Raw genomic sequence first — 72,089 nt, 5'->3', positions numbered from 1 at the left:
CAGTGTTTTAAGCCTCATGCAGTCTGGTTTTAGACAAGGGCACAGTACTATTACTGCCGTAACGTCAGTCACGAATGATATTATTACTGCTTTAGACAACAAAAAAATCGTGTGCTGCTTTATTCATTGATTTGTCTGAAGCGTTTGATACGGTTTGTCATGATCTTCTTTTGAACAGATTGAAAAGTATAGGTTTCAGCCCTTCTGTTATTAGGTGGTTCTCTAACTATTTGAGTGGTAGAACTCAGTGTGTAACTGTTGATAACTGCACCTCATCCTCTCTAGAGGTAAAAATGGGTGTGCCCCAAGGATCAATTCTAGGCCCCATTTTGTTTTCTATCTATATAAATTACTTGGGTGCGGGACTAGGTCCCACAAAAGTACATCTTTATGCAGATGACACAATATTATACACTTTTGCTTCATCAGTGCAGGAGGCTGTGAACTACTTACAGTCTGCTTTTAACAAGGTACAAAATTCCCTTGTAGGACTTAAGTTGGTGCTAAATGCTAAAAAAACTAAATTCATGGTCTTCACACGTTCACACATATCTTGTAATGACACTATTTGTACTACGAATGGAACACAGAAAAAGTATCCTCCTATACGTAAATACCTAGGAATATGGTTGGATGATAAACTGTCGTTTAGTACACATATTGAGTGTCTCTTAAAAAAACTCAGACCCAAATTAGGATTTTATTTTAGACAAAGAAAGTTTTTTCCATACAAAGCAAGAAAAAGGTTGGTAGAGAGCACCTTCTTATTAGTATTAGACTATGGTGATATGATTTATATGCATTCCTCACAATTGCTATTGAAAAAATTGGATGTTTTATATCATTCTGCCTTGCGTTTTATCACAGGAACAGCGAATAGGACTCACCACTGCTTGCTATATGAAATGGTTCAATGGTCCTCTCTCTCTCTCTCTCTCAGGAGAAAGTTTCACTTGTTGATTTTTACTGTGAAAGCATTAATGGGTAAATTACCACAGTACATCTCAAATTTGCTTTCTTATCACACTAGTATTTATAGTACAAGGTCTACAAATAAGATATTATTAATCACACCCTCAATAAGGACTGAACTGGGCAAGGCCTCTTTTTCCTTCTATGCACCATACGTTTGGAATGAACTTCAGAACACACTACACCTAGAGACACTTCCTTCTGTTAATACTTTTAAAAATCTTTTAAAATCAGCTCTTACAGAGCAGTGCCATTGCTTTTAAATATGGTGCCCATGTGTCTACGTTTTTTTAATCCTTTTATTGTTGTTTAGTTTGTGTTTTATCTTAGAATTTATGTGAGTCTTGTCTTCTTGCAGTCTCTTGTCTTTAGTGTTCTTGGCTGTACTGTCAATTGTTTATGAGATTTGTCTTGTTTTAGTTGTGTTCCTTTGACTTGGTGTATTTAGTGTATGTTATATGTTTAGTTACAGCACATATTCCACTGTTTTGTGTGCTTTGGAGTCTGATTTAGTCTTTAGTGTTTTGGTAGTGTTGTCCTCTGTCTTTGTGTTTTTTTTAACTTTTAACTTGCTGCCACTTGGCCAGGACTCCCTGGAAGAAGAGTCACTGTGACTCAACGGGACCTTTCCTGGTTAAACAAGGGTTAAATTAAAAAAAAAAAAATCATGCACACATTCTACAGAGGCACCATCGAGAACATCCTGACCAGCTGCATCACCGTGCGGTACGGCGCCTGCACTGTGTCCTGCTGCAAGACTCTGCAGCGCATCATGAGAGCAGCTGAGAGGATCATTGGTGTCTCTCTCCCTTCTCTAATGGATATTTATAACTCCCGCCTCACCCGCAAAGCCATCAGGATTGCAGGTGACCCCACCCACCCATCTCACAGCCTCTTCAGTCTGCTGCCGTCGGGGAGGAGACTGCGGCGTCTCCGGGCCAAAACCAGCAGGCTCAAGAACAGTTTCTTTCACCAGGCGGTCAGGAGGCTCAACTCCCTCCCTGTTCTGCCCCTCCTCCCCCCTCTGCCCCCTGCCACAGATTCTGCTCGCACACCCCCCTGCCCCCCCTTCAGCATCTGACATGTCACCCTCACAGTTCCCCCCCAACACACACACACACACATACATACATACATACATACTCTCAACGTTCATTAACACACTGAACTCAGGGACTGCACATTTCACTTTACCTCGCTCATTTGCACTATTCCGCACTACCTCACCTTAACAGCCATTAGTTTATTGTTTATACTGCTTATTTCATGTTTACCTGCTATACCTCAAGTGCCCTTGACTGTTTATTTGCAGCAATTTATGTGTGTGTGTGTTTAGTCTATGTCTAGTTCTTATCTAGAGTGTTTTTACTGTTTATATTGTCTGTTTATGAGTGTTTAGTCGATGTCTAGTTCTTATCTAGAGTGTTTATACTGTTTGTTTTTTCAATTATTCTATTTTTATTTATTGCATTGCCTGTTTGCACCGTGGGTCAGAGAGGACTGAAATTTCATCTGTGCTGTATGTCGAGCATGTGTAGCATATTTGACAATAAAGTTGACTTGACTTGACTTGATCTGTAGCTGCTTTTCCTGTTCTACAGGGTCGCAGGCAAGCTGGAGCCCATCCCAGCTGACTATGGGCAAAAGGCGGGGTACACCCTGGACAAGTCGCCAGGTCATCACAGGGCTGACACATAGACACAGACAACCATTCACACTCACATTCACACCTACGCTCAATTTAGAGTCACCAGTTAACCTAACCTGCATGTCTTTGGACTGTGGAGGAAACCGGAGCGCCCCTCATCCATCATATCCTATAAAAAAAAAACCTGTATCCCTTAGAAAACCTCACAGTACCCTAACCTGTGACCTCTCATCCATGCTCCGCCTCTTGACATCCCTCACACAGGCCTGTCTGATGTTTCCCTACCATTTTCAGGGTTTTAGTTAGTGCACAGTGCCCCAACCTTAACCTGGTCAGCACAACCTCCTCTCTCCTACAGTTAGGTCCATAAATATTTGGAGAGATACAACATTTTTCTAATTTTGGTTCTGTATGTTACCACAATGAATTGTGAACAAAACAATTCAGATGCAGTTGAAGTTCAGACTTTCAGCTTTAATTCAGTGGGTTGAACAAAATGATTGCATAAAAATGTGAGGAACTAAAGCATTTTTTAAACACAATCCCTTCATTTCAGGGGCTCAAAAGTAACTGGACAAATTAAATAATTGTAAATAAAATGTTCATTTCTAATACTTGGTTGAAAACCCTTTGTTGGCAGTGACTGCCTGAAGTCTTGAACTCATGGACATCACCAGACGCTGTGTTTCCTCCTTTTTAATGCTCTGCCAGGCCTTTACTGCAGCGGTTTTCAGTTGCTGTTTGTTTGTGGGCCTTTCTGTCTGAAGTTTAGTCTTTAACAAGTGAAATGCTGCTCAATTGGGTTGAGATCAGGTGACTGACTTGGCCATTCAAGAATATTCCACTTCTTTGCTTTAATAAACTCCTGGGTTGCTTTGGCTTTATGTTTTGGGTCATTGTCCATCTGTATTATGAAACGCCGACCAATCAGTTTGGCTGCATTTGGCTGGATTTGAGCACACAGTATGTCTCTGAATACCTCAGAATTCATCCAGCTGCTTCTGTCCTGTGTCACATCATCAATAAACACTAGTGACCCAGTGCCACTGGCAGCCATGCATGCCCAAGCCATCACACTGCCTCCGCCGTGTTTTACAGATGATGTGGTATGCTTTGGATCATGAGCTGTACCACGCCTTCGCCATACTTTTTTCTTGCCATCATTCTGGTAGAGGTTGATCTTGGTTTCATCTGTCCAAAGAATGTTCTTCCAGAACTGTGCTGGCTTTTTTAGATGTTTTTTTAGCAAAGTCCAATCTAGCCTTTTTATTCTTGAGGCTTATGAGTGGCTCGCACCGTGCAGTGAACCCTCTGTATTTACTTTCATGCAGTCCTCTCTTTATGGTAGATTTGGATATTGATATACCTACCTCTTGGAGAGTGTTGTTCACTTGGTTGGCTGTTGTGAAGGGGTTTCTCTTCACCATAGAAATTATTCTGTGATCATCCACCACTGTTGTCTTCTGTGGGTGTCCAGGTCTTTTTGCATTGATGAGTTCACCAGTGCTTTCTTTCTTTCTTTCTCAGGATGTACCAAACTGTAGATTTTGCCACTCCTAATATTGTAGCAATTTCTTGGATGGGTTTTTTCTGTTTTTGCAGCTTAAGGATGGCTTGTTTCACCTGCATGGAGAGCTCCTTTGACCGCATGTTTTCTTCACAGCAAAATCTTCCAAATGCAAGCACCACACCTCAAATCAACTCCAGGCCTTTTATCTGCTTAATTGAGAATGACATAATGAAGGAATTGCCCACACCTGCCCATGAAATAGCCTTTGAGTCAATTGTCCAATTACTTTTGGTCCCTTTAAAAACAGGGTGGCACATGTTAAGGAGCTGAAACTCCTAAACCCTTCATCCAATTTTAAGGTGGATACCCTCAAATGAAAGCTGAAAGTCTGGACTTTATGTCTATGTCCATTATATAACTATAACTTGAATATGTTTCAGTAAACAGGTAAAAAAAAAAAACAAAATTTGTGTCAGTGTCCAAATATATATGGCCCTAAGTGTATGTTCACTACCTACCCTTACCACTTGGACACCCTTTAGGATTTGATCCGTAGTGAGGAGTATCAGATCAGAGTGTAGATCAGTAACAGTCTGTAGTGTGTGTTTGATGTTCTAGTGGGTGCTGCTGGTGTTGTTAGCGTGACCAGTTTAACAGCCCACAGGTAGAAACCATTCTTGAATCCGGTTTTTGGTTTGATGTTTCAGTACCTCTTTCCAGATGTTAGAGGTTGAAACAGGAAGTGGGAGGGTTGTGTGGGGTTGGAGGTGACACTGCTGGCTTTGCTCAGACTTCTCTCCCTGTAACTGTCCTGGATGGGTGGGAGGGAAGCTGCACTCATGTATATGCTAGGTGGTTTTGACCATCATCTGTCAGCTCTTGTGTTCAGCAGCAGTGGAGCTGAAGTACCAGGCCATGATGCATCCAGTTAGAATGTTCTCCACCATGGACCTGTAGATGTTTGCAGAGAAGCTGTTGCAGCAGCTTGACTCTCCTCAGCCTTCAGAGGTAGTGGAGGTGTTGTTGGACCTTTCTGATGAAGTGTGACGTTGAACGACCAGGTGAGATCCTCGGCTATGTGGATCCAGAGGAACTTGAAGCTGTTCACCCTTTCCAACATCGTTCCCTCCATGCTCAGTGGTGTGTGCACTCTGCTCATTCTCCTTAAAGATAAACAAAACCCAAAAATAAACACTATTTTTGTTATTGTTTCTTTATCTAGTTTGTTGACCTTTTTTGCTATGCATTTTCCTGGATTAAACCCACTACACTTTCTGGATTACTGTCTGTGTGTGTGTTCTGCTTTTGGGTCCAACTTCACCACACCTCTGTCAACCATAACAGTGCATTCTGGCCTGCAGGGATCCAGCAGAATTCGCCCATCTGAGAACGGCCGTCCAACAACAAGGGACTCTCCTCGGGACCCATCAACAAGACTTATGACAGATCACTCAGAACCTCGCCACTCTGTCTGACTCACTCAACCTCCTCACCACGCAGATGCAGCGTTATCAAGCCATGCCTGCCCCTGCCCAGCCGTCTCCTACTTCAGCTCCTGCCACCGCCTTTCTCCACGAGCCGAGACTCCCAGCGCCTCAACCCTACGATGGAGAACCAGATACCTGCAGATCATTCTTGTCTCAATGCTCATTAATTCTAGAACTGCAACCTCTGGCTTTCCCCACAGAACGCTCCCGGGTAGCGTGTATCACCTCACTGGCAAGGCCAGAGAGTGGGGAACAGCAGTCTGGGATGCCAATGCACATTTCTGCTCCAACTTCAAAGATTTCTCCGAGGAGATGAGGCGAACTTTCGACTGCTCTCTGTCTGGCTGGGAGATGGCTAGAGAACTCATGGAGCTGCGGCAGGGGTCCCGGTCTATCTCAGACTACGCCATTGAGTTCCGGATGTTGGCAGCATTGTGAGGTTGGAACGAGAGCACCCAGGTTGACGCATTCCTACACAGCTTGTCCGATGCCATTAAAGACGAATTGGTATCGTGGGAACTGCCGTCGGACCTCTCCAGCCTCATGGACCTCACCAACTGTATTGACGCCTGTATCCAGCAATGGAGGAGAGAGAAGACCCACCCCAGCTTCACCTCCTTTCCATCTCCCGCCTTGTCCATCGAACCCATGCAGGTAGACCGGGTTCGGGTGTCAGCTGAGGAACGACAGCGCCAGCGGAGCACAGGGGCCTGCTTCTACTGCGGTCAGCTAGGACACATCTGCCGAGCCTGCCCGCTAAAAGAACGAGCCTACCAGTGAATCGAGGGGCCCTGGTGGGCAACGCTCGGAACCATCCCCATGCTGATCGACCATTACTCCCTGTCATCATCATCCATGACAACCAGTATCCCCACCTCTAGGCCTTCATCAACTCAGGGGCGGACATGAACCTGATCTGCTCCACCACCGCCAAGTGTCTGGGAATCCCGTTACTCACTCTCGACGTTCCTCTCACTGTCCTGACACTCAATGGCACCAACTTGACCACCATTACCCACCTTACCGCCCCGCTAACCCTGAGGATTTCCAGTAACCATTCAGAAACCATCCAACTTCACGTCATGAATGACCCCTACCCATTGTTCTAGGACTACCCTGGTTAATGCAGCACAACCCCCATCTAAACTGGGCCGATAACACCATCTTAGGCTGGAGCCAGTCCTGCCTAGCTTCCTGCCTGAACTCCACTCTGCCTCCCGCCAAACCACCGCAGCCTTCAGCCAGCGAGTTTCCCGACCTCTCTCATGTGCCTCCGGAATACCTAGATTTAAAACTTGTCATCAGTAAGACCCGAGCAGTGTCCCTCCCTCCTCACAGATCCTATGACTGTGGAATCGATCTCTTGCCTGGGATGGTGCCACCCAAGGGACGATTCTACTCTCTCTCTCCCATTGAAAGGCAAGCCATGGAGAAGTACATCTCTGAGTCTTTGGCAGCTGGGCTCATCCGCCCTTCCTCCTCCCCAGCAGGGGCGGGATTTTTCTTTGTGGAGAAGAAAGACAAGTCGCTCTGCCTCTGCATTGATTATCGAGGTCTCAATGCCATCACGGTCAAGAATCGCTACCCACTATCGCTCATGACCACGGCCTTTGAACTACTCCAGGGAGCCAAGGTATTTACCAAGCTGGATCAACGTAATGCCTACCATCTCATCAGGATCAGGGAGGGGGATGAGTAGAAGATGGCCTTTAACACCACCACGGGTCACTACGAGTACCTTGTAGTCCCCTTAGGCCTGACCAACACGCACTTCCAGGCACTCGTGAACGACGTCTTAAGGGACTTCCTCAACATCTTCGTTTTCGTGTACCTGGATGACATCCTGATCTTCTCCTGCTCCCTGGAGGAACATTGGGGTCATGTCCGGCAGGTCCTCCAGCGCCTGCTAGAGAATAAGCTGTTTGTCAAGGCAGAAAAGAGTGAGTTTCACCAGAGCTCTGTCTCGTTTCTGGGGTTCATCATCTCCCCAGAGAGGATTCAGATGGACCCCCTCAAGCTTGAGGCAGTCGCTGACTGGTCCACCCCATCCTCGTGGCGAGAGCTCCAGCGTTTCCTGTGGTTCACTAATTTCTACAGGCGCTTCATCGCGACTTCAGCACGGTGGCCGGACCTCTCACGGCATTGACCTCAATCAGGAGTCCGTTCAAGTGGGGGGAGGAAGCAGAGAAAGTCTTCTCCATGCTGAAACGCAAATTCACCACAGCACCCATCCTCACCATACCCGACCCGGCCAAGCAGTTCATTGTGGAGGTCGATGCTTCCGAGGCTGGGGTCAGAGCCATTCTCTCCCAGAGGGCCAATGATAACAGGTCCATCCCTGCTCTTTCTTCTCTCACCGGTTGTCCTCTGCTGAACAGAACGACGACATCGGTGACAGAGAGCTGTTGGCCATCAAGCTGGCCTTGGAGGAGTGGAGGCACTGGCTTGAGGGGTCGGATCTCCCCTTCCTTCTCTGGACCGACTACAATAATTTAGAATACCTCAAGTCCGCCAAACGTCTCAACTCATGCCAAGCCCAATGGTCTCTCTCCCGATTCTGGTTCACGCTCTCCTACCACCCAGGCTCCAAGAATGGCAAACCTGATACCCTGTCCAGGATATTCTCTTCCCACCAGGAGGAGACTAGAATGCCCAAAACCATCCTCCCTCCACGCTGCCTGGTGGGGGCCACCCTACTTGAGGTAGAGATGCTAGTGCAGAAGGCCCTGGAGCAGGACCCCAGAGCTGGTAATCCTAGCAATATACCATGTAACCATCTGTTTGTTCCCTGTTCTGTGCGAACCCAGGTGCTGCAGTGGGGTCATGGCTCCAAGTTGGCTTGTCACCCGGGAGCTGCTCGAACCCTGGCACTCATTCAACAGCACTTCTGGTGGTCATCAATCAAGGGAGATGTCCAGGAGTTCATGGCAGCCTGTGACACGTGTGCCTGGAACAAGACAGCCAATCGACCCCCTACCAGCTTGCTAAGACCCCTCCCAACCCCTCATCGACCCTGGTTACACATCGCCCTGGACTTCGTCACAGGACTCCCAACTCAGGTGGCAACACATGCATTCTCAGTCATTGACCGCTTCTCTAAGTCTGTCCACTTCATCCCTCTGCCCAAGCTTCCCACAGCTAAAGAAACTGCCGAACTACTCATCCTCCACATTTTCCGCATACACGGACTCCCCTCTGATGTCGTCTCTGACCGGGGTCCTCAATTCACTGCGCAGTTCTGGAGAGCCTTCTGCAAACTCATTGGGGCCTCCTGTAGTCTCTCATCAGGTTTCCATCCTCAAACCAACGGCCAGGCGGAACGGGCAAATCAAGACTTGGAAGTGGCATTCAGGTGCATGGCGTCCAGGGATGCCGGTTCTTGGAGTAAGTATCTACCTTGGGTTGAATATGCTCACAACACTCTGCCTTCATCTGCCACAGGTCTCTCGCCTTCCAGTGCTCCCTAGGCTACCAACCACCACTCTTCCCCAACCAAGAGGAGGAGGTCGCTGTACTCTCAGCCCAGACCTTCATACACCGCTGCAGGAGAACGTGGGCATTGGCCCAGAGAAGACTCCTACGCTCCACCCTAGCATCCAAGAGGCAGGCCGACAAACGCTGCTCTAAGGCACCCACCTACCGGGTGGGGCAGCAAGTCATGCTCTCCACGCGCCCTCTGCCTCTCAGAGCTGTCTCCCGCAAGCTAGCTCCCAGATACTTAGAACCCTTCCTCATCAGTAAGGTAATCAATCCATGTTCCTTCAGACTGGCATTACCACTCACCATGCGACACATTCACCCCATGTTCCATGTATCACAGTTGAAATAAAACTTTATAACTGTCACGTTCTGCCCTGGACATCCGCTCCTGAGCTTGTGGATCTCCCACATCAGCTCCGATCTGGATCTGGGACGGGAATTCCATCCTGCCTGCTTCCCCATTCAGCGAGCGCTCACCTGCCTCCACTTCCTGGTTATCACCGCTGCCTATTTAAATGCCATTCTCAGCCACAGACATTGCCAGAATGTCTTTGTTTACTCTAGTCATTTTTGTGCCTCGAAAGTTTTTCATGTTTTTTTTTCTAGCATTTTTCTTGTCCTTGCCTGCCTTGTTTTTTTGTCAAGTTTATCATTTTTCTTTTTTACCTGGACTATTTGTTGTTTCTTTATCTAGGTTGACCTTTTTTGCTACGCCTTTTTCCTGGATTAAACCCACTACATTTTCTGGATTACTGTCTGTGTGCATGTTCTGCTTTTGGGTCCAACTTCACCACACCTCCATCAACCATAACAATTTATCGAGTTTAAAAGTTATGATATTGCTAAAATACGTTTATCTGGACAACCATTTGTACTGAAACCGGATAGCTGCCTCTGCTGTTAACGGCACTCTAGTACGCTGTTTACCTTCATTACACAGAGCCATCAAATAAATTATTTTTGTCTCATTTGTTTAATTGGGTTCTCTTTATCTACTTTTAGGACTTGTGTGAAAATCTGATGATGTTTTTGGTTATATTTATGCAGAAATATAGAAAATTCTAAAGGGTTCACAAACTTTCAAGCACCACTATATATATATATATATATATACACACACACACGTTATATATATACAGGTATATATATAGATGGTGCATATTATATCAGCTGGATAGTACAGTGGTAATGCTCACTGACTACGACGCGGGAGATCGGGGTTCGAATCCTGGTCCTTAGGCAAGACCCCTCATGATATATCAGCCTACCTCAGGAATGAGTGAAGACATACCAGCTCAGATGTCACCCGGGTCAACAAGGTCTGCATCAGTTGCTAGGGAACCAGGGCAAACTGATGAGAAATGGGCTACTGGAACAAGACATCGATGGACGAGGACAGAAAATACAGATTTGCTGGAATGCTACTATATCCCAGAGAGAGGGGATACATGCAGTGAATGTGGGACCATTGGATACTTCGAAACCCACAGTAACGATGCTATGGCAAGGGGGAGCCAGGAAGACAGGTCAGCAGGGATCATCATCATCCCCACAACCAGAGATTGGGTACCATCCCCAACAGCTAACAGCCTCAACACAAGAGCTGCTGACCTGAGAAGGAAGATCGTGACCCAACTGGAGCCCCCCGACGAATACTGAAGCTGAGTTGCCAAGAACCATCATTGAGACCAACAAGCTGATACACAGTACAGCAACAGTAATCATGGAGATGCTTGGACACAAGGTGGGCTCGGGACATAACAAACAGTATCCACCATGGAAGAGACGATTAGAGGCCAAGATAAAGGCAGCACAGAGAGAAGTTAGCCAGCTAGCTGAACTACAGAAAGGGAACATGGTGAATAAAGGGGCACCCAGGAAGTACAACTCACTCTCCATACCAGAGGCACTCGAAACTGCCAAACTGGCCACCCGGTTGAAGAGATACACCAAGGAGGGAGAGGCCAGGAGAATAAACAAGCTGTTCTCCACTGAACCAGCCAAGGTGTACTCTCAGTGGCAGGGGAACAACAACCGGTCAGACCCATCAAGAGCTGAGGTGGAAAAATACTGGAAAGACCTAAGAGCTGACCACAGCAACCTCCCAGAACAAGAACCAGTAACCATCTCAATGGCAGACGTCCAAGAAAGAGTGTCAAAGATGAAGAGCTGGACATATGTACGATATGATCCATACGTACTGGCTGAAGAAGCTAACTGCACTCCATGAATGCCTAGCAGCACAGATGAACCAGCTGCTGAGGGATGAGACCCACCCAGTCCTAATCATGAAGGACCCCCAGAAGGGACCCATCCCATCCAACTACCGGCCAATTACCTGTCTCTGCACAACATGGAAGGCCCTGTCAGGCATCATTGCGGCAAAAATGAGTAAGCATGTGGCTCAATACATGAGCGAGGCACAGAAAGGGATTGGCAGTAACACCAGAGGAGCCAAGCATCAGCTACTGGTCGATAGAACAGTCGCCCGAGACTGTAAGAAGAGACAGACCAACCTGTGCACTGCCTGGATTGACTACAAGAAAGCCTACGACTCAATGCCACACACATGGATACTGGAATGTCTGGAACTGTATAAGATCAACAGGAACCTCAGGACCTTCATCCAGAACTCAATGGAAATGTGGAAGACAACCCTAGAGGCCAACTCAAAACCCATTGCCCAAGTCAACATCAAGTGCGGCATATACCAAGGAGATGCGCTATCACCACTGCTGTTCTGCATAGGCCTGAACCCCCTCAGTCGGATCATCACGAAGAGTGGCTACGGGTACCGATTCCGTAGTGGGGCAACAATCAGCCACCTGCTCTACATGGATGACATCAAGCTGTATGCCAGGAACGAGCGAGAAATAGACTCACTGATCCACACCACCCGGATCTACAGCGATGACATAGGGATTGGACAAGTGTGGCCGGATGGTCTCAAAGAGAGGCAAGATGATCCGGACTGAGGGGATTGACCTACCAGAGGGCAACATAGGTGATATCCAAGAAAAGTCAGCTGAATGGTAGATAAAGAGAACCCAGTTAAACAAATGAGACAAAAATATTATACTTCGTCATTTATTTTTTGAGGAAAATTATCCAATATTACATATCTGTGAGTGGCAAAAGTATGTGAACCTTTGCTTCCAGTATCTGGTGTGACCCCCTTGTGCAGCAATAACTGCAACTAAACATTTGCGGTAACTGTTGATCAGTCCTGCACACCAGCTTGGAGGAATTTTAGCCCGTTCCTCCGTACAGAACAGCTTCAACTCTGGGATATTGGTGGGTTTCCTCACATGAACTGCTCGCTTCAGGTCCTTCCACAACATTTCGATTGGATTAAGGTCAAAATTTTTACTTTGCCATTCCAAAACATTATTCTTCTTTAACCATTCTTTGGTAGAACGACTTGTGTGCTTAGGGTTGTTGCCTTGCTGCATGACTCACCTTCTCTTGAGATTCAGTTCATGGACAGATGTCCTGACATTTTCCTTTAGAATTCGCTGGTATAATTCAGAATTCATTGTTCCATCAATGCATCCTGGCCCAGATGCAGCAAAACAGGCCCAAACCATGATACTACCACCACCATGTTTCACAGATGGGATAAGGTTCTTATGCTGGAATGCAGTGTTTTCCTTTCTAAAAACATAATGCTTCTCATTTAAATCAGAAACTTCTATTTTGGTCTCATCCATCCATAAAACATTTTTCCAGTAGCCTTCTGGCTTGTCTATGTGATCTTTAGCAAACTGCAGATGAGCAGCAATGTTCTTTTTGGAGAGCAGTGGCTTTCTTCTTGCAACCCTGCCATGCACACCATTATTGTTCAGTGTTCTCCTGATGGTGGACTCATGAACATTAACATTAGCCAATGTGAGAGGCGCCTTCAGTTGCTTAGAAGTTACCCTGGGGTCCTTTGTGACCTCGCCGACTATAATGGTCTTCAATTTCCTCCATTTGTACACAATCTGTCTGACTGTGGATTGGTGGAGTCTAAATGCTTTAGAGATGATTTTGTAACCTTTTCCAGCCTGATGAGCATCAACAACACTTTTTCTGAGGGCCTCAGAAATCTTCTTTGTTGGTGCCACGATACACTTCCACAAACGTGTTGTGAAGATCAGACTTTGATAGATCCCTGTTCTATAAATAAAACAGGGTGCCCACTCACACCTGATTGTCATCCCATTGACTGAAAACACCTGACTCTAATTTCACCTTCAAATTAACTGCTAATCCTAGAGGTTCACATACTTTTGCCACTCACAGATATGTAATATTGGATCATTTTCCTCAATAAATAAATGACCAAGTATAATATTTTTGTCTCATTTGTTTAACTGGGTTCTCTTTATCTACTTTTAGGACTTGTGTGAAAATCTGATGATGTTTTGGGTCATATTTATGGAGAAATATAGAAAATTCTAAAGCTGCGTTTTATTTGTCTTATTGATTTAATGAAAGACAACACAAAAGTGGTGTTATAAGTAAATAAATAAACATAATCTAATTCTTGGCACGTTGCTGTGGTAAAAAAGGAATAAAACACTTGGACTTGCTGTTACAGGAAACTAATCAACTTTGATTTTGATCACACCACCCTGTTGTTGATTATTTTCCAATCACATTTTCTAATATGTAGGTAATAAAACAGTGTATTTTATATATATATATATATATATATATATATATATATATATATATATATATATATATATATATATATATATATTTTATCTTGGAGCTCCTCTTAGAACCATTTGAATACTAATCATGGTAAAGTTATAAGGCCGTGTCTCACTACTGTACTGTGCAGCGTACGCTCTTAATCTCAACAGGTTAGCTCAGAGGTGAACAAATTCTTTCCAACAAAGGGCCAAAAATGAATCTGGATGGAGAGCCGTGAATCAGAAATAAAAATATTGATATTATGTGAAATTATTTTATATTAAAATGTATTATATTTTAGAGCAAACTAACATTCTAAATCTAGAATAAAATGTCAGTATTATAAAAACACTAGTTTTTCAGCTGCTTGGCAGTAATTTTATTATTTTGCACAGATGATTCTCAAAACCATACAACATCCATCTGCTTCTTTTTGGGAGGAGAAACAAATTTAAGAGGAATGACACCGTTCTGACAAAGTGCACACAACTCAACTGTATGGCGTCGCAAAGGTGAGGAATACAAAGAAAACTGCATGGTGCCTACAGTGAAACATGGTGGTGGCAGTGTCCTTATGTGGGGCTGCATGAGTGCTGCTGGTGTCGGGGAGCTGCATTTCATTGATGGCATCATGAATTCACAGACGTATTGCTCTATACTGAAAGAGAAGATGCTACCATCACTCCGTGCCCTTGGTCGTCGTGCACTTTTCCAACATGGCAATGATCCTAAACACACATCTAAGGCCACTGTTGGATTTCTGAAGAAGAACAGGGTGAAAGTGATTCAGTGGCCAAGTATGTCTCCTGATCTGAACCCAATCGAACACCTATGGAGAATTCTGAAGAGACAAGTTGAGCATCACTCTCCATCCAGCATCCAGTCACTAAAAGAGGTCGTTGTTGAAGAATGGAAAAAGATTGATGTTGCAAAATGTCGCCAACTTGTTCATTCCATGCCTAGAAGACTTGGTGCTGTCATTAAAAATCATGGAGGCCATACAAAGTACTAGATGTAGTAGTTTTTGTTGTGGGGTGTACTCATTTTTGCACCACCCTAATTTAAGTAAAACTGAAAAATGTGTAATCTAAGTTTATATTATTAACCTTACTTTCACATTATAAGTTAAACAGATGTTATATTAAACTTTGTCTTTTCAACATTTTGGAAATTGTTTGTGTTCATTGAGATATTGCTTAAAATGTTACTTTTCAAAGGGGGTGTACTCATTTACGCTGAGCAATGTAGATAGATAGATAGATAGATAGATAGATAGATAGATAGATAGATAGAAACCCATGTACTGGAACCAATTTGGTCATGAGTTCTTTTTCTCCTCTGTACTCTGGAATTATATTTTATTTTTAATGTCTGTATGACATAATTTATTCACTGTTTCATTGAACTGCAATAATTCACTGACCTAATCCAATAAGGCTGCACTTCTATATATAGTTTATATGTATAATTTATATATTTTTGATGGCACCTTTATATATAATTAAATATTTGTTTAGTTGCGACACATATACAAAACAGACTCTGTCTCCAACACGACCCATGACCAAGATAAATGAAAACGTATCAGTGAAGTGATGATGATGATGGTGGTGGTGATGATGAATAAAAGCATGGACCAAATGACTAAAATAGAAATCTAAACCAGCATAAAGTGCTTTGCATAAAAAAGAACAGTAAGTAAATAAATAAATAAATAAATAACCTTTCCAGCCATTGATGAAAAATTAACTAATCCATCCATCCATCTTCTACCGCTTATCCGGATCCGGGTCGCGGGGGTAGCAGCCTAAGCAGAGCAGCTCAGACTTGCCTCTCACCGGCCACCTCCACCAGCTCTTCCGGGGGAATACCAAGGCATTCCCAGGCCAGCCGAGAGATGTAATCTCTTCAGTGTGTCCTGGGTCTGCCCTGGGGTCTCCTCCTGGTGAGGCATGCCCAGAAAACCTCCCTAGGGAGGCGTCCAAGGTGCATCCTAACAAGGTGCCCGAACCACCTCAACTGACTCCTTTTGATGTGGAGGAGCAGCGGTTCTACTCCGAGTCTCTCCCGAATGACCAAGCTTCTCACCCTGTCTCTAAGGGAGAGCCCAGCCACCCTGCAGAGAAAACTCATTTCTAATGCTTGTATCCACGATCTCATTCTTTCGGTCACTACCCACAGCTCGTGACCATAGATGAGAGTGGGAATGTAGATGGACCAGTAAATTGAGAGCTTTGCCTTTTGGCTCAGCTCTCTCTTCACCTCAACAGACCAGTTTAGCATCTGCATCACTGCTGACGCTGCCCCGATCCGTCTGTACAACTCCCGCTCCCCCTTACCTTCACTCGTGAACAAAACCCGAGATACTTAAACTCCTCCACTTTAGGTAGCAACTCCCCCCTGACCTGGAGTAGGCACTCCACCTGTTTCCAGCTGAGTGCCATGGCCACAGACTTGGAGGTGCTGATCCTCATCCCAGCCGCCTCGCACTCAGCTGCAAACCGTCCCAGCGCATGCTGTAAGTCACAGATTGATGAAGCCAACAGGACCACATCATCTGCAAAAAGCAGAGACGTGATCCTGATGCCACCAAACCAGGCACCCTCTGCCCCTTGGCTGTGCCTAGAAATTCTGTCCATAAAAGTTATGAACAGAACTGGTGACAAAGGACAGCCCTGGAGGAGTCCAACATGCACCGGGAACGATTCCGACTTACTGCCGGCAATACAAACCAAACTCCTGCTCCGGTCATACAGGGACCGAATGGCCTGCAGTAGTGGGCCCTGAACCCCATACTCCCGAAGCACCCCTCACAGGGCACCACGAGGGACATGGTCATAAGCCTTCTCCAGGTCCACAAAACACATGTAGACCGATTGGGCAAACATCCAACTGGGGATTGGATGATGTCCCCAGTTGAGGTCAACAGCACTCCATCCTCGCTGTAAAGAGTAGGGACAGAGCGCTGTTTTCCTTTCCTGAGCCACTGGACGGTTTGCCAGACTCTCTTCGAGGCTGACCGAAAGTCACTTTCCATAGCCTCACCAAACTCCTTCCACACCCGAGTTTTTGCTTCAGTGACTGCCAGAGCTGCATTCTGCTTGGCCCATTGGTATCTGTCAGCTGCCTCTGGAGACCCACAGGCTAACCAAGCCCGATAGGACTCCTTCTTCATCTTGACGGCTCCCCTCACCACAGGTGTCCACCAGCGGGTTCGGGGATTACCGCCACGATAGGCACCAACAACCTTGCAGCCACAGCTCTGCACGGCTGCCTCAGCAATGGAGGTGCGGAACATGGTCCACTCGGACTCAATGTCCCCATCCTCCCCCGGTATGCAGTTGAAGCTCTGCCAGATGTGACAGTTGAAGATCTGATGGACGGGAGCCTCCGCCAGACGTTCCCAGCATACCCTTACTAGTTGTTTGGGCCTGCCCAGTCTGTCTGGCCTCCTCCCCCGCCATCTGATCCAGCTCGCCACCAGGTAGTGATCAGTTGACAGCTCTGCTCCTCTCTTTAGCTGAGTGTCCAAGACATACGGCCCCTCCTTGAATCGCCACCTTAACGTGGTGGAGGGGTTTGAGTGCTTCAGGGATTCTAGGAGCTATGTTGCTGGGGCAATTGCCCCTGGTAGGGTCTCCCATAGGCAAACAGGTCCTAGATGAGAGGTCAGACGAAGAGCGGTTCAAAAAGGACCCTTATGAAAGAAAAAACAGGTATCCGAGTACCCTCGCCCGGACCAGGGATACCGGGGCCCCACCCTGGAGGGGCTCGTCGGCGAACGCCTGGTGGTCGGGCCTATAAAAATTAACTAATAATATACATAATTAACATTTTTGAAACACTACAACACATAATTTCTAGAAACAGCAATAAAGAATTGTGATTAATATTGTAGTAGATGGGGTAAGGGGGCAGTGGGAATGAGAGGGATGGTAAACCTGGCATATCTGGCTAATGTGCTGAACTCCAAACATAATCGCATTGTCAAGAAGTAGAGATGGCCGAGAAACAGCCAAACAGGAGGTCAGAAAAACAAACAAACAAACAAACAAACAAACAAACAAACAAAGAAGTGAGAGACCTCTGAAAGATGAAAGGCATGAAGAGGGATGTGGAGGTTTCTTGGTTTCTGTTCAACAGGTGGGTAACTTTGTTTGCTATATTTCACAGAACCAATAGATCAGTTTTATTTTGTCCCATTTGCTAATGTTTGCGATCGCTAATCCCAGAAAGCAGGTACCTGTGTCACATTTGCGTCTCAGGTAATGTTAAATGCCTTGCCCATGTACATTCAGATTAATTTCTATTTTGCCCAAATACGCTGTTGCTGTTATGTTAGCTGTAGTAGCAGGAGAGCTGTGAGTATCACTGTCTGGAGCTGGTGTGGTGGCTCTGGGAAACCGTCTAATCCTCTCTACATGTTAGCTTCACAGCAGCAAATGTAGTGACAGTACGCTAGCCCACATCCTAGCTAGTTAATTACATCACTTGCTGTGTTGCTAGTTGCTCTATATCATGGTATTTTTCTGTACATCGTTTGCAAAGGGATTTACGGCCACAAAGATTTAAAACACAAATTTCCTCCACAGATAGATTACTTGGATTGATGCATGTTATGAAATGCTATGCTAGGTAACGTTACCTTCTTTGTTAGCTTAAATACCAACCTAACAAAGCAATGCATGTCATTGACTTTGGGAGGCGGAGCTTCTGAAGGAGCACTGAAGGGAAGTGTGTATTTGTTTGCCTGTTGAGTTTAAATATCAACAATCTTCCTCCAGAATCGCGGACTCCCCCTTTAAATATATTGTGGTCAGGAGTTGCTGTTGGAGCTCAGTGCTATGCAGATGCGGTTAAATGAAAGGAAGAAAAAGTTAAACCACAAGCTCAACCACACGTCAGAACCGGAAAGCAACACCACATAATTAAAAATAACAGAGATGCATTTGTGTTTTCTTTACAGGTGATTTTATACAGGCTGGTGGATTTACTGGACACATAGTCACTGATTTATTTTCTTTGCGTTTGGTGAAAACAGAGTCCATTGTGGGTCGTGGGTGAGCTGGAGCCAATCCCAGCTGACTATGGGTGAGGGGCAGGGTTTACCCTGGATAGGTCACTAATCTATCACAGGGCTGCACAGAGATTTGATTTGATTTGATTTTATTCTATCATAATGTAAAATGAAGTACAAAATACATTAAAATCAGGATTACACAAGAAAGCGCAAGCACTTATTTCCATTGTGGTCCCATTAAAACACGTAAAACAGCAATGGCAACATTATGATTTGACTTAATATTGACTCACTGTACTATGTAAATGGTGAAAATAATAATAATAATAACAACAACCACAATAATAAAATAATAATAATAATAATAATAATAATAATAATAATAATAATAATTTGACTTAAATTAACTAGACTAATAAACAATGAAAATGCATTATAGACTAGACTGGAATTTGATTATAAAATTTGATTTCAAAAAGTATGACTAGTACCAATGGATAACAATTATAAAGTAAAATGTTGTATATATTAATAGTAAATATTAAATGATGATTAAATGATGATAAAGATAATATAATCGCAAATAATAATAACATTAAGGAAAAGACAGCAAAAACATAATGAAAATAGAAATAATCTAACTGACAGCAAACAATAAACAAAAAATAAAGTAATATAAATGATAATAAAAAAGTATAAAGTAATATAAATAATAATATTTAATAACATAGACAGCCATTCACACACACGCACACACCTGAAGTTTAAAGTTTATTTTATTTTTAAAAGGGACAGTGTACAAATTAAACATTATCCTTGTGGTAAGGACAGATGTCTGTCCCAGGTTATAGCAGTACATGCTAGTTTCCGCCTGTAGTCCCTTGGCAGGTGGATGTAATAAAAAAGATAAATAAAATGTACAGGAAATGTCACCAAATCTGTCATTAGAGCAATTTAGAGTAGCCAGCTGACCGACTCCACATGGCTTTGGACTGTGGGAAGAAACCGTAGCACTCGGAGGACATGCAAACACACAAAAAGGCCCCAGTTGGTCATCAGGTTCGAAGCCTGAACCTTTTTGCTGTGAGGCATCAGTGCCAACCACTGCACCACCCTGCAGCCCAGAAATGTAGTACTTAATTATTAATCACAAAATACAAATACTTACTGTCATTTCTTTTAAGATAGTTTTTGGGGCTTTTTTCACCTTTATTGGATAGGACAGTGTAGAGACAGGAAATGAGCGGGAGAGAGAGATGGGGAGGGATCGGGAAATGACCTCGGGCCGGAATCAAACCCGGGTCCCCAGACCCATGGCACGGCGCCCCATCCACCTGAGCCATGACGCCCCCACTTACTGTCATTTCTGTGGACAATTCCCAACTGAACTGTTAAATATTAAATAGAAAAAAGAAGCTAAAAATAAAGTAAGAATGGAGAAATATGTAAAAATTATAGAAGTATATACAATACAATTTAATTATAAAAGTAAATTAGTTATGACGCTTAACAATACAATGAAAAATAATCAGAGAGGGTTTTAAGGTTGGTATTTAGCAGAATGTTAAAGGAGTGAAAATAAAATTAAATGCAAAAAATTTACTGTTACTATTAAACAATTTTAATAGGCGAATAAATAAATAAATTGCATTATACATAAGTTAATGTGTACAGCTTGATGTGGAACAATTTCACTTATAACGGCATAACATACTTAAAATAAACCAACACAAATAATTTAACTGATTTTTAAAGCTGTTATTTAACTTTTTTTTTTTTACAAAAAAGGAGCTTTACATTAAAAACATGTATTTTGTAATTTAAAAATAAATTCTGCGTTTTTATCGCGCAGCATTGACTCTCTTCAATATGCACGCGCCGTTTCCGGAAAGACGTGCGATCTGATTGGACCGCTGTCGTGTTTTCGCGGGAAATTTTTATCCGCGTGATCCTTTGCTGTGTTTGTGTGTTGAGGTCTTCAGCTTCTCGTCCACAAAGTGCAGAATGAATCAAGAGCGAAACAGAACGCCAGCTGTTTGTAATGGGTGAGTTTATAAAGTTTGAAAATGTAAATAAGGAAACAAACATGTCGTGTATAAGACTAGATGATAGTGTTATTCAGTCACACCGTACTTTATTCAGTGTACTGGAGTCATTAAAAAAAAATGGCGCGAGCACTGTTGCTAGGCAACTGAGACACATGGCCGCTGACTAGAGAGAGACAAAGCAGGACGTAGCGATTGTGTAAATGTGCAGCGGCAATAAAACCGACACAGACAGATCAGAAACATCAACATTTCCCTCAGATGTGTTGGTAAAATCATTAGAAAAAAAATTAGTACAGCTAAAATTACACTTAGCATCCACAGCTAATGCAACTTCCGGTGGCTCCGCCATGTTGAGAAACTCGACATTACGTCACAACCGATGACTGGTTAAAACTCCAACTCTCAAAGAGAAATCATAAAATTAATAAGATCGGTGTATACAGTAGATGATATATTGGTTTAAAAATAAAGTGTTGGTGTGAATCCAACTGGAAAGAAGGCTTTTTTGGGGAAAAACAATACAAAAGCGAAAGTGTGACGTCATCAACATACTTGCCAACCCTCCCGATTTTTGTGGGAGGCTCCCGATTATATCCTCCGCCTCCCGATCGTATTTGTTAAAAACTGGATAATCTTCCGGTTTGGGGAAATCCCTAGTGCCAAATTAAAAATACTCCGGATTATGTCCAATCAGAATCGTATGAGAAACACTGCTGACGTCAACTGATTTTTTTAACCAATCAACGAACAGAACGACAGTCACTTCCGGATTCACCCAGGCTGTCCGACATTTTTTTTTTCCCCCACAAGCATTCATTCACTCCTCATGGCCACTAAACCCAATACCAAACGGCAAAAATATGACTGCAGATACCAGGCTGTCTGGGAGAGCGAGTTCCCCTGGATTGGCAAATGTTGGAGCAGCCGGACCAAGGCGGTTTGCAAGGTGAGACGACAAAGCGAGTCACTGGGCGCACTGGTCTCGCCAGTTTATTTCAGTTGGAACATTTTTAACGAAATTAACTTAAGATTTATATTATGTTTTGTATTTTTTTTTTGTATTAAGAAGTATAAATTGCACCTACAGTAGGATCTGCACCTCTGTATAAAAGAAATATATTTATCATATTTGAAATGTTTTTAACTCTTGAGAATTTCTTTTTGCAGTTGTGTTGCAGAAATTTCAGCATCAGCCATGGTGGAAAAAATGATGTCAAAAAGCATGCTATGACCTCCATGCATAAGACAAATGAGAAGGCAGAAACTTTGTCAACGTCAGTGACCTCGTCCTTCACGACACAAGCCGACGATGCTGTCATCAATGCAGAGTGCTTGTTTGCAAACTTCATATGTGAACATAACTTCTCTTGTAACACTGCAGACTGTTTTATAAGGCTGTGCAAAGAGATGTTTCCAGACAGTAAGATTGCCAAGAAACTTCACTGTGGAAGTACAAAGACGGCACAGATAGTTAAAGAATCCCTTGCACCTGTCGTTAAGGAAGAGGTTGTTGAGCACTGCCAGAACCAGTCGTTTTCCTTGTCCTGTGATGAAAGCAATGACAGCAAAGAAGAGAAGAGTCTAGCTATCCTTGTCAGGTATTTCACCACACAATCAAGTGCCAGGTTTTTGGCTATGCCAATTTGTAATATTGGGACAGAACATATTTGCACTGGGAGTCAAACTCTCCTGGTTACCAGAGGACTAGCCCCCCACTGTAACCCTAGCTATGTAATAGGTGAGAGGCCGAGGGCTACGGAAACGGAGATCGGCGCCACATGGCGTGGGAAGGACAGAACATATTTGACCACCTCAACCAAGTTTTTATTGATAATGACATACAGTGCTGAGCGTAAATGAGTACACCCCCTTTGAAAAGTAACATTTTAAACAATATCTCAATGAACACAAACAATTTCCAAAATGTTGACAAGACAAGGGCGGCACGGTGGTGTAGTGGTTAGCACTGTCGCCTCACAGCAAGAAGGTCCTGGGTTCGAGCCCCGTGGCCGGCGAGGGCCTTTCTGTGTGGAGTTTGCATGTTCTCCCCGTGTCCGCGTGGGTTTCCTCCGGGTGCTCCGGTTTCCCCCACAGTCCAAAGACATGCAGGTTAGGTTAACTGGTGACTCTAAATTGAGCGTAGGTGTGAATGTGAGTGTGAATGGTTGTCTGTGTCTATGTGTCAGCCCTGTGATGACCTGGCGACTTGTCCAGGGTGTACCCCGCCTTTCGCCCGTAGTCAGCTGGGATAGGCTCCAGCTTGCCTGCGACCCTGTAGAAGGATAAAGCGGCTACAGATAATGAGATGAGATGACAAGACAAAGTTTAATATAACATCTGTTTAACTTATAACATGAAAGTAAGGTTAATAATATAACTTGGATTACACATTTTTCAGTTTTACTCAAATTAGGGTGGTGCAAAAATGAGTACACCCCACAACAAAAACCACTACATCTAGTACTTTGTATGGCCTCCATGATTTTTAATGACAGCACCAAGTCTTCTAGGCATGGAATGAACAAGTTGGCGACATTTTGCAACATCAATCTTTTTCCATTCTTCAATAAGGACCTCTTTTAGTGACTGGATGCTGGATGGAGAGTGATGCTCAACTTGTCTCTTCAGAATTCCCCAAAGAAAGTAATTTCTTTCCACCACAAAGGTGAAGGCTACAAGAAGATCAGCAAAGCTTTACTTATCAGTCAGAATACTGTAGCAAAAGTGGGACAAAAATTTAAGAAAGATGGAACTGCAACCATCTCACAGAGACGTCCAGGTCATCCACGGAAGTTAACACCTCGACAGGAGCATCTTCTGATGAGACGGGCTGAAGAAAATTGGCATGCAAGTTCACCGCAGTTATCTAATGAAGTAGAAAGCCAAACTGGGGTGACTATTTCCTGTGACACAATACGGCGTACACTGCAGAGGAATGGCATGCATGGATGCCGTCCACGAAAGAAGCCTCTCCTAAAGCCCAGGCACAAAAAAGCCCGCCTAGAGTTTGCCAGGGCCCATGCTGACAAAGATGAAGACTACAGGGACTCTATACTCTGGAGTGATGAGACCAAGATAAATGTTTTTGGAGCTGATGGCTTCAAAACTGTATGGCGTCGCAAAGGTGAGGAATATAAAGAAAAAAATGTCTGGTGCCTACAGTGAAACATGGTGGTGGCAGTGTGCTTATGTGGGGCTGCATGAGTGCTGCTGGTGTCGGGGAGCTGCATTTCATTGATGGCATCATGAATTCACAGATGTATTGCTCTATACTGAAAGAGAAGATGCTACCATCACTCCATGCCCTTGGTCGTCGTGCACTTTTCCAACATGACTAAACACACATCTAAGGCCACTGTTGGATTTCTGAAGAAGAACAGGGTGAAAGTGATTCAGTGGCCAAGTACGTCTCCTGATCTGAACCCAATCGAACACCTATGGGGAATTCTGAAGAGACAAGTTGAGCATCACTCTCCATCCAGCATCCAGTCACTAAAAGAGGTCGTTGTTGAAGAATGGAAAAAGATTGTTGCAAAATGTCGCCAACTTGTTCATTCCATGCCTAGAAGACTTGGTGCTGTCATTAAAAATCATGGAGGCCATACAAAGTACTAGATGTAGTAGTTTTTGTTGCGGGGTGTACTCATTTTTGCACCACCCTAATTTGAGTAAAAGTGAAAAATGTGTAATCTAAGTTTATATTATTAACCTTACTTTCCCGTTATAAGCTAAACAGATGTTATATTAAACTTTGTCTTTTCAACATTTTGGAAATTGTGTTCATGGAGATGTTGTTCAAAATGTTACTTTTCAAAGGGGGTGCACTCATTTACGCTCAGCACTGTATCATCGAAAAACTGTACAAGTTTTATGTCCGACAACTGCAGTGTGATGACAGGCTGCAATAATTCAGTTATCAGCAGGATTCGTGAGGTCCAGCCAGACATCTTTGACTTAGGTTGAGTCAAACTTGTGCACTGTGGCCGCTGTGAAGAGCCTTCCGTTGCCTGTAGCGGATCTACTTATTGGTGTGTGTTACCATTTTCACCACAGTGCCAAGCAGAAAGAGCAATACAAGGAATTTATGGACTTCCTTGTTGTTGAACCATCCAAGTCTTCAGAGAGCAGTGGAACGCCTTCTCCATCACTGGCCAGCTCTGAAATCGTATTTTTTTTGTCTCAGGAGGATGTAGAGCAACCAGGACGTGTGAAGAGATGTACAGATCTTCTGTCTAATCCAGAAATGCTCATGTATTTTCACTTCCTGCGCTTCATTTTGCCATACATTTAACACAATGTTCCAAGCAGATGAGACCCGTCTTCCATATCTGGAACAGGAGATGCGACATCTTAGGAGGAAGCTTATGGGTAAGTTTGTCTCAGCTAAGACCATTTGGGAGAAGGAAGACATTACACAGATTCCCTTTAAGGATCCTGCTGTTCATCTTGAGAACTCCTTTCTGGCCAGTGGTCTCTCCAACTGGACATTTGTAAGTGAACATGGGGATGAGTTTGAACCATCAATGACATCAAGGTTTTTTGACAGTGTAAAGAGATTTTACATAGCTGCTGTGGACAAGATGATGAAGACATTCCCTTTTAAAGACCCTGTTGTCAATGGCCTGGAATTCTTGCTGCCATCTAAGAGACACCTTGTGAGTCCATCTTCAGTGACTGAAATGGGTCGGCGGTTGCCTTCTGTTATCTCCACAAACCAACTTGAGGATCTGGAGGAGGAATTCAGAGATTTTCAGTTGTGTAGTGATGATCAGTTGCCTAAGTGGGAAGACGGGAAGACCCGTATTGATCGCTTCTGGGGAAGCGTTGGTCAGTGTAAGACAGCAGTCACTCATACCTTGAGGTTTCCACATTTGTACAAGTTGGCCACAGCAATGCGTAGTCTCCCCAACGGTAATGCTGACTGTGAACGGGTCTTCTCCGTTGTGCGCAAAATCCAGACAGACCATCGATCGCTCTTGGATAATTCCACAATATCAGCACTCCTGACATGCAGGGTTAACAGAGAGATGGAATGCTTCATCTACAAGCCTTCACCAATGACTCTTAAGTCTGCAAAATCAGCTTGTGTCACTTACAGCAAAGAACTTTCTGATATCATTGACTAGGGACTAGTTCTCTTTTTAAAGCTTCAGCATAATGAAGATATTTACCCAGAATACTCAACTATTCTGTACCGTTAACTTCATATGATTGTACCAATTGGAAAACATTAATTTTTACAGTTACACATTTTAAGGTAAAGATACCTTAAATCAGAATATAATGGACATTTGAGTGTGAAATTAAACTAGTCTTCCATAGCATTTCAGAAACAAACTGTACAACTTCTAAAGTGTTTAGTGAAATTTTGCATGACGGAGAATTTGAGTGTATTTTGAATGCACTATTTTGAATTTATGTTTGAAAGTTTACAAGTGAATTATCTGGAAAGTGATTGATTTTTGATAGTTTTAAGTGAAAGATTACTAGTGAGTGTATTTTGGTCGGACTAAAATTTTCCCTTTCATTGTTGTATTAAAATTCAAGACGAGTATTATTTCAGATTTTTCACTCTGAGCTCTCTCATGCCTGATACATGAATCCCATAACCTATAGTCATTGATAGAACAATATCAACAATTCAAAAGCTCTTTAATTGTATACATTTCAAATGGTTTGCAATTAATTGGGACCCACTGTTTTTATCGTTTCAACCGCGCATCAGACCGCAATCAGAATCAGTAGGTTGAATAAGGAGAATTAATATTTTTCACTAATATTCTACATACTACATATATCTGTATCCTTATTCAACCTACTGATTCTGATTCATATTCTGATCATAATCTACATATAATAAAATTTGACCCCAACACTCGTCCAATTGAAAATGTCGTTCACACATTTTTCTCCCCTCATGAGAATTTTGAAAAGTTGGCAAGTATGCAAAAAGGGAGTGGTGTGCTCATTTTGTCTTAAGGATGTACAAACTTTTGCAACCATCTGTAAAATATCTCCCGCATTTTGTCACCGCAACTATACTGTTTTTCAAAAATTCTGAACTGATTCTGTCCTCACTGCTACTGTTTATTTTTCTCCAAACCTGTTCCTGTGATAAGTTTCTAACACTTCCTGTTTCTCTCGAACCCCTTACAGCTCGGGCGTCGCCCCCGGCGAGGTCAGGAAGAGACAGGACTACCTGGAGTGGTCTGAATATTTCATGGCTGTCGCGTTCTTATCCGCTCAGAGGAGCAAAGATCCGAGTTCACAGGTATCAGACTGCTGTAATCATCCCAGGAATCGTATTCTCTCCTCCTGAACACACTCAGTACTGTCTGTGTTTACTCTTCCACACCTGTGTACCTGAATGATTGATTTATCATCCCACTATCCGGCACCCAGAAGCAGATGGGTTCCCTTTAGAGTCTCAGGGTTTTCTTCCTCATGATGTCTCGGGGAGTTTTTCCTTGCTGCTGTCGGCTCTGGGTTATTCGTTAGAGAGAGAAATCTATACCTGTGTTTCTGTAATGCTGCTTTATGACGATCTCGATTTTTAACAGCGCTAAACAATTTAAAATTTAAACTGAAGGATGGGTGGGGAAATCTGTGTGGGTGGAGCTTCCGAACAAATGCACATTTTAAGCCTCGGTCACAACCGGCCGTACGTGCTCCTACGGCCGGTCTACGTGCAAGAAACGCACGGAGGGCGCGCGTGAAACGCACGAGAGCGCGCGTGTGACGTGCTGATTTTCGAGCCGCAGACCGGCCGCAGAGGTTCTTTGTCATGTCAAACAAACTCTACGGGCGCTTACGTGTTTTTTCAGGTTGCAAGACAAACTTACGGCCAACATGTGTCTTTCTCCATGAACAAAAAAAAAAAAAAAACGCAGCGATTTGGGAAACGCCAAAAATCGCACGGCCAAAAATATCGTACGTCCGGTTGTGACCTAGGCTTTATGTTGCTTTATTTTCTAGAGTGGACTACATGTACAAGAAGCAGTGATTTGTATTTTTGCAGTTTAGTTTGTTTGTTTGATAAATTATTTTTACAATTCTACCACTAGGTTAGAGTTCTCATGGTCATTGTGAGAATAAAGTTACAGTCACACTACCGCTCACGATGCTTTGCGATCAGTTATCGATGAAAATGAGGTGTTTTGGTGGCGATGCTTGGTGATATACAGGTGAGCTAAAAGTTGTGGTCACACAGGCAAACACTTGACTGTCACGCCTTCGTGCAGCTCGAGCGGCCGCGCGTGCTCACGGAGCGCATTGTGCACACTCTTAGGATCCAGTCATTATGGGAAACGCCTGATACTGATTTGAGCACGGTCAGTACGCGCAGATAAGGACACTGTTTTCACAGAGACTTTGCGAAGTATTATCATTATCACTGTCACATTTGTTTCTAGCCATGTTTATGACACTGGTTAAATTCTCTGCTTTGCGTTTTTGCTTTTGGTCTCGTTTGTGTTTTGTTACTCTGACCTTGCCTCACATTTTGTTTTTTTGTAAATCTCACGCCTGCTAATAAACACTCTTCCTGCACTTGTACCCGTCTACCGCCGCATACCTGACAGAATACTTCACAAAGTCTTTCTGAAAACAGCGTACTGATTGCACTCAAATCAGCATCAGGTGTTTCCCATAACGTCTGGATCCCAAGCGCACGCACAGCACGCTCCAAAGGATCCCCAAATGTAAATACACTTTTTAAGTCTCTGTGAAGGTTAGGCTTTGCTGAGCCGCTGTGTTGATGAGGCTCCTGTGAGCATCGGGGACATGGGTTTGAGACAAATGCATGTCAAGAGGCTCGACGAAGGTTCCCTGAGGGTCAGGAAGTATTCCCAAACCCATCTGCAAGTATCTGTGCAATACATGGGGGAAGCCATGGCCTAATGGTTAGAGAAGCAGCTTTGGGACCAAAAGGTCACCGGTTCGATTCCCTGAGACCAGCAGGAATGGCTGAAGTGCCCTTGAGCAAGGCACCTAACCCCCAACTGCTCCCCAGGCTGCTCTGGGTATGTTGTACGTCGCTCTGGATAAGGGCGTCTGCTAAATGCCATTAAGGTAATGTAATATTTGCTGCTTAGTTTTTCCTGATGAAAACATCGCCACTAAATTGCAGTGCATGCGTTGAAGTTTTTTGTGACGTTTTTGGCCACATACGAGGTGGAGACACACTAAAAAACAACTCGTGAAGCTCGGAGAACATTCACCGTGCATCATATGATTGGTGATGCAACCAATTTTTCATCGCCAAGTATTCACCAGGGATGAAAGTCTTCTGGAAATCCGGATATTTGACAAAACTCTTGAAAATCTCCGGTTTTCCGAATGGAGAAATTTCTTTTTCGGATTTTTCGCGTTCCTAGACGCAGCGTAATACTTCGCATCGTCCTTGCATGGGCGCGGTCCTTAAATAGCCCAAACATACAGTTAGGTCCATATATATTTGGACACTGACACAAATTATTATTTTTTTACCTGTTTACTGAAACATATTCAAGTTATAGTTATATAATGGACATAAAGTCCAGACTTTCAGCTTTCATTTGAGGGGATCCACATTAAAATTGGATGAAGGGTTTAGGAGTTTCAACTCCTTAACATGTGCCACCCTGTTTTTAAAGGGACCAAAAGTAATTGGACAATTGACTCAAAGGCTATTTCATGGGCAGGTGTGGGCAATTCCTTCGTTATGTCATTCTCAATTAAGCAGATAAAAGGCCTGGAGTTGATTTGAGGTGTGGTGCTTGCATTTGGAAGATTTTGCTGTGAAGAAAACATGCGGTCAAAGGAGCTCTCCATGCAGGTGAAACAAGCCATCCTTAAGCTGCGAAAACAGAAAAAACCCATCCAAGAAATTGCTACAATATTAGGAGTGGCAAAATCTACAGTTTGGTCCATCCTGAGAAAGAAAGAAAGCACTGGTGAACTCATCAATGCAAAAAGACCTGGACACTCACAGAAGACAACAGTGGTGGATAATCACGGAATAATTTCCATGGTGAAGAGAAACCCCTTCACAACAGCCAACCAAGTGAACAGCACTCTCCAGGAGGTAGGCGTGTCAATATCCAAATCTACCATAAAGAGAAGACTGCATGAAAGTAAATACAGAGGGTTCACTGCACGGTGCGAGCCACTCATAAGCCTCAAGAATAAAAAGGCTAGATTGGACTTTGCTAAAAAAAACATCTAAAAAAGCCAGCACAGTTCTGGAAGAACATTCTTTGGACAGATGAAACCAAGATCAACCTCTACCAGAATGATGGAAAGAAAAAAGTATGGCGAAGGCGTGGTACAGCTCATGATCCAAAGCATACCACATCATCTGTAAAACACGGCGGAGGCAGTGTGATGGCTTGGGCATGCATGGCTGCCAGTGGCACTGGGTCACTAGTGTTTATTGATGATGTGACACAGGACAGAAGCAGCCGGATGAATTCTGAGGTATTCAGAGACATACTGTGTGCTCAAATCCAGCCAAACTGATTGGTCGGCGTTTCATAATACAGATGGACAATGGCCCAAAACATAAAGCCAAAGCAACCCAGGAGTTTATTAAAGCAAAGAAGTGGAATATTCTTGAATGGCCAAGTCAGTCACCTGATCTCAACCCAATTGAGCAGCATTTCACTTGTTAAAGACTAAACTTCAGACAGAAAGGCCCACAAACAAACAGCAACTGAAAACCGCTGCAGTAAAGGCCTGGCAGAGCATTAAAAAGGAGGAAACGCAGCGTCTGGTGATGTCCATGAGTTCAAGACTTCAGGCAGTCATTGCCAACAAAGGGTTTTCAACCAAGTATTAGAAATGAACATTTTATTTACAATTATTTAATTTGTCCAATTACTTTTGAGCCCCTGAAATGAAGGGATTGTGTTTAAAAAATGCTTTAGTTCCTCACATTTTTATGCAATCATTTTGTTCAACCCACTGAATTAAAGCTGAAAGTCTGAACTTCAACTGCATCTGAATTGTTTTGTTCACAATTCATTGTGGTAATGTACAGAACCAAAATTAGAAAAATGTTGCCTCTGTCTGAATATTTATGGACCTAACTGTAGTTCATTGATTAAAGACAGGTGTTCTTTGTTAATGGCGCGCATGCCGGAGCTTGTTAGGCGCGCATGGCCCAAGGCGCCCAGGACTGACACCGTTCTGCACAACACAGTCGCACTAGAAAGCATGTTCAAGCTGCCAGCGTAGCTGCGGTCTCTTTAGTTACGAATTACGAGTATTTCCTCTTGTGTTAATAATTCGCCATGTCAAAACAAGCAAAACTTTCCTCCTTCTTTCAAAGTGAAGAGAGGTAAGCAATTTATTATATATTTTTTTTCCATCAAAGTTGCATTTTATGGCTTTGAAGCTAAGTTTTAGTGCCGTTTCTAGAACACAACATCAAGAAAACGTGGAAGAAACAGCAATAATGGAAGAGCCGGTTTCTAAGCTGCCTAAAACTAGCAATGGGAATTTTTTGTTACAGAATGCACTCAGGCTGCCAGTCAGTGTGTCTCTCTCTCTCACACACACACACACACACACACACACACCCTACGCCCCTGATTCACATGAGAAGTTTGGTATTCATTGCCGTGTTTAAATTTACAGACAATACGAACTAATGTAAACAATTGGCTTCAACTCGCATAAATCTGAATTGGAAATGTTTAGTTCACTTTAGCTTCTGCAAACGCACAACTCTGCTAAAAGATTGATAAACGAGGCTCAACGTCCCCAACATTGAAACCTGAAAGCTTTAGAAACTCTAACAGACCTTTACTGTTTAACAGCGCTGTTTTGGGATTTTGCTGAGTTTACCTTCAACTGTCTGATTTTTTTTTTTTTTTCAAAGTAATGGACCGTGTAGCCGGAAAATCACTGCGTTTTCTAAATGCACTCCTGAAAATTACTCATTAACGAGGGGAATTAAATTTGATATTTTTGACGTGTTAATCATTAATGTACATGAAAGAAAAAGGCTTAAAAGTTATAACTTGTTTTAGTGAAAATCAGTACTAGAATGCACTAGAATGCAGGTTTTGCGTGTTATTAAAATGTTTTCGGGGGATGTTGCCCCCCCCCCCCCATCTTAGTTTGACTTTCAAACATTCAGGGTTTTTTTTTTTTTTTTTCTTTGCTCCACTTTCATCTCTAATTCACAAACCCATCGCAAGCTGTAGTGTGGGCAGGGCCTGAGGTGTCCCCCCCCCCCCCCCCCTTTCTTTCTGTTCGTTGGTTCTCTCTCTGTTTTTAATTATTTTCCTTGTTTGTTTTCCTTTACATTTCTGTTTTTTTTTTTTTTCACTTGTTTCTTTCATTTCTTATGTTCTCACTTAATTTTATTCTTTACTTTTTTTTTATGCCTCCGCCACCATGAGGTGCAGGAGGCATTATGGACGGACAACCCGAAAACGTGCGTGCGTCCGTCCCGAAACCTTGTGAACACGATATCTTAAAGGCGAATGAAAGGAATTTCACCACACTTTCACCATTTGTGCGCTTTGGGACAAACATGAACTGATTAGATTTTGGGGTTAAAAGGTCACAGGTCAAGATTACTGTGAGGTCAAATGTCCATCCCCAAATCACAACTTAATAAGGCGTGTAGTCTACCAGGCGGAGGCGTCCCCATCGATGCCGTTGGTGTCGAGTTCTATCTAGTTTTCTTTCCATTCTTTTGTTTTCATTTGTTTGATTCTTTCTGATTTATTTCTCTTTTTTATTTTTTATTTAAGTTTTGCTTCATTGTTCTTTTTGTGATATTTGTTTTTGATTTTTTTTTTGTTTGTTTCTTTTAATTTCTTCCTTTGGTAAGATGCACTAATCTAAGCTGTGTGTGTGTAGGTGGGAGCGTGCATCGTGAATCAGGAGAATAAGATTGTGGGGATCGGCTATAACGGGATGCCTAATGGCTGTGATGATGATCTTTTGCCCTGGGCTCGCTCCGCTGAGGACAGACTGGACACTAAATACCCCTACGGTCAGTTTCCTCACATCACTGCAGCCTGCTGGGGTTTAAACCAAACTGTTTCTACACCACAGTTTTACCTTCACTTTAAAAATGACTGTAACGATGCAGTCCTGTGAAATACAGCTGTTGGTGCTGTTTATAAAACACCATTTAAAAAACTCCTTATTTTATTTTTTATTTTTTACTTTGATACTGCAGTGTGGTTTTTATCCACCAGATGGCGCCAAAGATTAAGTTAATTTTCTGTATGCGGTTGAATGTTCTGTAAAATCCTCAATATAATGACTACAAAATTCTGTAAATTCTGAGCAGCCAAAAAGTATATAATTTGAGTTTTAATGAAATATATAGCACAGACAGTGCTGTTAAACTTTTCTATAAAATTATGTACGTCTTGATAAATACATTTACATGATTTATTTATTATTATACCACTAGACCGGCAGTGCTAGGGTTAGCTATGCTATAATTAAGCACTAAATAAATAAACTAAACTGAAAAAAGTTTCTTAACTGTAAAGAATTACGATGTTCTCTGCTCTCCAGTTTTCATTTTTAATATTTTATTTAAATATTTCACCCAGCAACAGAATGGAGGGCATGCTAATCGTAAAATATTGTTCATCTGAAGTGCAGAGGATATTTTAATATTATTATTTTTAGGGAAATACTCGTGCTGTGTGCGTATCGTGTCTCTGGCTTTGAGTCAGCCAGTGAAGATGGAGTGATCGCAGCAGCAGCATGCTGATAAAAGAGCATTTTGGGGGAAAAAATGGCAAGATTACTTTTTTTTTTAAAAAACGAAAAAGGCAAGTGAACGACTTTTTTTAATTAATTAATTAATTTTTTTATTAATGAAAGATACAAAGTTACAAACTTAGATGAAAGACATTCGTTTTTCACTTACATTTCCAAACTACAACCCCCTGCCCACCCTTCCACCCCCCACCCCCAACAGAACCTGTGCGTTTTCGTATGTCACCAGTCAAACAAAAGACAGTAATGCCGCTTTTCCACTACCAACGCGGCTGAGTTGGGCTGAGCCGTGCGGTGCTGAGTCGGGCTGAGTCGAGCTGAGTGGGGCTGTTGGAGTTGCATTTCGACTACAACCGCGCTGAACCGTGCTGGCTGGAAGTGGGTGGACACATTGGGTGGAGTTAGCGAAAGTGGGTGGACGTCACGTGATGTCGTTAGGCGGCGCAAACAGTGACATCAGTGATCTTTTAAGCGGTAGTCTCACAACCCGGAGAGTAAACAATAAACATGGAGGACATGGAGTCGTTAGTGTTGCTGGTCTTGGTGCTGTGGCTTGTTGTCACCGACAACGCGGACAGATACTGGCAAGAGCGTATAGATGAGGCGAGGCGCATAAGGCTTCAGAAATTCTCGTAATTCATAATTCTTCTTCTTCCGGGTTTACGGTGTTTACAGATCCCAGCGTGCTCGCGGGGCGTGTGTGGGCATGTGAGGACACTCCTCCTCACCAATCAGTGCACAGGGGAGTGTCTGCTCACGCCCCCAGCCTCACTCGACTCGGTTTGGCTCGCTTCAGCCCCACTCCAAAACCGTGCGAGTTTTGGGGGCTGAGCAGGGCTGAAGCGAGCCGAGTCGTGCTGTTCTTAGATAGTCGAAACGCGAGCTGTGTTGGGCTGAAGTGAGCTGAAAAAGGGTAGTGGAAAAGGGCCATTAGTCACTTGTACAATTCTTATACAAAAACAAATAAAAAACATGTATACATTATCCAGTAATACCAAACCATACCAGTGGTACATCAAAAAATATTGCAGACTTCTTTAGGCCTATGCCATCAGACTATCTTGGTACTTTTACATGTCATTACAGAGACACAGGAAGGGTCTTAAGTTTTTCAAAATATGTTATTACAGGGTTCCAGATACCATAAAAAAGGTCAATAGACCCTCTAAGTGAATACTTAATCTTTTCTCATTTCAGATACATCATAAGGTCAGTCAGCCATACTGATACTTTTGGTGGGTATGGGGATTTCCAATTTAAAAGAATTTGCCGTCTGGCAATCAAAGTTGAAAAGGCTAATACATCTTTGTACCCAGAAAGCCTCACAGAGTCACCTGACACAGTTCCAAAAATTGAGGTGTACATATTGGGCTCATATTCTATTTCTATAATTTCAGATATCGTTTTATAAACCCCTGACCAAAATTGATCCAAACTTGGGCATGACCAAAACATGTGAGTCAATGTCGCTGGAGCACTATGACATCTACTACAATGTTCATCCATGCCTGAAAACATTTTTTGCCAATTTAGCTTTAGAAAAGTGCATCCTGTGTAAAACTTTAAATTGGATTAAACTTAGACGAGCACAGGATGTAGTCCCATTGACCCTATGCACAGCTTCCTCCCATACACTATCCAGTATTGCCTCTCCAAATTCATCATCCCACTTTGCTCTAATCTTATCCAGGGTATTATCACCATGGGAAGTGATGATATTATAAATTCTAGAAATAAGCCCCTTTAAATTAAAAGACACATCCAAAATATCCTCCAAAACAGATGGATCTGGTTCATTTGGAAAATCAGTCATATTACTACGAATAAATTGACGAATCTGTAGATATCTAAAATGATTTGAACAGGGGAGATTAAATGTTTCACACATGTCATTGAAACTTACAAATACACCTTCCTTATAAAAATCTTTAAATCTGACAAGGCCTTGTCTACCCCATTTCAAGAAAGTGGCATCTATTCTAGCTGGAATAAATAAGTGATGATGACACCAGCGCTCGAAACTAACGGTGTCCCGACGTCCCGGGGACCATAAAAAATGTCATCGGGACACAAAATTATCATATCTGGGACAATCCCGGGACAATGGAAAAAAAAAATAGATCTAGAAAAAAAGTTCTACATTAATATTATTTACAAAGCCGTAACACATACGTAGACATTCACCTAATTTGTCAATTTTAATTTTAAAACGTTAACAGCGAAAAATACATAGTAGCTACACTTTCGATGCACCTGCATCCGTAGGCTACAGAGCAGCGCATTCTGTTCTAGAATCTTCAGCCGGTGTCCGCATTATATGGACTTGGAATGGAATTGCTACCGCACACGCTGCGCCGACTCTTGCCAGAACAAAAATGCTGAAGTGGTTGAAGCGGACCGACCGCGGGGAAGAAACTGAAAGCCCAGACATAACGTCTCCGGGACCTTCAGGATCCAAAGTGTCATCGCCTGGTCTGCAGGCAACGCTAGCAACTGAATGAACTTAATGAACACTGTTAGACACGTTATAAAATACAACAGGAATGACGTGGATGATATTGACGGAAGATACCGTTCAACAGAATAAGCGAGTTTTCTTGGTGTCTTTCTAGTTCAGAAAGTTTAGTCAGTCAGCAGCACAACTAGGCTCGGACCTGCCACTATGCTGATGTTGCTAACGTTTGCACCCGGCAGCGAAAGTTCATAAAAATGGATAACGGAAAGTTCATAAAAATGGATAACGGTAATGGATAACGGAAAGTTCATAAAAATGGATAACGGTAATGGTGAAAATTATAAGTTGGCCTTATAAGTGCCAACAGATATTCAAGGTATAAGTAGATGAAATGAACATAAAAGGGGTCTTATTTTCAACTAAAGTGTACTGCAGATGTAGGGAGTTGAAACATTTTCTGAATGAGCTAGTTGGCCCCTTTAAATAAACGGGTATCTATTCATACAGTGAGATCACCAAAGTTTAATAAACTGAAAATGCAATAACTGTAATTTTGAAGTAGATGATGTATTGGACATGTGTCGCTTGTGTCTTGTGACTTATTGTAAAAATGATATAAAGGGTTCAAAATCGCATAGTTACAAATATAATAGTAACTTCATATGATAATATTAACCACTGGTTATTTCAGAGAGGAAAAAAATGGGGACACTATTGCTTCCATTCGGGACAATACAACACAGAATTCGGGACCACTGGGGGACACAAAGAAAAAGTTAATTTCGAGCCCTGTATGACACATTGGGGCTTGAATGGAGAAATTAGGTAGATCCCCATGTTTTCTAAATTGTTGCCAAATACGTAAGGTATTAATAACCGTTGGATTTGAAGTATATGTTGAACTAGCCAGAGGGATTTTAGAAGTCACTAAGGCTGGGAGCGAAGTTGAAAGGCAAGAATTATTTTCAGACTCACACCAGCCCACATCTGATGACTGACACCAATACAGTGTTTTCTGGCAGTTTGCTGCCCAATAATAAAATTGTAAGTTTGGCAAGCCCAAGCCTCCATTGGAGCGATGTCTGTCTTTGAAGAAATCTCTTTTGAATTCTAGGCACTTTACCAGCCCATATAAAAGATGATATATGCCTATCCATAGATAGAAAAAATGATTTGGGCAAATAAATTGGAAGACACTGAAAAAGATAAAGAAATCTAGGGAGAGCATTCATTTTAATACAGTTAATCCTACCAACCAATGACAAATTAATGGCATTCCATCTCTGGAAATCAGACTTTAACTTATCTACTAATGGAGTGAAGTTTTTATGGTATAGCTCAGGGAATGTACGACTTAAATGAATACCTAAATACTTAAACCCATCTCTGGACATACAGAAGGGTAAATCAGAGTCCTGAAGAGACCGGGCCAAGGCATTTATTGGGAAGCACTCACTTTTAGTTAGGTTCAATTTATAACCAGAAAAAACACTAAATGTTTGCAATATATTCAAAACATGGGGAATACAACGCATAGGGTCAGATATGTATAATAATAAGTCGTCTGCATACAAGGATAACTTATGAGTCAGACCCCATCTATTAATTCCACATATTTCTGTCTTTGACTTAAGCACAATAGAAAGGGGTTCAATAACCAAAGCAAACAGAAGTGGACTTATTGGCGAACCCTGACGTGTTCCCCTCGTCAAGGAAAAAAAATTAGAATGGTTCCTATTAGTGACTACTGATGCTTTTGGGCTGAAATATAAAAGCTCAATCCATGATCTAAAATTGGGACCAAAACCAAATCTACTCAAGCACTCAAACAAAAAACTCCACTCTACCCTATCAAACGCTTTTTCAGCGTCCAGGGAAATGACCACTTCAGCTACCACAGTAGATGCTGGTGAGTATAAAACATTTAGAAGGCGACGCACATTAGAAAAAGAATGACGACCTGTCATAAACCCTGTTTGATCAGGGGAAATCACCTCTGGCATAACTTTCTCTAAACGGCGTGCAAGTGCTTTTGCCAATATCTTGACATCACACTTGAGGAGAGAAATGGGGCGATAAGACCCACATTCCTCTCTGTTCTTCCCTGGTTTTAACAATAGAATTATGGAAGCTTCAGTCAATGTCCTGGGCAAGGTTCCATTAGCTTTTGATTCTCTAAACATGTCAAGTAAAAGTGGAATTAATTGCTCAGAAAATTTCTTGAAAAATTCAACTGGGTACCCATCCGGGCCCGGTGCCTTACCATTTTGCATGGTCCTAATCAGTGTTGGGCACGTTACTTTCAAAAAGTAATTAGTTATAGTTACTAGTTACTTTTCCCAAAAAGTAACTGAGTTAGTAACGGAGTTACTTTGTCATAAAAGTAACTAATTACCAGGGAAAGTAATTATTCCGTTACATTTTGTGTCCCCCCCCCCCCCCCCCCCCCAAAAAAAAAAAAAAAAAATCAAATTCAATTAGTGTAATCATAATAAAAGTGAATGTTAAATGTGTTTAATGACTGAAATGGACACTTAACAGAACCAGTTAGTAACATTATCTACACTATATTAATATTTTTGTGGGACAATGTGAGATAAGACATCTATCAAATGTAATATATTTTTGCAGTTATTAAAATTGTTACTAATTACTGGCCACTGACGAGGACAAACGCTTTGTTCCTCGACATAATGTGCATTGCACGTAAACACTCTTGCCTTTTATTTCAAGTAATGAAAAGTAATGGCTGTATTTCCAGTGTGAAAGCGCAGTGTTGGGCTGACCGCTCGCCATCGCTGGGTCTTCCGATTGAAAGCGTGCGCAGTAGTGCAGTAGGCGTGGCCTACCTACATGTTGTCCAAATCTACTCTGATTGGCTTACTGTGCCGTTGTCTCGTGTCTCCCCGCCCCACACTAAAGCAGAGTAAAGAAAGGCTGAGCGAGCAGCGTGCCAGATGAGAACAGCTTTAATAAAGTAACGCATAGTATTTTATTGTAAGTAACGGGAACGGCGTTATAACGATGTAAAAAGTAATTAGTTAGATTACTCGTTACTAAAAAAAGTAACGCCGTTAGTAACGCCGTTTATTCTAACGCCGTTATTCCCATCACTGGTCCTAATTGCATCAGCAATTTCAGTATGCGTAACTGGGCATTCTAATTCTGCTCTACTAACTGCACTAATTTTAGGCATATCCAGATTACTAAAAAAATGATCCATAACAACATTGTCTATGGGAGCTTCAGATGAGTACAGCTTGGAATAGAATGCCTGAAATGTATCGTTAATTTCTACAGGATCAACTGTTAGTTCCCCATTCTCTTTCCTAATACCTGAAATATGCTGCTCAGATGATCTGCTTTTTAACTGGTGGGCTAAAAGATGTCCTGACTTTTCCCCATGTTCATACATAATGCCCTGTGATTTCAGCAACATCTTCAGGCATGTGAAATTTCCGCGAAAACACGAAAATCCACGCTTTTGAAAGTTAATTTTCGCGTAAAAATGTCATATCCGTGTATTTCAATCTCGTTTAAAAAAAAAAAAAAATTATCGCGAAATTTCGTTTGGTATTCTCCGGATTTTAACTGAGCCCGGAAGCGACAAGATTTCCCGCCATTCTAAGCTCCGTACAGCGACGCTGTAGTGACTAAGACGAGCATTATCGACGCACGCGGTGCGAGGAGTTTGCCATCATCAACATGAAAACATGGCGAAAGTCGAGTGGAAGTCCGATGTCACGAAAATTGATAAGGGGGTGAAAAATCCATGGCGATGGGCCTGGTTAGAGAAAATAATCGATAAAACACAACTTAGTACTGTGATTGAGAAAGTAAACAAGCCAGGATTTGCCCTTTGCAAGATTTGTCGGAAGGAAATTAACTATGGGAAGCGTGGGTCAGTCGCTCTCGATGATCATGTGTCCGGAGCCAAACACAAACAACTTGTCCACATCCAGAAAACCAACTATGCTTTACCAGGTACGTATTTAATGTTGTGATTATTTAGAAAATTAAATATATTTTGTTGCAATTCCTACTCGTATTTTTCATATTATGTGTCATGAAATCCGAAAGCAATTTTTTTCTCTTAGGTTATAAAATTAATATCAGTAATTAAAAATTTAAACGTACTTAAGTGTTCAATGTTTTTAGTGATATATTTTTCATGTCTCACTAGCTGTATGTTAACTATGCTGATATGATTGAAACATTTAATCCTGATGGACATAAATGTTAAGTTGTGTATGTAACTGGCAATTCCTTTTGTCACATTATATTGAGAAATTCTGCAACATACAGTGTGTTCTTAAGTTGAGTTATTGAAATGATTGACAGTGCTTTATCAATTTTTCATTGATGGTTGTTTATGGTTGTTTAAGAAATCTGAATTGAATTCAAGCTAAATGATTCAATCATTTTACAGTCAATAAATGTTTTAATGGTTATTGAGACTTCTTGTATTTTCACTGAAATTGGCATATTTTATATTTTATTCTGTCATTTAGATTGCTCTTTAAATTGTCTTGATAAGGCCTCAAGTATGCTTTAAATGGCACCATTTAAGCTTCATTTTGCAAAAATTTTCCCAGGGGAGGCCCCCCGGACCCCCCCCCCCCCCCCCCCCATAGGAGGGCGCACCCTCCCATACCCTCCCCACGACAACTTGCATTGTCGGGATGACCCCTTCGGGGTCATCATCTGACACTAAAAAATTTTCCTCTTTTTTTTTTTTTGGAACCTTGCTCACATGCCTGCATCTTTTCAGTTTTTTCTGACATCAATAACTCAGCCTGCAGTTCCAATTTTTCTTTATAAAGTTCTGGGCTTGGGGAGGTTGAATATTTGCTATCTATCACCTGTATAGCTGTGATCAATCTTTCTTGCTCTACACGATTATTTTTATTTACCATGGATTTATATGAGAGAATATTCCCTCTAATAATGACTTTAAGCGTCTCCCACAAAATAGTAGGAGACACACCATCGCCTCTATTAAATTTAAGAAAATCATCAATGGCAGATGAAATAATTTGGCAGAATCTCTTATCTTTTAATAAAGAGGTGTCCAATCTCCAAGGAGTGTACTCCATTCGCTTGTGTGACAAGGAGAGGTCTAAAAGTACCGGGGCATGGTCAGATTCAATTATAGATGAATATTCAATTTTTTTAACCAAAGATAGCAGTGCACCATCAATGAAAAAATAGTCAATTCTACTATATGTATGGTGTACGTGGGAGAAATAAGAATAAGTCTTACTCAAGGGGAAACAGAAACGCCATGGGTCAGTGCAGCCCACCTGATCCATGAACAGTGACAGTCTCTTCGCCATTTTAGAAGGAGAATCAGATTTTGGGTTGGAACGATCCAAAGATGGAATCGTTGTACAATTTAGATCTCCACCAAAAATGAGAGAATGAGAATTGAGACTTGGTATGGATGCAGTGACTCTTTCCATAAATCTCTCATCGTCCCAATTAGGAGCATATACACTCACCAGTATGACAGGCTTAAAATATAAAGACCCTAAAACAATAACATATCGCCCCTGTGAATCTTCTATTGTCTTTGTTGGGCTAAAAGGAACTTTTTTTATGTATCAGAATAGCCACTCCCCTAGACTTGTGATCAAATTTTGAATGAAATAATTGACCTACCCATGATTTCCTTAATCTAAACTGATCTTCTACCAATAAATGAGTCTCTTGCAAAAAAACAATTTCACCTTTTAAAAATTTTAAATGTGCAAATATCCTTGCTCGCTTTACAGGCCCATTCATCCCCTTAACATTCCAGCTTATAAATCTGACAGCTTCACCCAAGTCTTGATTATGCTTACTATTCATCATAATAAACTTAACACTGGTAGGCTACATGTACCCAACAAAACTGACACACAAATGGCCCTTTTCCACTACCCTTTTTCAGCTCACTTCAGCCCGACACGGCTCGCGTTTCGACTATCTAAGAACAGCACGACTCAGCTCGCTTCAGCCCCCAAAACTCGCACGGTTTTGGAATGGGGCTGAAGCGAGCCAAACCGAGCTGAGTGAGGCTGGGGGCGTGAGGAGACACTCCCCTGTGCACTGATTGGTGAGGAGGAGTGTCCTCACACGCCCACACGCCCCGCGAGCACGCTGGGATCTGTAAACACCGTAAACCCGGAAGAAGGAGAATTACGAGAATTCTGAAGCCTTATGCGCCTCGCCTCATCTATACGCGCTTGCCAGTATCTGTTGGCGTTGTCGGCGACAACAAGCCACAGCACCAAGACCAGCAACACTAACGACTCCATGTCCTCCATGTTTATTGTTTACTCTCCGGGTCGTGAGACTACCGCTTAAAAGATCACTGATGTCACTGTTTGCGCCGCCTAACGACATCACGTGACGTCCACCCACTTTCGCTAACTCCACCCAATGTGTCCACCCACTTCCAGCCAGCACGGTTCAGCGCGGTTGTAGTCGAAATGCAACTCCAACAGCCCCACTCAGCTCGACTCAGCACGGCACGGCTCAGCCCGACTCAGCCGCGTTTGTAGTGGAAAAGCGGCAAAAGAAAACCCCGACGCACTTCCCCATACCCTTAACCCCCCTCCCCCCCTTACAACAAAACCAAAACAAACTGAAACCCATAGCACATGAACTGCCCATGTCTAGATCCCGAAATGGGATAAACTGCAGGCTCGCTAAACACACCTTCCCGGTGAACATCCTTTAAGAACTACGTTATCTACACTAAAACTCCCCTATGTCAATTTACATCATTATGAAAGTGTCATATATTTTACAAACTAAGTAAAGCACAGGTTAACAACAGAGTAGGCTACCTAGTTATCGTACAGTCCAGGACGCATACTGTCCATCACCTCCTTCCGTTCACTGGACCGAATGCGTTTGTTGTAAAATTCCTGTGCTTCATCTGGTGATTCAAAGGTAAGTGTCTCTTCTCCCAGAGTCACTCTCAGGCGGGCTGGATAAATCAGGCGGAACTTCACCCCTTTCTCATACAGCGCTTGTTTAACTCCGTTGAAAGCCCTGCGTTTTTTCGCTAAGGTAGCACTCGGGTCATTGTAGAATCGGAGGCTAGCATCATGAAACTTAACCTCATGGTTCCTTGCCCAACGCAGCACTGCTTCTTTCTGTTGAAAACTTCGAAAGCACACCACAAATGCTCCAGCAGGCTTCCCGTGCGCCGGTTTAGTAGCCCCGGACCGATGAGCTCTCTCCAGTTCTGGCGGGGCAGTGAACACACTCGACCCCATACATTCCATCAGTAGCTCTTCCATGAATTTAACGGTGTCTTTGCCAGTCTCGCTGTCCTCCGGAATATTCACAACTCGCAGGTTCGACCTGCGTGACCTGTTTTCCAGATCGTCAACCCGATCCAACAATTCCTGATTTGCTAATTTCAAAGTTTTAATGGTTGCTTCAGCAGTGTTCAAGCGCTCAAAATTCTCACCAGCTATAGCCTCCGCTGATGTCAGCCTGGCTTGGAACGAATTTACTGTGTCCCGTATAGCATCCACAGCAGTCTGGAGTGGTTTTAGCGACTCTTGAATCAACGTGGCAATGTCTTCTTTTAGAACGGACCTCTGTTTAGCTAGCTCAGTCACCAGTTGAGGCATTGATGCAGTATCAGCCACCTTGCCACTAGCCTTGTCCTCCGCCATAGCTGAAACTTTGCTAGCCAGACTAGCCTGTCGTGTCGACGGAGTTTGTTGCAAAGATTTCGATTTGCCACTCATTTCAAAGGTACCATAAAAATGCAATAACCTTTGTCTCACCAATGTATAATCCCACAAAAACAAATATTTAAGACCAGAGCGACGTTAAAACAATATAATTTCACAAGTTCACTGGGAGCACTGTAGAATGCATCTCACCCCCACATCGCCAAACCCGGAAGTCCATGAACGACTTTTTTATCAAATTTTCAAGCTGAAGTCAGATTTCTACTCTTGATTACGCAACAAATCTGTGTTCAGCATAATCGTCTAAATCCCCTTGAGTTGTGTGCACTTTGTCAGAACGGTGTTGTTCCTCTTAAATTTGTTTCTCCTCCCAAAAAGAAGCAGATGGATGTTGTATGGTTTTGAGAATCATCTGTGCAAAATAATAAAATTACTGCCAAGCAGCTGAAAAACTAGTGTTTTTATTATACTGGAATTTTATTCTAGATTTAGAATGTTAGTTTGCTCTAAAATATAATACATTTTAATATAAAATAATTTCACATCATATCAATATTTTTATTTCTGATTCACGGCTCTCCATCCAGATTCATTTTTGGCCCTTTGTTGGAAAGAATTTGTTCACCTCTGAGCTAACCTGTTGAGATTAAGAGCGTACGCTGCACAGTACAGTAGTGAGACACGGCCTTATAACTTTACCATGATTAGTATTCAAATGGTTCTAAGAGGAGCGCCAAGATTTAAAAAAAAAAAAAAAAAAAAAAAAAAAATATATATATATATATATATATATATATATATATATATATATATATATATATATATATAAAAATTAATTAGTGTGTAATAAAACAGTGTTGGAAAATAATCAACAACAGGGTGGTGTGATCAAAATCAAAGTTGATTAGTTTCCTGTAACAGCAAGTCCAAGTGTTTTATTCCTCTTTTACCACAGCAATGTGCCAAGAATTAGATTCTGTTTATTTATTTACTGATAACACCACTTTTTTTTTTTTGTCTTTCATTAAATCAATAAGACAAATAAAATGCATCTTACTGAGACACTGTAAAGTGTAAACTCCTCCTCTGTCTTGGAGATGTTGGAAAATACAGTGGTGCTTGAAAGTTTGTGAACCCTTTAGAATTTTCTATATTTCTGCATAATTATGACCCAAAACATCATCAGATTTTCACACAAGTCCTAAAAGTAGATAAAGAGAACCCAGTTAAACAAATGAGACAAAAATATTATACTTGGTCATTTATTTATTGAGGAAAATGATCCAATATTACATATGTGAGTGGCAAAAGTATGTGAACCCCTAGGATTAGCAGTTAATTTGAAGGTGAAATTAGAGTCAGGTGTTTTCAATCAATGGGATGACAATCAGGTGTGAGTGGGCACCCTGTTTTATTTAAAGAGCAGGGATCTATCAAAGTCTGATCTTCACAACACACTTGTGGAAGTGTGTCATGGCACGAACAAAGATGATTTCTGAGGACCTCAGAGAAAGCGTTGTTGATGCCCATCAGGCTGGAAAAGGTTACAAAACCATCTCTAAAGAGTTTGGACTCCACCAATCCACAGTCAGACAGATTGTGTACAAATGGAGGAAATTCAAGACCATTGCTACCCTCCCCAGGAGTGGTCGACCAACAAAGATCACTCCAAGAGCAAGGCGTGTAATAGTCGGCAAGGTCACAAAAGACCCCAGGGTAACTTCTAAGCAACTGAAGGCCTCTCTCACATTGGCTAATGTTAATGTTCATGAGTCCACCATCAGGAGAACACTGAACAGCAATGGTGTGCATGGCAGGGTTGCAAAGAGAAAGCCACTGCTCTCCAAAAAGAACATTGCTGCTCATCTGCAGTTTGCTAAAGATCACGTGGACAAGCCAGAAGGCTATTGGAAAAATGTTTTGTGGATGGATGAGACCAAAATAGAACTTTTTGGTTTAAATGAGAAGCGTTATGTTTGGAGAAAGGAAAACACTGCATTCCAGCATAAGAACCTTATCCCATCTGTGAAACATGGTGGTGGTAGTATCATGGTTTGGGCCTGTTTTGCTGCATCTGGGCCAGGACGGCTTGCCATCATTGATGGAACAATGAATTCTGAATTATACCAGCGAATTCTAAAGGAAAATGTCAGGACATCTGTCCATGAACTGAATCTCAAGAGAAGGTGGGTCATGCAGCAAGACAACGACCCTAAGCACACAAGTCGTTCTACCAAAGAATGGTTAAAGAAGAATAAAGTGAATGTTTTGGAATGGCCAAGTCAAAGTCCTGACCTTAATCCAATGGAAATGTTGTGGAAGGACCTGAAGCGAGCAGTTCATGTGAGGAAACCCACCAACATCCCAGAGTTGAAGCTGTTCTGTACGGAGGAACGGGCTAAAATTCCTCCAAGCCGGTGTGCAGGACTCATCAACAGTTACCGCAAACGTTTAGTTGCAGTTATTGCTGCACAAGGGGGTCACACCAGATACTGAAAACAAAGGTTCACATACTTTTGCCACTCACAGATATGTAATATTGGGTCATTTTCCTCAATAAATAAATGACCAAGTATAATATTTTTGTCTCATTTGTTTAACTGGGTTCTCTTTATCTACTTTTAGGACTTGTGTGAAAATCTGATGATGTTTTAGGTCATATTTATGCAGAAATATAGAAAATTCTAAAGGGGTCACAAACTTTCAAGCACCACTGTATAAGGTTCCAGCTTCACGTCTGACTGTTACAGAGCGCTGACACTGGAGACTTCTTCCATAAATGTTACATAAATTACAAATATCTTCATCACATCAACGATTATACACTTATGTTTTAACGATTGAGTTGTTACTATGGAATATATTAGACCATGTGCATTAATATAAACCTGTGATTTTATATTTGCACTACAGTCAGAGCTGCTGTGATAGAAAACTAATCAACACCTTCTGACCAATCAGAGTCCAGAACTTTTATTATTTTGCGATTGTCTTGGCTCTTCGATGTTATGACCGGTTAATTTTTTATAGTACTGTGCCTCAGCTGCTACCTGTAGCTTAGAGGCACGCCACTTTCCTAAGGATGTGAGCTGTTCTGAGCAAAACTGTCACTTGAGCACTTCCTATGATGTCTGGGATTCCCAGAACCTCTTTGGTTTCCAAAAGGTTCTTTGAGATGGTCCCCAGTGCGCCTATTACGAAAGGTACGATCTTCACTGTTGCTTGGAGCAATCGCCTAACTTTAAGTGCCAGATCTTGGTATTTTTCTACCTTCCACCCTTCTGTTCTAACTACGTTTTGATTGGCAGGTACGGCTATGTCAGTCATAACCCACTCGTGGCGGGTCTTATCTATCAGCATAATGTCAGGTCTGTTGGGCTCTAGTCGCCGGTCTGTGAAGACAGTTGAGTCCCACATGAGCCTGGTTTGCTCGTCTTCCATTACTGGCGGTGGTGTATGTTCGTACCATTTTTTTCGAGCACTGCAGGCCATGCTTTTGACACAGCTCCCAGTGTACTCTCACAGCCACTTTGTCATGCCTTCTTCTGTACTCCTTTTGAGTCAGTTGAGTGCATCCACTAACAATGTGTCGCACAGTTTGCATGGTCTTTCCACACAGTCGGCACATCGCCGAGTCGACAGTCTTGTCGATGTTGTACTTGATAGAGTTCGTTCTGAGTCCCTGTTCTTGTACAGCATATGACATCCCCTCCGTCTCTTTCTTCAGGAACCCGTTCCTCATCCACCTCCATGACTCCTCGGTAGCAATCTCTTGGGTGTCCTGTACAAACACCCCATGGAGCGGTTTGTCTTTCCACGCTTCAGCCTTCTCTCTGTACATCCTCTTCTTGTACTCAACTAAAGATTCTGTCTCGATCAATATATTCTCATTGAAGGCCAATTTGAGCATCCATTCCTCACTTTCCCACAGGTATCCATAGAGTGACTTTCTTTCCAACATGACACACTTCCACACCTGTACAGCGGTGCTTGAAAGTTTGTGAACCCTTTAGAATTTTCTATATTTCTGCATAAATATGACCTAAAACATCATCAGATTTTCACACAAGTCCTAAAAGTAGATAAAGAGAACCCAGTTAAACAAATGAGACAAAAATATTATACTTGGTCATTTATTTATTGAGGAAAATGATCCAATATTACATATCTGTGAGTGGCAAAAGTATGTGAACCTTTGCTTTCAGTATCTGGTGTGACCCCCTTGTGCAGCAATAACTGCAACTAAATGTTTGCGGTAACTGTTGATCAGTCCTGCACACCGGCTTGGAGGAATTTTAGCCCGTTCCTCCGTACAGAACAGCTTCAACTCTGGAATGTTGGTGGGTTTCCTTATATGAACTGCTTGCTTCAGGTCCTTCCACAACATTTTGATTGGATTAAGGTCAGGACTTTGACTTGGCCATTCCAAAACATAACTTTATTCTTCTTTAACCATTCTTTGGTAGAACGACTTGAGTGCTTAGGGTTGTTGTCTTGCTGCATGACCCACCTTCTCTTGAGATTCAGTTCATGGACAGATGTCCTGACATTTTCCTTTAGAATTCGCTGGTATAATTCAGAATTCATTGTTCCATCAATGATGGCAAGCCGTCCTGGCCCAGATGCAGCAAAACAGGCCCAAACCATGATACTACCACCACCATGTTTCACAGATGGGATAAGGTTCTTATGCTGGAATGCAGTATTTTTCTTTCTCCAAACATAACGCTTCTCATTTAAACCAAAAATTCTATTTTGGTTTCATCCGTCCACAAAACATTTTTCCAATAGCCTTCTGGCTTGTCCACGTGATCTTTAGCAAACTGCAGATGAGCAGCAATGTTCTTTTTGGAGAGCAGTGGCTTTCTCCTTGCAACTTTTCCATGCACACCTTTGTTGTTCAGTGTTCTCCTCATGGTGGACTCATGAACATTAACATTAGTCAATGTGAGAGAGGCCTTCAGTTGCTTAGAAGTTACCCTGGGGTCCTTTGTGACCTTGCCGACTATTACATGCCTTGCTCTTGGAATGATCTTTGTTGGTCGACCACTCCTGGGGAGGGGAACAATGGTCTTGAATTTCCTCCATTTGTACACAATCTGTCTGACTGTGGATTGGTGGAGTCCAAATTCTTTAGAGATGGTTTTGAACTTTTTCCAGCCTGATGAGCATCAACAACGCTTTTCCTGAGGTCCTCAGAAATCTCCTTTGTTCGTGCCATGATACATTTCCATAAACATGTGTTGTGAATATCAGACTTTGATAGATCCCTGCTCTTTAAATAAAACAGGGTGCCCACTCACACCTGATTGTCATCCCATTGATTGAAAACACCTGACTCTAATTTCACCTTCAAATTAACTGCTAATCCGAGAGGTTCACATACTTTTGCCACTCACAGATATGGAATATTGGATCATTTTCCTCAATAAATAAATGACCAAGTATAATATTTTTGTCTCATTTGTTTAACTGCGTTCTCTTTATCTACTTTTAGGACTTGTGTGAAAATCTGATGATGTTTTAGGTCATATTTATGCAGAAATATAGAAAATTCTAAAGGGTTTACAAACTTTCAAGCACCACTGTAAGTCCTTGTCCTCCCTCATTCCTTGGTAGATAAAGTCTACTAACGTTACTCCTTGAATGGAAACTTGTTCATTGTCATAATCTTCCGCGTCTTTCTATCCAGACTCTCCAACTCCTCTTTTGTCCACTCCAAGATACCTGCACCATATCTTACCACACCAACCGCCCAAGCATTCGATCCTTCAGTGATATTGCCTCCATTCAGTTTTGACTTGCACAGCTTCTTAACACGCTTTTAAATATTCACTTCTGATGTTAGTTTTCATCTTTTCATTTAGCGTCTGGTCAAGCTGTAATATACCTAGATATTTATATCCTCCTTCTTCTGTTTCATCAATTAATGACCCATCTGGGAGTTGTATCCCGCTGCTCTCCTTTATGCGTCTTCGCGTCATTTCCAGTATCGCAGACTTATCAAGCCCGAATGACATCCTTATATCCTGCGAGAAAACACGCACAGTTTGTATCAGAGAGTCAAGCTGGCCATTGTTGGAAGCATACAGCTTCAAGTTGTCCATAAATAGCAGATGGTTGATAGGTTTTTCCTGGTCCTTTGACAGCTTGTAACCTGCCGTCATCTTCCAGAGTGTAATACTCAATTGAAGCATGATCACCACGAACAAAAGTGGGGATAGGGAGTCACCCTGAAATATCCCGCTTTTGATCATCACATCTCCCAGGACTGTTCCACCAGATGTTAACACCGTCTTCCACCTGCTCATGGTATTTCGTATCAAGGACACACAACGTTCTGTTACCCCAACCATTTCAGTATCCAGGAGTGCGGAACCATGTCGTAGGCCTTTCAATAGTCTCTCCATGCCATCGACAGGTTCTTCTGGGTCCTCCTGCAATTCCTGAGAATGGATTTGTCAATCAGAAGCTGGTCCTTAGTGCCTCTGGATCCCTTCCTACATCCTTTCTGTTCTTCTGGAAGTGAATCATTGGTAGCAAGATGTTCATATTTTTTCACTCAGAATACCAGTGAGCAATTTCCACATCATGGGAAGGCACGCAATGGGTCTGTAATTACTCACAACGTTCCCTTTCGATGGGTCTTTCTGTATAAACACGGTCTTTCCTGTAACTTTCTAGTCCGGCACATCCTGATTTTCCACACGCATTTGCAGCTGTTCAGAAATTCTCTCATGTAGCCCAGGCATCCCTTTGAACCAAAAGCCTTGGACTAAGTCTGGGCCAGGTGCTTCCTAATTTGCCATCTTGGCAATACCTTTCTGCACATCTTTCGCAATCTCTATTTCTTGCTGCACGGGTGTTTCTTTCAACTCCTCTTCCACGTCATTTAGCCAAGGGGCACCTTCGTTATGTGGGATTTCATCTGACCAAATTTTACTCCAGAATCTTGTCACCTCCTCAGGGTCCGGTGTTTGTTGGCTTGCCTACTTTCCCATCTAGCTCTTCATAGAACATCTTCTGGTTCGTTCTAAACGGATTGCTCTGATGAAATTGTAGACATCGTTCTTCATATCTTTTGATCTTCACACCTCCCGCTGTTATCTTTTGTTTCAATATGTCACACACAACTAAAGTGCCTTTGTTTGTAAGTTTGTATTGACGGTCCATATACATCTTATCTCCTTCTTCGAGTTTCATCCTGCCCCTCCTTACCTCCTCGAGCCTGCTCAGGTGTTTATGCCATCGGACAATATTACCCTTTATTCTTCTTTTCCAAAACGGTTCATCTTTCTTCCTAGTTATCTTTTCCTTTAATTTCCCCAATCTCTCGGTGGTGACATATGCGGCGGCATAGAGCAGGTCGTTGGTTTCTGTTACATTGAATGTGGGGAGCAGTAACACTAACTTTCTCGGGCTCTTCCTTCAACTGTTTCCTGTCACATGCCTTTAGTGATCGTAACTGCTTTCTTTCTCCTCCTCGCAGCACTTCTGTCAGCCGATCGTGTATTCTGTGTATCTGCTCATCCACCTCCTCGTCACCGTCCTCTACAACCTCGCCAGTCTCTACAGATACACTCTCAGCTTCTTCCTCTCTACCAGCTGTTGCGTCTGGCCTGTTCTGTACGTCCATATCTGTATTCTGTGGACGCTCACGACCCGCGGGTGTTTCCTCAGTCTACCCTACTTCTGATCTTAATACCCACGTTCTTGCTTCCTCTTGTTCCATGTCTTCCAACCATTTTTGTTCTTCTTTATCTACCTAATCTGGTCAGCTAGATGTGGTTCACGGACGTTCTTAAAACATCTTTCGATTACGTTCATTATGTCTTATATTGTTAGTTTTTTTCTTTTTTATCAGACATCTAATTTTTTAGGTTTGTTTACCTGACATGTTTCGACGTACGACTGTCGTCTTCCTCAGAGTGTCACCGGATGTTATTGGTGACGCATCTTTTATTAGCTGATGTTTCCGAAGGCGTGGCCTTCCTGTCTGGATTGACAGGTCGGTCACGCCTTCTACTGTCAGTTCGTCCCCTGCAAGATGGCACTCCAGGTATGGGAGAGCATGTACGCTCCCTCATCTCGGTTGATGGTCCTCGGGCTTCGCTTACGGATCTCCATGGCCTCCCTGATCCAGCGCCGATGTTTATTATCTTCTGTGCGGATGACTCTGGCATTCCCCCAGTCCATAATATGATTTTCCCTTTTGCAATGATCTGTTATGGCTGACTTATAATTTTCCTGTTGTGCCTTAGTGTCAAACCAGACAGGAAGGCTACGCCTTCGGAAACATCAGCTGATAAACGATGCGTCACCAATAACATCCGGTGACACTCTGAGGAAGACGACAGTCGTACGTCGAAACGTGTCAGGTAAACAAACCTAAAAAATTAGATGTCTGATAAAAAAGAAAAAACTAACAACATTCTTAAAACATTCGGGTGGTTTACCAGGCTTTCATCTAAACGGGGGAACAGGGACGCTGCGCCCTCTTACTCTCGGCGTGCGCCCCCTTACCGACTCCGTGAAAACGTCCCAGCAACACTACGTGACAATGTGTCTGATCATCAAATATGTTATAATTGCTCCAAAAATATTCCAATCATAGTAGATACACCGCCAGACGGTGCAAAAACAATTCAAATTGGCGTTTTCCAGACTGAGGCGCCATGTTGTTTAGTTGTTTACTTGTCGTGGCTGCTCTCGTGAGATTTGACATGGGTTACATACAAGGTCAGCTGACTTGTAGAGTGAGATTTCTTGAGACTGAATGACCTTTCACCCACCGGCGCGGGAGCTTTTGACAGAAGTAGTTCGCGAGTTGTTTTTATTGACACTTGGGCATTTAAAGATGTCATCCCGTGGCACGAAGCGGAAGAAAGCCAAAGACTGTCCGGGGCAGAAGAAGATTACTTCTTTCTTTTTCAATGTTGACAGACAATTTGTTACAATTTCCCTCTCAGACAGCCTCAGAATGTCCCATTGGAGCATTTTTCAAAGGCTTTGCACGGCAGGGGGGGACAACCGGCACCATTGAAAAAACCCTGGCTTACTGTCCCTCCAAATCTGAAGCATGCACATCCTGCAGCCTTTTTCCTCCGGCATAACACTCCTGACATAGCACTCAAACAACAGTTTGTTATCCTCCTCAGTCCGTTTAGCTTGTATCCTTTTCCGTTCCACAGCTAAGTCCACATTTTGGGACATCTCCCTTATCCCAGCCGGCAAGGCATGCCTGTTTTCCTTACCGACCGGGGGCTCGGACCACCAATCACCTCCTGTAGGCAGTTCCGAAGTCCCCAGAGTTGTCAATTATTTAACTTTTCCGTCATGCAAAAAATACGAGTTGGTGTATTTATCGTGAACGCCGGCACTAGATGAATTGTCAGCCAAGACTCAGAGGTCCATCTTCCCTCATTAAAACTCACCGAGGGTCCGAGGCCCATCGGCTACCTTCACCTGGTTTAGCCAGCCTATCAGAGCTGTTGCCCGGGGTGTGGCTGCTGCACGTTACAGCTTCTTGGAGCCACAGGTGAGAGTTGGATGTCAGGTGAGGACCAGTGGTGGATGAACAGCCCCAAGGACTCGACAGTCTCCCAGCCAGAGGCACTACCCCTCCCTGAACACCCCATTCACCCTTTATTATTATTCATGGCTAACTATAACGTTTATGTATGGGGGAGAAAAGTGCACGCTTTGGTGTTGTCGTGATCCGTGTGTTTCAGCTCGTACGCTGTTTTTACACACAGCACACACTCGGTGATTTTGGCAGAATGCTTTGTGCTGAGGTCTGGAACAGGACGGTGTAAAAGTGGAGTGCTGTTGGTCCTCAGCATCGCGACATCCAGCTGCTCATGAAGCTCTTCATTCAGTCGTTAACGCTGGCACAGAGAACGATGAGACTGGGACTTCCTGTGCTGCTGTTCTGGAGAGCAAACATCTGTTCACACTCCAGCACTGTGTGTGATGTTTTAAGTGCCGTGTGTGAGCGTCTTGATCTTATGTGATTTTATTAATCTGAAGCTCCAGGATGTAAGATTTGGAGAGTTTGCTCCTCTGCCTGTGTCCTAAATCCCCTTCTGTGTATAAAGCAGGATGTCTGATATAACTTAGTGAGGATTATATGCGATTTGGGACGCAGCCCAAGCCAGAACCTGTTATTCTCTTTGCTGCTAATATCAAGAGAATAAAGACTTTATTGTGCACATAATTGTGACCTGCACTCGTATATATTACATTTTTGTACAGTATTTTGTTGTATAATTTTGTAAATACTAATGAATATTAATACATAATTTAAATGAACTAGCAATTATATAGAGAATTTATTTTGGTTTTTACTTCTTATTTTTAACTATCCCATTCCTCAGTACTAATTACTTTTATTTCTATTAATTTATTATTGGGTGTATTTATTATTTTAACTTGTGTGTGTGTGTGTGTATACAGTGTGCCATGCTGAGATGAACGCTATCATGAATAAAAACTCGGCAGATGTGAAAGGCTGCACTATGTACGTCGCTCTATTTCCCTGTAACGAGTGTGCGAAACTTATCATCCAATCAGGTGAGGACTCTCCCTCTCCCCCTCTTTTACACCTTCTGTGTCTCTCTTTCTTTTTCTTTCATCTTCTGTGACTCTCTCACCTTCTGTGTGCAAGGGCGTAGGTTTGGTATTAACACTGGTGGGGGACAAAAACCCAGTGCCAACCCCCAGTGGTGCCAACATTAGAGGGTCACAATATTTTGCTCCGTTGTGTTCCACCAAAAGAGTCTCCATCATCTCTCCAAAGGCCAGACTTTTAACATTTGAAGTTCAGAACTGTAGTAATTCATGAATAATAATAATAATAATATGAAGTCCATTTGATTAACTGCAAATCTTGCATGTGATGATGAACTCATTCTACCAATTTGCAAATGAGTTTTCCAAGCGAATAGCGCACTGACTGTCGGGAGGGTGTTTGTTCCTTTCCCTCATAAATGGAAGTAAACCCCATCCGGAGCCTTAAACACTGCGTTCCATGAGGCTGCAGGGGGAGTCGCTCTCTTCTGTGGGATCTCTAACTGGTTTTAGAATGCCAGTTTAAGCTGATGTGTGATTGATCTAACAGTAAAACAGCACGAGGGCTCGAGAACTTTTTTGACACACTTGGTATGTGACGTTTTCAAAAGAGAGGCGGAGTAACCAAACATTTCTGATCCAGAAGGCGGAAGCTGTTGTGCTAATTACGTGAAAATGTTTGATTTGATTGTTCGTGGCCCAGACACCTTTTAATGTCCACATCACCATCGGGTTGTTGTTGTTGTTTACATGTGTCATGTTACCCAAACTCGGTCAGGGCTCTGCAGGTCTTAACTGAAGCGCTTCAGATTCAGGGTTAGCGCGCTGCTAATGTTTGCAGGCTCTTCACAAGCAAGACTCGGTGCAATATTAGCCAACATTAGCACAATCTGATATGATTTAATAATGCCTTTGTGGCCTTAATGAACTCCAGTTGTTGTTGTATCAAGTCGGATTGTTATTTACACGCCACACAAACTTAAACAGTCATATTCATATGTTGTTGTTTTTACACACTGAATCCGAAATGCTGTTAATTGATTCATTTTACGACCTAATCTAACGCTACATTCCTCAAGCACAGTTTGCTAGCTTGCTCGCTGGTCACTGCACTGCAACCGCACTTGCTAATTGACATGGCAGCCAAACATGCTTGCTGTTTTCGTGACCACGCCCCCAGAGCGAATATTCATGAGTGAATTTTGCATGGTTTCGCCCAGTGGAAACCTACAGTAACCATTTATGTACCGTGCACAGAGCGCAATTTATTTATTTGTTTATTTTTATTTATTTTTTTTTTCTTCAATCAGAAATATTGGTAGGGACATATCAGCCGTTGTTTGATATCGATAGGGACACGTCCATACTGTCCAGTAGGGGTGTGCAAAAATATCGATACGGCGATATATCGCGATACTTTGTCTTCCAATTCAATATCGATACTCAAAATTTGAATATCGATATTTTTTCAAATAATAAAATCATGTTTCAGACGGGTTGTAAATCCAGTACGACTTCCGCACCTCCGCTCCGCGAGGTGTCGCTGTGCCGCTCCCTCACTGCAAGGCACTCTTCGTCTTCTCTTTTTTCCCCGGCGGTTGCAGTGAGGAAAAAAAACAGGCAAGCATGGCTGTTAACGTAAACCTAGAGACGCCACCGAACTTTAAGGCAGATGTTTGGAGGCACTTTGGATTCCAAAGGAAAGGAGAAAAAAAAAAAAACAGTGAGCCGGACAAAGAGAATGCACTTTGCAAAACCTGTTTCGCTCCAATTAAATTAAGATGCTCCAATTAAGATGCCCACTGCACTTTTCAATGTGTTCCAGACAGTGTGTTGTTCCTGCAAAATAAGCACAAGTTAAATGTTCTCCGGTATATGTTCTCAAGTTTACAAAGAACAAATTGATATTAGTGTTAGCACTGAAATGTATGTGCAGTCTGCAGTGCAAGTTTTAAGTTTTCATAAAACAATTTGATTCTGCTTGTTAAGCAGCACTGATGTGTCCATGCTTACAGAAAAGTTGAGAATACTAGCGCAGAAATGGGAATTTTCTGTATGTTGTAGTGAAGCAACTCTTGGTTTTGCCAGCAGTGGAATAGAGACAAATATATGTCTGGCAAGAGTGTGTAGTTATGTATGCGAAATGTAATTTTACAGTGGTCAATAAATTCTGATTTTCTTCAGTGACACAGATATTGTGATGTGGTTGAAATTTCTTGCAATATATCAATTATCGCAGAATCGCTGTACCGTGATATTATCGTTATCGTGGGCAAAATATCGCCATAGTATCGTATCGTGAGGTATCTGGTGATACCCAGCCCTACTGTCCAGACCCAATTCTACGCCTATGTCTGTGTGTGTCTCTCTCTCTCTCGCTCTCTCCGGAGCCATCCACTTAGCCACTCCCCCTGCTTGGCCTCTCTGGAGCCATCCGCTTGGCCACTCCCCTTCTTTGCGCATGCCATATGGATTTATTTGTTGTGAAGTAAATGACAAAATTGCTCACTGAGTCATAAAGCACAGCTTTATTTAATTACTTTTAAAAGAGGTTCGTAAATAAGGTAGTTTAGAAGCCATGGTAGTTACCATGGACGCAAAAGTTTTAAAAATTGCTTGTGTGTGTGTGTGATTTTAGTATTACATCCTTACCTTACATTACAGTATTACATATACATATTATTATATCCACTGCAGGTATAAAAGACGTAGTTTATTTGTCAGATAAGTACCACAACACCCCGGAGATGGAAGCTTCCAGAAGACTGCTGGATATGGCGCGTATCCCATACAGGTGAGTCTCAGCACAGGTGCATCAGCAACACTTTATTTACATCCCTGCTAATGAGCCAGGCAGCAGAGACTGGAGGAGTTCGGAGTTCTGTTATAGACACTTATAAGCCTTGAGTATAGACCCTTTTCAGTCACGTGACCTTCGTAAACGCGACCACCATTTTGGACATGTAGTGGACTTCGGCTCGAATCAGTTTGAACGCGAGGAAGGCGACAAACGGAGAACATACAAGAAAAAGGAGCGAGATGCAGAAAACACCTTCACTATCCAGCGACGTAGGGCATTTACAGGGCGAGCAGAGGGAGAGGTATTTGCAAAAATTGAGGTTAGCAGGCTTAGAGAACGACGTTTACCTGCTTCCACCAGGATTGTTCACTGACGTACGGAAGTACACGAAGCCCTCGTCTTTACCTGACTTCGGCCCACATGATCTGTATACCTATGTCGTTAAAAACCCATCGCCATACACATATACGCCAACGTCCGAGGTTCCGGAGCGCGCTCTGGCTTGCTCCCGGAGTGCTCCGGCCGAGGTTCCCCTCAAATTAAGCAGCGCGCGCCGGCTTGCTCCAGGAGTGCTCCAGCTGAGGTCACGGAGCGCGCTCCGGCTTGCTCCGGAGCAAGCCGGAGCGCGCTGCTTAATTTGAGGGGAACTTCGGCCGGAGTGTGCTCCGGAACCTCGGCCGGAGCACTCCGGGAGCAAGCCGGCGCGCGCTGCTTAATTTGAGGGGAACCTCGGCCGGAGCACTCCGGGAGCAAGCCGGAGCGCGCTCCGGAACCTCGGACGTTGGCTCCGGCAGCTATTTATACTGGATCCGGTGTAAATAGCTACCGGATCATAATTACAGTAAACTAGTAAATCCAGTAAAGGAAAAACTTGAGACTGAAAGGTTTTAACAGTCATCCAAATGACTGAACGTAAACATTGCTACAGTAACATACCAGCTACTTGTTGACATTAGCTAGTCAACAATAGCTACTACAGAAGAACAGAGAGGTTACAATGGGTTATTTTAGCCTATTTGGTTACACACTCGCTGCCACAGAATGTTAACAGCAATGTAATGCCTTTTCTGGCTAATTTTATTCGTCTTACCTCCAACAAAGTGGTCACTACACAAGCGTTGGTATGCCGCTATCCATCTTCTCTGTCGGTCAGCATCTACCGGGATCCGATAAAATGATAACCCTTGCCTTGTTTGTTGATGGTTACTACATCCAGGTGCACAACAATATAGTGGCATGATGGAAGTCTTGCTGAAAGTAAACACTTTCTTTGCTGCCATTCCTCAATGTTGGCTGTGGTAAACTACTGGTAGTACACGTCCAAAATGGCGGCCGCGTTTGTCGTGACGTCACGTGAAAAGGGTCCATACTTCCCCATGAGCTCCACTTCCCCTTTCCACGCCACAGGGTAAACTGTGGTGATATGATGTCATATTAGCACTAATCGGAGAGAAACCTACTGTTTTCACCCTGAGCAGCTCCACCCACTCACTGGTGCACATTTTGTGCAGGAGACGCACATTTTACGGATGCTGCTACACGTTATCACTCAAATTTATGAGTAAAAAAAAGTCACTTCATGGTTAAACATGAAGAGAGAAAATCTACACGTGTGTTGAGGAGAAAATACGGCAGCACACAGCTGAATCTTCACCACTGACTGGGTGTGTTTGTGTCAAAGTCACAAACAGTGTGTTTACATTTGAAGCTTTTTTTTATTTATTTATTCAGGTTTGTATTCGTCAGCTAGTTGCCTGTATGGTATTACACTACGTTAGCTACTATGTTAGTCTCATCAGTTACAGTTTCTGCCAGAGGTTTACGTACATGGTCAAGAACGTCATGGCAACATTGGGCTTTCAGTGATCTCTTCAAACTGTTCTTTCTGTCTAGCAGAATGATTGTACAACATACAGCTTTAATAGAAATAAAATAAGAATTTGGTGCACAAGATTTTTATTTTGGGTTTTCTGAAATCAACACAGGGTCAAAAATTTACATACACCCACATTGATTACTAATTCAGTGGTGCTGGAAGTTCCAGAATGTCTTAACACTTGCTGAGGTCTCTTAACTTCCTGTTAGTGATGATGATCGACTACAGCTGGTAGCTTCTCTGTGTGCAACATAAAAAGGGTTTGTGAGACGCTCATTGGATTGACCAACACAGTACAATGGGAAAGTCCAATGAGCCCAGTGCAGATCTGTGAAAAAGGATCATAGATTTACACACTCAGAAATGTCCCTTGGAGCCATTTCTAAACAGATTCCAAGATCATCTGTTCAAACTATTGTATATCGTTGTAGTCACTAATCCAGGCTTGTGGTGAACTATGTTTGGTTGACTTGGCCAGAATTGCAGCAGTAGGGTGGCCAGTTCCTTTCGGCGCACTCACATTCACACCTATGTGTAGCCCACAGGAAACCCACACAGACACAGGGAGAACATGCAAACTTGACACAGAAAGACCCCTGTCCGCCACTGGGCTCAAACCCAGAACCTTTTTGCTGTGAGGTGACAGTGCTAACCACTACACCACTGTGCCACCTCTGTTGTATACAAGTACAATTTATTGGGTGGTGAAGCCACTTTGCTGGAAGAAGATCCAAACTGTCACCCTCAGCTGAGAGGAAACTGGTTTGTATGGTCGGGAACCACCAGGGCACAGACCTGGCATGAACTGGAAGCTGCTGGAAAACTGGACAGTCAAGTGAGTTTTACATCACCATGGATTGAGAGTCTGTCGTGCAAGGAAGAAGCCCCTGCTCCAAAATCTTACAAATCAAGCTTGACTAAAGTTTGCAGCTGAACACATGGACAAAGAAAAAGCATCCTGGAGGAAAGTTTGATGGTCAGATGAGAGAAAGATTGAGTTGTTTGGCCACAATGACCAGAGCTTCAGAGAAACACTGTACTAACTGTTAAGCATGGTGGTGGTAGCGTCAGGCTGTGGGGCTGTTTTACTGCCAGTGGAACTGATGCAGTGTACAAAGTGGATGAAATCATGAAGAACCTCAAAATTCTTCAGTATCACCTCAAACCATCAGAATCTTGGACAAAATTGGGTGTTCAAACAAGGCAATGACCCCCAACCACACATCAGAGCTGGTTGTGGAGGATAAAGCAGGAGAACATTAAACTTAAAACAAGTCCTGACCTCAGCATTATTGAAAACATGTGGACTGTGATTAAAACTCAAGTCTGTTTCAGGAAACACACAAATTTAAGTGAACTCTACCAATTCTGTGAAGGAGAGAGGACAAATATCCAACTAGAATTCTGACAGAAGCTTGTTGATGGCGGCCAAAAGCGTCTGGTGAAGGTGAAACTCACTAAGCGATATTTAACCAATTATTAAGTGTGCTGGATGTAAATTTTTGACCCTTTATGTATAATTTTGACCCTGTTTTGATGTCAGAAAACCCAAAATAAAGGAGCTAGCTAAATAACTTATCATTTCTGTATCCCGTTAAGGTTAAAAATAAATCAAACTGTTAAAGCCTTTGCAGTGGCTGAAAGGAGACGGTGTCAAAGAAGAAAATGACTTTCAGGAGATTGCATTTATTGTTTATTTTTAAAAAATTGTTTTATATTTGTGTTTTTCAGGCAGTTTCAGCCGAAGAGAAACAAGATCGTTATTGATTTTGACTCCATCGGTCGCTCAGTACAGCATGAGTGTAATGGAGGCGGCGGAAGTGCTGAAACACCGAACAACAAAAACTGAAAATACTGAACTGAAACATTGGCGTGATCTGAGCTGAAATATTTTAGTGATTTTAAATCTCTCAAATACTGAACATCACCGAAGTCAGTTACTGAAATTGTATGATGGGCGAGTAGAGAAAAACCAAACATCAGTATTTCAGTAATGTTTGGTCTTTCAGCAGTCGTCACAGAAAAGTTCCAAATACGACTAGAACACTGAAAATTACAGAAGGAGAGAAAACTACAGGCCAGATCTGATCAACATACTGTACATGTGGACGTTCTGAATATTACTAATATACCAAACATTAAAAATAATGTGAAATACTGGAACGTGCCTAATAGAGAGAAATACTGAAATTTCGGAATCCTATCACTGGCCTAGTCAAGATTACTGAAATAGTGAAAATTACCGAGCATAACTGAATAATCAAATGATACTGAAGTGCTGAAATATGAAAACATGAGTATTAAGTCCTAAATACCCCAGAAATAAATAACTACGTTGTTGACATGTTGTTCAGTATATTAACCAAATAGTTTAAATGCTGTAATGAAATTTAACGCTGAGTGAAAATGCTTAAATACCAGATATTACATTGTTGTTACAGAATGTACTAAAGTGCTGAAATGTTAACTGAAACATCAAAAGCAGTAAATTCTACAACACTGAGTGTTACTGAAATAATGTAATGAGGCAATACGATCATTTAATGAGCTGAAAAGTGAAACAAATTTATAGAAATTGAGAATAAACCCTTTTTTGGTTTTGGTTTGTCTTTGTGCTCTGGTGCATTATAAAGGGTGTGTTTTGCATCTAATACCCCTTTTCCACCAAAACAGTTCCAGGGCTGGTTCGGGGCCAGTGCTGGTGCTGGTTCACAACTCGTTCAACTTGCGAGCCAGCTGAGAACCAGTTTGCTTTTCCATAGCTCACGGTGCTAATGGAAGCCATGTCATTACGTCGCTGAATACGTCAGTTACGTTGCTGTATACGTCAGTTACGTTGCTACGTTTGCATAAACCTTGGCGCGAATATCGAAGCAAAAACAACACGGAAGAAGCAGCAGCAGCAACAACAATAATAATGGATGACTTTGCGTTTGTACAGCTGCTGCTTCTCGTCGCTTAAAAATGGTGATCTTTCGCGGTCTTATTGTTGTTGGTCTTAACAACTCCGCCCCCCTGCTGACGTAAGCAGTTCTTTCCTCTGGCCCAGCAGAGAGTTGGTGCTAGCCTGGAACCGTTTTTTCTGGCCCCAGAGCCAGTTCTTTGTCAGTAGAAACAGAAAACCCGGTTCCAAACTAAGCACTGGGCCCGAACCAGCCCTGGAACTGCTTTGGTGGAAAAGGGCATAAGTGAACTGCATACTTTTATATACAGTTTAAAATCAGCTAAGGTTTTGTAATATAATGGCTAAATTTTCAATCTGTTTCTGGTGGTGTTTTTTTTCAGTTTACTGATGTAATGATGTGAGCAAGTAATATTCATTCTTTTTTTTTTTTTTAAGGTTCAGTAACTATTCATTTTATTTAATTTTTATTTGTGCTACAGTACTGTGCAAAAGTCTTAGCCCCCCAATTTTTTCACATGCAAACTGTTATAGATTTCTATTTATTTATGGGGTCCTAAATACCCCATAAATAAATAACTACCTTATCACATTTTTATTTTTAATCCCCCCCCCATCATTTAAATTACTTGTTATATTTAGACAAGCGCAGAGCAACCTGCGAAACTAGTGTTTCCTTACACAAGCACTTAATGTGTGGATTTTCTTGTGAGGGGTTTGGTACATTCTCATTGGTGACAGGAAATGATTGTACTGGACTTTTATTTTCTGTTTTGTCTGTTAAGGTCTTAGTGGAGAGGCTCATCTTTTCATATACACAACTAATTAAATACATCATATATGACTATATCTCGAAACATACAGTGCTGAGCGTAAATGAGTACACCCCCTTTGAAAAGTAACATTTTAAAGGAACAGTCCACCGTATTTCCATAATGAAATATGCTCTTACCTAAATTGAGACGAGCTGCTCCGTACCTATCCGAGCTTTGCGCGACCTCCCAGTTAATCAGACGCAGTCAGACGCGCTGTCACTCCTGTTAGCAATGTAGCTAGGCTCAGCATGGCCAACGGTATTTTTTGGGGCTGTAGTTAGATGCGACCAAACTCTTCCGCGTTTTTCCTGTTTACATAGGTTTATATGACCAGTGATATGAAACAAGTTCAGTTACACAAATTGAAACGTAGCGATTTTCTATGCTATGGAAAGTGCGCACTATAATGACAGGCGTACTAACACCTGCGCGCTTCGACAGCGCATTGATACGGAGCTCAGATATCAATGCGCTGCCGAAGCGCGCAGAAGGTGTTAGTACGCCTGTCATTATAGTGCGCACTTTCCATAGCATAGAAAATCGCTACGTTTCAATTTTTTTAACTGAACTTGTTTCATATCACTGGTCATATAAACCTATGTAAACAGGAAAAACGCGGAAGAGTTTGGTCACATCTAACTACAGCCCCAAAAAATACCGTTGGCCATACTGAGCCTAGCTACATTGCTAACAGGAGTGACAGCGCGTCTGACTGACTGGGAGGTCGCGCAAAGCTCGGATAGGTACGGAGCAGCTCGTCTCAATTCAGGTAAGAGCATATTTCATTATGGAAGTACGGTGGACTGTTCCTTTAAACAATATCTCAATAAACACACAATTTCCAAAATGTTGACGAGGCAAAGTTTAATATAACATCTGTTTAACTTATAACGTGAAAGTAAGGTTAATATAAACTTAGATTACACATTTTTCAGTTTTACTCAAATTAGGGTGGTGCAAAAATGAGTACACCCCACAACAAAAACTACTACATCTGGTACTTTGCATGGCCTCCATGATTTTTAATGACAGCACCAAGTCTTCTAGGCATGGAATGAACAAGTTGGTGACATTTTGCAACATCAATCTTTTTCCATTCTTCAACAACGACCTCTTTTAGTGACTGGATGCTGGATGAAGAGTGATGCTCAACTTGTCTCTTCAGAATTCCCCAAAGAAAATAATTTCTTTACACCACAAAGGTGAAAGCTACAAGAAGATCAGCAAAGCTTTACTTATCAGTCAGAATACTGTAGCAAAAGTGGGACAAAAATTTAAGAAAGATGGAACTGCAACCATCTCACAGAGACGTCCAGGTCGTCCACGGAAGTTAACACCTCGACAGGAGCGTCTTCTGATGAGAAGGGTTGAAGAAAATCGGCATGCAAGTTCACTGCAGTTATCTAAAGAAGTAGAAAGCCAAACTGGGGTGACTATTTCCCGTGACACAATACGGCGTACACTGCAGAGGAATGGCATGCATGGATGCCGTCCACGAAAGAAGCCTCTCCTAAAGCCCAGGCACAAAAAAGCCCGCCTAGAGTTTGCCAGGGCCCATGCTGACAAAGATGAAGACTACTGGGACTCTATACTCTGGAGTGATGAGACCAAGATAAATGTTTTTGGAACTGATGGCTTCAAAACTCAGGGATGTGATTTTTCCGCGAATTCGCGGAATTCCGCTTTTTTCACCTCAAAACTTGAAAATTTTTTTTCCGATTTTTCGCTCAAAAATCCACATTCGTATCCTATTCATTCTGACTTTCAGTAATTCCGTCATTGAAATGAAATGAGGTACGTGATTGGCCCATCGCTCTGTAACAACCAATGAACGTGCTTGTTAGATAGCTGTATGTAAGCTCGCTTCAAACAAAGAGTTGAAAGATGGCGGCCTCCGTGATCGAGCGTAAAGATGCACCTGATCATCAGTTTGGGGTGTGTGGGTGTGTGTTTTTAAAGTAAATAAACATGGGGAAGAAGAAAAAAAACAACCCAGCTCATTTCTTTCCCCATAATAAACCTGTGAGTGGTGATGGCGTCACTGCACGTGCGACAGTTGGGTATGTTTTCGCGGGGTGACGAAGGTTGCCGTGGCAATGGGGCCTCGCGCCGTCTGTTGCTTCCTGGATGCGCATGCGCACGCTATGAAAGCTGTGGTGAAAAGGTTAGCATCGGAGGCTAAACCTTCTGAGGAGAAAAGAAGGGGCGGGTTTTATTTCAGTTTGTTTTAGTTACGTCCGAAGAAACAGCAGTTTAAATCACGGCTCTAGTTTACAAATCAAAATGGTTACTCAGTGAAAACAAAACAAAAGCTAGAGAGGGGGGAGTGGTGTAGAGAGAGGGGGAGTGGTGTAGAGAGAGGGGGAGCGGTGGGAGTTTAACCCGGGAAAGTGAGTCTGTGAGGCGGCAGTGATGCTTGACCCCTCCCCCCTCCCGCCTCCTCTCACTTTACCTCAGAGTCTCTGCCAACTTCATCACAGATTATTTCACCTTTTTCACTCGAAGTTAGTTTTAATTTTCGCTCAAAACTTTTCCCACAGCGTGGATGTAAGGTAATTATACACAATTTTGATTATTCAATATTAAAATGTTAGTGCAAATAATACATACTTGGCAACTTTCCAAAATTCTCATGAGGGAGAAAAGTGCATGAAAGACATTTTCAGTTGGCCGAGGGTCTGATGCGCGGTTGAAGTGATAAAAACAGTGGATCCCCATTAATTGCAAACACATTTTTTGTGAATGTTGTTTAGTGAAAAAGTGATTTTTTATTCTTGCATATGAAAATCCTCAAGTGAGTGAACACTGTACAGTTCTGTATATGAGTCAATTTCACAGAAAATGTTTTTTTTTTTTTTTGTCCGGACGTGTTTTGTTTACATTTTGAGATTTCTAAAACCTTTTTATGGTCTCATATGATAAAACATTATCAGTTCTACCTTGCATTTTAAAATTTGACTACTTTGGTTCATAAATGTGTATTTTGTAGCAAATTTTAGGGTCGAAAATGAGCAAAAATGGCTGTTCCACTGAAAGACTTTTTTTCAGACATGATTCTTAATGTTGGACAAAGGTGGAATTGAAACTTTTTCATGTTCAACGACAAGACTGTGGAAACCACAATGGACATATGTCACAAATTGAAAATGCCATTAAGAAAAGATATTTTTTCGATGTTTTATTAATTTTTGTACCTGTCCCAGAGGTTTGTGTCAGTTCTGTTACTGTGATTAATCACACAAAAATAAATGCTCCCAAAAGCTATTATTGAAATTATTTGTTGCCAAGGATCTACATATTCTCACCTTTTTATATGGATGGCAGAATGAACTGAATCTGAGAATATTTACTTAAAAATTTCAGTTTTGGTAAGTAGTCTATGCATGACTAATTTTTTTGTGTCAATCCTGTTACCCTGTCTAAACGGGGTGTGCAGTAACTTAATCAAATATTAGAAGTTGCCATACATAAGAAGCAAACTGGGAGACTACCAGGAGCAATAGAGTTTAATAAATAATGGTGGATGAATTCTTATGTTGCATCATGTTTGTTTGAAAAGGCACATTTAGGTATGTTCAACTTCTACAGTAATTGAAAGTATAAATTTTGTTTTTCCTTATACAATTTTCTATTTATTCTAATGCAGATGATTTAATTTAGAATGACATTTTTAGGTTTCATGTTTTGGCTTTTTGTCAGTTAAGAATCATTGAATTTACTACAGGGGCTCAGAGTTACATGCTGACCATTAAATTGGCTTGAATTTGTTAATCATGACAAGTTTTTTTCTTGTGTGTTTGCTTGCCATTTTAGTACAATTTTTAAGTCAGAAAACCCCAGAACCCAGGAGCTTCGGGGGGCTTCGCCCCCCCTTGTCCCCCCACCAGGGCGCTGCCCTGGACCAGCTGGGGGCCTACAGCCCCCAGACCCCCAGCTAAAATTTTCAGATAATTTCACCAGCCCCAAATCACATCCCTGAAAACTGTATGGCGTCGCAAAGATGAGGAATACAAAGAAAACTGCCTGGTGCCTACAGTGAAACATGGTGTTGGCAGTGTCCTTATGTGGGGCTGCATGAGTGCTGCTGGTGTCGGGGAGCTCCATTTCATTGATGACATCATGAATTCACAGATGTATTGCTCTATACTGAAAGAGAAGATGCTACCATCACTCCGTGCCCTGGGTCGTCGGGCACTTTTCCAACATGACTAAACACACATCTAAGGCCACTGTTGGATTTCTGAAGAAGAACATGGTGAACGTGATTCGGTGGCCAAGTACGTCTCCTGATCTGAACCCAATCGAACACCTACGGGGAATTCTGAAGAGACAAGTTGAGCATCACTCTCCATCCAGCATCCAGTCACTAAAAGAGGTCGTTGTTGAAGAATGGAAAAAGATTGATGTTGCAAAATGTCGCCAACTTGTTCATTCCATGCCTAGAAGACTTGGTGCTGTCATTAAAAATCATGGAGGCCATGCAAAGTACAACCCCGATTCCAAAAAAAGTTGGGACAAAGTACAAATTGTAAATAAAAACGGAATGCAATAATTTACAAATCTCAAAAACTGATATTGTATTCACAATAGAACATAGACAACATATCAAATGTCGAAAGTGAGACATTACAGGGACGATGTAAACAGCAGTCAGAATGACAACACTTATCTCTCTCGGCAGGTAAAAGGGCCTGCACAACACTGACAGACTCCAGATCCCGGGAGCAGTGACAGTCAATAATACGGCTCTGTGTACACCAGTTATTATTCATATACACACTTAGCCCCCCTCCTCTGCTCTTACTGGTGTCGCTGGATCTGTCCTGTCTGTGTAGCGTCCTGTCGGCTAGCTCAACGGCAGTGTCCGGGATGGAAGAGTTGAGCCATGTCTCTGCAAAGATCATGGCATTTATATTCCGTAAGGTGCTATTAGCGGTTAGAAGAAGCTCCAGTTCACTGATCTTGTGGGTGATGGACCTGGCATTTGAGAGAAAGAGGCTGGGAATTGGTGGTTTGTGTGGGTTTTTCCGTAGCCGAGCACGGATACCCGCCCTGCAGCCCCGCTTCTGCTTCCTCTCTCTCTGGCGTCTGCATCGCTTTTCCGGGATGGTAATCCACAGGGAGCCCGGAGCTCTAGCGATAGTGGTAGGGATATTGTGAGTCTGCTGGAATGACGTCGTTATTGCCCTACTATGGGCAACTCCAAAGTCTATCAATTCCTGCCGACTATAGTGCTGCGTTGACTGATAAGTTGATGCGTAACAACAGCTAAAAACACACAAACAAGTACCAGCTAGGAGAGCGAAGAGCCGCTGCACTCGCGCCCCTTTCACAAATCCCACAATCCACTGCGTGGTTGGGAACTTCTGGTGACCAGCCCCATGCTGCTGATAACAGTACAAAAACCAATACTGGGCTATATAATCAGTTTCGATGTTCAAATATCAGATGATCAATTATTATTACAGGTTTACATGGTCTCACAGATTTTATCAAGATCAATACTGCTCGAAGTGATTGCATGTTTACAATTTGTCATCAGTTTCGATGTTCAAATTTCAGATGTAAGCTGAAATGTGATGTTATTAGACTGCTTATATATGTCTAGTTACTGGTTCCATGGTATTTTTCATCAGCACAGAAGCTTTTAATCGGTCAGCCTTATATTATCGCCCATACAGCCCTTTCACTTTCTGCATTGTTTACACGAAATCCAAGTTCCAACTCCTCAGCACTATAACTCTGGACAACAACATTAACAGTGTACATTTACATTGATGACAAATTGTAAACCTACAATCATTTCGAGCTGTATTAATCTTGAAAAAATCTGAGAGTCCATGTAAACCTGTAATAATATTTGAACATCGAAACTGATTATATAGCTCAGTATTGGTTTTTGTACTGTTATCAGCAGCCTGCAGAAGTTCCCAACCACGCAGTGGGATTCATGACAGGGGCGAATACAACAAGAGAAACAGTGACACCTTGTGGGCAAAGAAAAGCAGTGTGTATGGCGTGAGGTGACTAAACAGAGACAGCGATAATGATAACATTTAACAAACAAAAACATGTACCTGCAGAAGACAATACAACATAATCAGTTGCTTTCTGGTTTTTTTTCTCTGCACCTCTGCTCCTAAACGTACAAAATAACCAAGTTTATACAAGAAAAAAAGGGTGCTAAAAGGCTAAAGTCTCTGCAGTGCTACACTGGTCACATGATGCAGGCAGTCCTCTGTAGTACAAATGGCGTCCAGAAAGCTAACTGAAAACTTCTAATAAAACTTATATTAGCGGTAAAACCACCACAAAACAGCTGGGTGACGCTATCGGTATCAACCTTAAATAATATGCGCCAAAAGTTACAACATTTTTTTTTTTAACTTAACCTTTATTTTACCAGGAGAGAAGACCCATTGAGATTAATAATCTCTTTTACAAGGGCGTCCTGGGCAAGAGGCAGCACAGGTTACAAAATTAAAATTACAATTTACAGGAGTCTAATTAAAAGAAAAAAAATCATTTAAAACAGTTACAAATCAGAGATGCCGTCTCAAGTGCTCTCAGTCTGGAGTTAAAATCGCTCAATGGAATAAGTTCTTTTATTTTTAGGTCCTTTTGCAGCTTGTTCCAGATGGTGGGGGCAGAGAAAACAAAAGCTCTTTTTCCCTGCTCTGTGCGGACGGATGGGACAGAAAGCAGCAAATGATCATTGGAGCGCAGGCCGTAAGAGTCAAGGTTCCTCAGTGTGATTAGGTTACTGATGTAGGGTGGCAGTAGTCCAAGTATTGCCTTGTATATAAAGGTATACCAGTGAGTCAGCCTCCTGGTTGACAGTGACGGCCATCCGACTCGGGAATATAGTTCGCAGTGATGGGTCAAGGCCCTACAATTAGTGATGAACCTCAGGGCAGCATGATGCACAGTCAATCTTACTCAGGCACTGAGCTGAAGCGTTCATGTACAACAAGTCTCCATAGTCCAAAATAGATAAACAGGTTGCAGCGACAAGGCGCTTCTTAACGTCAAAAGAAAAACAAAATTTATTTCTAAATAAAAAACCCAGCTTCAGTTTAAGTTTCTTAACAAGATTTTCAATGTGGGCTTTGAATGTCAGGGTGTTATCAAGCAGGATACCAAGATATTTATACGAGTGGACCGCCTCTATTTCATTTCCCTCAAGAGTGAGGGATGTTTAACAGTCCCTTCCTTGGCTTTAAAAACATTTGTTTAGTTTTGTCCGCGTTAAGTACTAATTTTAGCTGCAGAAATGCGTGCTGGATCACATCAAAGGCCTTCTGCAGGGATTCAACAGCATTAGTAGGGGATGACCCACAGCAGTAAATGATTGTGTCATCGGCATAGAAATGCATATTTGCATCAGACACATTTTGACCCACGCCATTTATATACATAATGAATAGGAGGGGACCTAATATAGCACCCTGTGGCACCCCCTTGTGGACACTCACAAATTCTGAACACAAGTCATCATATTTGATACATTGGGTCCTATCACTTAAATAATTTGTGAACCAGGAAACTACGTGATCTGAAAGAACAAAACTGGAGAGCCTTTTCTTTAAAACTGTGTGGTCCACAGTGTCGAATGCCTTTGACAGGTCAATGAAAAGCGCAGCACAGTACTGTTTTTTTTTTTTTATCAAGGGCAACAAGTATGTCATTAATCACTTTTGTGGCAGCAGTAACAGTACTGTGCTTTTTCCTAAAACCTGATTGCAGCTTTGAAAGAAGGTCATTTGAGTATAAAAAATCTTTGAGTTGCTCACACACCAGAGATTCAAGGATTTTTGACAGGACACACAAATTAGATATCGGCCTGTAATTGGTTAATACTGCTGGATCACCTCCTTTTAAAAGAGGAATAACAAAGACTGACTTCCAAACTGAAGGTAGTTCTTTGTTTTCAATTGATAAATTAAAGTGTTGTGATGGGCTGTGCAATAAAATCAGCAGCCATTTTCACAAAATAAGGCTCTGTAAAATCTGGCCCAGGAGGTTTACTGTGGTTCAAAGTTTTGAGAGCCTTACGTACTTGTTGCACGGTAAAAGGTACAAATGTAAAAGGTTCTCCAAAGAATGCTTCAGAGCTTGTAGTACAATGAGGCACGAGAACAGTTCTTGTGGCTTCAAACAAGGACCCAGATGACACAAAGTGCTTATTAAAACAATTTAAGATCTCAGTTCTATCATACACTGGGGTTGAGTCTTTTAAAACAAAAGTAGGAAGTGTCTGAGGACTTTTATTCACAGATAAAGACTTGATCACCTAAAATTTCTGCGGATTATTAAGATTATCAGTTGTAACAGACAAATAGTATTCTGATTTAGCCTTTCTAATGAGAGAAGTACATTTATTTCTCAGTTGTCTAAAAATGGACCAATCACGAGCAGAATCACTTTTTCTAGCTTTGGCCCATGCCTCATTTCGCTCATGAATGACATCAGACAATTCTGGAGAGAACCAGGGGTTTTCTCGTCCCTTCACCCTGAGTTTTCTTTTGGGAGCATGTTTATTTACAATTTTCTCAAAGTTATCTTTAAAAAATGTCCAAGGTAGCTCAACATCTGGCAACAAATCTATATGTTCCCATTTGACCAAGGACAAATCATGATGATAGGCCTGTACATTAAATTTATTCAAGTTTCTCTTGAAAATAATACAAGGTTTACATTTGGGGATTTTCGTGTCTCTGCAAGCTACAACTACACAGTGGTCACTCAAATCATTGCAGAACACACCCATGGATGAAAATTTATGTGGAGCATTTGTTAGAATTAAATCGATCAATGTTGACTTTTCAGGACATTTAGAATTTGGCCTAGTTGGTTGGTTGATCAACTGACTAAGATTTACAGAGTCACAGAAGGATTTAAAGTCTTCAGAGGCTGTGTTTAACCAATCCCAGTTGAGATCTCCTGCCATTAAAAGCTCATTGTAGTTTAACTTGGACAGAAGTTGTTGTAAGGATGCTAACACTTCCTTGGAAGCGGATGGAGGTCTATAACATCCAACAACAGTTATGCAGAGGGATTTGGCTATTTCCACATTTAAGGCCAAAAACTCCATTTGCTTACTAATGGACTCCGACAAGACAATTGAAGCAACAAATCTTGATTTAACATAGATGGCTACCCCACCACCTTTTTTGGGCCTGTCAGTACGATAGATGTTGTATCCACTTATGCTGACATCATCATTTGTAATAGATTTTGTCAGCCATGTTTCAGAGATGATGACAATGTCTGCGTCTGTCGATCTAACCCAAATTTTGACCATGTCCATTTTAGGTAGCAAATTGCGCACATTAAGATGAACAATTTTGAGCCCAGGCATTGATTTAAAATCTGCCGGAGTGTGGGTGAGT

General features: G+C 42.3%; 1 protein-coding gene across 2 annotated transcripts; it reads left to right on the top strand.

The window, feature by feature from the left end:
• The first annotated feature begins 20,729 nt into the window (after nt 1-20,729).
• dctd (dCMP deaminase) lies at nt 20,730-62,238 on the top strand. 2 transcript variants are annotated; one of them, XM_060926588.1, is made up of 8 exons: nt 20,730-20,845; nt 21,659-21,794; nt 22,016-22,446; nt 27,005-27,119; nt 32,702-32,837; nt 54,191-54,307; nt 57,002-57,098; nt 60,712-62,238. In XM_060926588.1, exons 1-8 carry the CDS (start codon nt 20,805-20,807, stop codon nt 60,827-60,829), a joined length of 1,191 nt encoding a protein of 396 aa, XP_060782571.1. In that variant the 5' UTR covers nt 20,730-20,804; the 3' UTR covers nt 60,830-62,238. The 2 variants fall into 2 exon arrangements, with proteins under 2 accessions (XP_060782571.1, XP_060782572.1); XM_060926589.1 differs by lacking the exon at nt 21,659-21,794 and adding an exon at nt 51,997-52,113 and having other exon boundaries at nt 20,749-20,845.
• Nucleotides 62,239-72,089: the final 9,851 nt, after the last annotated feature.

This window comes from Neoarius graeffei, chromosome 7, assembly GCF_027579695.1.
Source record: "Neoarius graeffei isolate fNeoGra1 chromosome 7, fNeoGra1.pri, whole genome shotgun sequence".
Taxonomy (NCBI): Eukaryota; Metazoa; Chordata; class Actinopteri; order Siluriformes; family Ariidae; genus Neoarius; species Neoarius graeffei.
Note: the sequence above shows the minus strand (reverse complement) of the source record. Positions and strands in the feature narration are given on the sequence as shown.

What these genes read in the sequence shown, in the direction of transcription:
- dctd (XM_060926588.1), top strand. Translation starts at nt 20,805, where the DNA reads ATGAATCAAGAGCGAAACAGAACGCCAGCTGTTTGTAATGG. An exon ending in GGACCAAGGCGGTTTGCAAG is followed by an intron (nt 21,795 to 22,015) that starts GTGAGACGACAA and finishes TTCTTTTTGCAG; the next exon opens with TTGTGTTGCAGAAATTTCAG. An exon ending in GCAAAGATCCGAGTTCACAG is followed by an intron (nt 27,120 to 32,701) that starts GTATCAGACTGC and finishes GTGTGTGTGTAG; the next exon opens with GTGGGAGCGTGCATCGTGAA.